General features: G+C 35.3%; 2 protein-coding genes across 5 annotated transcripts; one reads left to right on the top strand and one right to left on the bottom strand.

Annotated features, from left to right (window-relative positions):
• Positions 1–23,878: 23,878 nt before the first annotated feature.
• Positions 23,879–45,748, bottom strand: LOC136037233 (cyclic nucleotide-gated channel beta-1-like). 4 transcript variants are annotated; one of them, XM_065719842.1, is made up of 3 exons: positions 45,622–45,748; positions 33,107–33,240; positions 23,879–24,803 (listed from the first exon to the last, which is right to left on the bottom strand). In XM_065719842.1, the coding sequence occupies exons 2-3, from the start codon at positions 33,135–33,137 to the stop codon at positions 24,217–24,219; spliced, it is 618 nt and encodes a 205-aa protein (XP_065575914.1). In that variant the 5' UTR covers positions 33,138–33,240; positions 45,622–45,748; the 3' UTR covers positions 23,879–24,216. The 4 variants fall into 4 exon arrangements, with proteins under 4 accessions (XP_065575914.1, XP_065575913.1, XP_065575915.1 ...); XM_065719841.1 differs by having other exon boundaries at positions 45,578–45,711; XM_065719843.1 differs by having other exon boundaries at positions 33,107–33,252; positions 45,578–45,624.
• Positions 45,749–56,180: 10,432 nt separating this feature from the next.
• LOC136037232 (probable G-protein coupled receptor AH9.1) lies at positions 56,181–57,531 on the top strand. Its single transcript, XM_065719840.1, has one exon. The coding sequence runs from the start codon at positions 56,273–56,275 to the stop codon at positions 57,314–57,316; it is 1,044 nt and encodes a 347-aa protein (XP_065575912.1). The 5' UTR covers positions 56,181–56,272; the 3' UTR covers positions 57,317–57,531.
• The last annotated feature ends 14,558 nt before the right edge of the window (positions 57,532–72,089 follow it).

The following is a 72,089-nucleotide window of genomic DNA, read 5'->3' as shown; positions in this document are numbered from 1 at the left end:
TTCCTGGCTGAAGGGTCATGAAACGGAGACTAGTACCGCCGGTTTCGACCTTAAGGGTCTAGTGTCATCTTACTTCTTTTTTTTACTTTTTTCTTATGCTCCAATTGCCATTATTATATATATATGATCAATTAGAAAACACTTATCCCGGTCAGATTGAGAAAACACTTAATGTGATACGAGCTTATTTTTAAGACACGGAAATCATCGTCGTTTAACATTCTTTTGGGAGGAAAAACCTGGTCACAAATTCAATTGTTTTAATGATGAGATAGTCTGGTTATATAGCATATCTGTGAAGATACTGGGTACTATGATTACCAACCTATTGATTTTAATTTGTTACGAGAATTTTCTGCGTAAATGCTAAGAAATTTATTGTAAGTATAACCACGACATTAAGAAACAAAATGTAATACTGCCTGAAATCCAAAACTTTTGGCCAATAAATATTGTACTTGCATTCAATTTTGAACAATAAAATTCCCATTTTGCTCAAGAAACTTTTTTATGTGAGGCGTGTAGAATGCATACGTTAGGCCAAGAGGGTCTAAAAATTCATTATTTGTCGGTGCTTGAAAGATGTATATTCAATGACCAGTTAAGGATATCTGAGGGGATACCAGTATAGGATTTGTGTCTTGACATATACGGATCTAAGTGGAATACATTGCATATTTGATATTTATCCTTGGTGCTAATTCTAATGGAAAACTGCCCTTTTGGTTAATTTCCCAATACGTTTCAAATTGATTTAGGGAGATTAATGCTATACTTCCCATTAGCGGTTTGACAAAGGTACACTCTAAAAGTACAGTTCTCGCTTAGACAATAATCATAACTCCAGTACCTACAAAGAATTTTGACAAATATTGCATAATTTATATTATTTTAAAATAAAAATAGCGACGAAGACCTCACTGCCTTTCCATAACAAACAAATACAAAGTCTAAACAATAGGGAAAGTGTTTTCAAGACAATGGAAATCAATTCTTTTAATATTTCGGTCTTAAGTCAAAGGGCTGTCTTCAGCACATTACGAGAAAGAGAGTGAAGAAAATAGGTATACATAAATAAACTTACATTAAAGTGTTTGAAGCTGGTTGAACTTCGTTGAAGTAAGGCTGCTAGGGCTGTTATAAAAAGTTTAACATTATTAGTTTTAATTTTCACATTTTAATTTAAGTTTATTCATGCATACATGTTTTTTTTTCTCTCTCTTTCTCGTATTGTGCTGAAGACAGCCCTTGGACTTAAGACCGAGATATTCACAGAATTGATTTCCACTGTCTTGAAAAGATTTTCCCTATAGTTTCAACTTTGTATTTATTCATTTTAAAATAGTTGCGAATCGTAATCTAGGGATTGCATAGTCTTTTCATATAGAGTCCTGTATGATTTACCAAAGGATAAATTCAAGAGTGGAATTCTATTTACTTTACATACAAGAGATAAAAGTAAAAAAACTTCGAATATGTGCGGGGAATTTATCCCTGATCCAATTTCAAAAGCACTTTTTACAATAGCCATATTAGGTTTTGAAAGAATGTCACCATAGATAAATGACAAGTTGGCTTAGGTATTTGAGCCCGTAGCTATATGTTGTTGGTTCGTGACGGTATACGGAACGAGCAGTTTGATATTATTTCCATTAGCCCTAATTTTTAAATTGCCAAAGCAACAAAACTCATAATCTATTGCTTTTGTATATGAAGAATTGCCAAGGTGAGAGTGACAGTTGTTAAGGTGCAGGGGCAAGTACATTTTGCAAAATAAAAATATGACGGATTAAATTTTAAGTTTATATCAATCTTAATATTAGGAAGCATCCATTGAGGTATATTAAATATTTTATGATCTATTTTCCCTACCAAGTGTGAATCACTAGTTGTCACCTTTCTAAGTATATTGGTATTGTCACTGTCCATTTTCTATTCAAATCGTATTGCTAAACTACTCATTTTCTTATAAAACTCTAGAATCATCGACATGAATTGTATGCAACTTGTATAGTTTGAAAGGTTGTTGCTTGTGCTCACCAACATCCCATTTATTTAGACACTTATTTACTCCAAGAAATTGTATAGCACAAAGTTTTCATAGGAAAAACCTCAGCAGCAATAGGTCTTACATTGTTAGATTTTTAGATAATGACATAAAATTTTATAATTTTGGATGTCAAATCTATGAAATAGACTTCAGTAGAACAGATTTGACAATGAACATATTGAAACAGCGGTTGTTGCGGATAATTGTTCTTAGCAACCATGTTTTAAACTCATATTGACGTTTACTAAATTGAAACGATTCAATGATAATTGAATTGATCAATGAGCAAAAAATATTGTATGGAAGAGAGGCTAGTTGCCCTCAATATTCAAAATATGGAGAATATTGAATCATTATTCAATAATACTCCATATTCACCATATTTATTTAGAAAATAAATAAAAATAAAAGTCACCTTTTAAAGTAATAAAAGTTTAAAAAATAAAAAGTAATAACCGTTTCAAGTAATAATAGTTTAAAAAAATAAAAGTCACCTTTTATTTAGAAAATATTATTCGAGTACCCTTTGTTTATCTTTGGCTGCTATTTCTTTATAAATATGCATGACGTCATGATTTATTCACGATATTTGTATTTTACATAGCTACAAAATGTCATTAAATTTTTATCTGACATCATTTAAAAATTTGATGACGTCATATTTAATATAAAAAGAAGCTTTTTTCTGTACAGCTTCAGTAGTTAAACAAAATACATATGAATAGTTTCACAGAAAATATACCTTATTTTTAAATAATGCTTTAGAGGGTACAAAATCTGTGGCATAACGGGTACCCACCACTACCCAGAAGGTCGCAAAAGCTCCTTTACTTGTTATTTTTTTCAGGATTGATTGTACAAGGAGCAAAGATTATTCGAAAAGAAATAACAAGTTCTAATGCCATTCTCAACTGAAAAATATACTAAAGGGCAACTAGCCCCTCTCCCCTACAAAATTTTTTGCCAATTAATCAATTCAATCATCACTGAATCGTCTCAAATAAGTAAATGTTGATGTGAGTTTAAAACATCAACCGGTTTTGAATATGGAGTATTATTGAATAATGATTCAATATTCTCCATATTTTGAATATTGAGGGCAACTAGCCTCTCTTCCATACAATATTTTTTACCCATTGATCAATTCAATTATCATTGAATCGTTTCAATTTAGTAAACGTCAATATGAGTTTAAAACATGGTTGCTAAGAACAATTATCCGCAACAACCGCTGTTTCAATATGTTCATTGTCAAATCTGTTCTACTGAAGTCTATTTCATAGATTTGACATCCAAAATTATAAGCTTTTATGTCATTATCTAAAAATCTAACAATGTAAGACCTATTGCTGCTGAGGTTTTTCCTATGAAAACTTTGTGCTATACAATTTCTTGGAGTAAATAAGTGTCTAAATAAATGGGATGTTGGTGAGCACAAGCAACAACCTTTCAAACTATACAAGTTGCATACAATTCATGTCGATGATTCTAGAGTTTTATAAGAAAATGAGTAGTTTAGCAATACGATTTGAATAGAAAATGGACAGTGACAATACCAATATACTTAGAAAGGTGACAACTAGTGATTCACACTTGGTAGGGAAAATAGATCATAAAATATTTAATATACCTCAATGGATGCTTCCTAATATTAAGATTGATATAAACTTAAAATTTAATCCGTCATATTTTCATTTTTCAAAATGTACTTGCCCCTGCACCTTAACAACTGTCACTCTCACCTTGGCAATTCTTCATATACAAAAGCAACAGATTATGAGTTTTGTTGCTTTGGCAATTTAAAAATTAGGGCTAATGGAAATAATATCAAACTGCTCGTTCCGTATACCGTCACGAATCAAAAACATATAGCTACGGGCTCAAATACCTAAGCCAACTTGTCATTTATCTATGGTGACATTCTTTCAAAACCTAATATGGCTATTGTAAAAAGTGCTGGTGAAATTGGATCAGGGATAAATTCCCCGCACATATTCGAAGTTTTTTTACTTTTATCTCTTGTATGTAAAGTAAATAGAATTCCACTCTTGAATTTATCCTTTGGTAAATCATACAGGACTCTATATGAAAAGACTAAGCAATCCCTAGATTACGATTCGCAACTATTTTAAAATGAATAAATACAAAGTTGAAACTATAGGGAAAATCTTTTCAAGACAGTGGAAATCAATTCTGTGAATATCTCGGTCTTAAGTCCAAGGGCTGTCTTCAGCACAATACGAGAAAGAGAGAGAAAAAAAAACATGTATGCATGAATAAACTTACATTAAAATGTGAAAATTAAAACTAATAATGTTAAACTTTTTATAACAGCCCTAGCAGCCTTACTTCAACGAAGTTCAACCAGGACTTCAAACACTTTAATGTAAGTTTATTTATGTATACCTATTTTCTTCACTCTCTTTCTCGTAATGTGCTGAAGACAGCCCTTTGACTTAAGACCGAAATATTAAAAGAATTGATTTCCATTGTCTTGAAAACACTTTCCCTATTGTTTAGACTTTGTATTTGTTTGTTATGGAAAGGCAGTGTGGTCTTCGTCGCTATTTTTATTTTAAAATAATATAAATTATGCAATATTTGTCAAAATTCTTTGTAGGTACTGGAGTTATGATTATTGTCTAAGCGAGAACTGTACTTTTAGAGTGTACCTTTGTCAAACCGCTAATGGGAAGTATAGCATTAATCTCCCTAAATCAATTTGAAACGTATTGGGCAATTAACCAAAAGGGCAGTTTTCCATTAGAATTAGCACCAAGGATAAATATCAAATATGCAATGTATTCCACTTAGATCCGTATATGTCAAGACACAAATCCTATACTGGTATCCCCTCAGATATCCTTAACTGGTCATTGAATATACATCTTTCAAGCACCGACAAATAATGAATTTTTAGACCCTCTTGGCCTAACGTATGCATTCTACACGCCTCACATAAAAAAGTTTCTTGAGCAAAATGGGAATTTATTGTTCAAAATTGGATGCAAGTACAATATTTATTGGCCAAAAGTTTTGGATTTCAGGCAGTATTACATTTTGTTTCTCAATGTCGTGGTTATACTTACAATAAATTTCTTAGCATTTACGCAGAAAATTCTCGTAACAAATTAAAATCAATAGGTTGGTAATCATAGTACCCAGTATCTTCACAGATATGCTATATAACCAGACTATCTCATCATTAAAACAATTGAAGTTGTGACCAGGTTTTTCCTCCCAAAACAATGTTAAACGACGATGATTTCCGTGTCTTAAAAATAAGCTCGTATCACATTAAGTGTTTTCTCAATCTGACCGGGATAAGTGTTTTCTCATTGATCATATATATATAATAATGGCAATTGGAGCATAAGAAAAAAGTAAAAAAAAAAGTAAGATGACACTAGACCCTTAAGGTCGAAACCGGCGGTGCTGGTCTCCGTTTCATGACCCTTCAGCCAGGAAGTGCAATGGGGGGCTGGGGGCCAACCGTCCTGTGCTTTCACACACCCTTCCTGCTTACCTTCCACAGATTTCACCCGGTACCCACTTATTTCAGCAAGTATGTCGATAAATGGAGTAAATGCATTTGGCCAATTACGTAAAATTTTTGTAGAATAGTCCAAGAAAGGAATTATTTTTCATTATTTTGTGAACCATACTTTGAGAGAATATTTTTCTTTGAACAGATAGCTTAAAAATGATAATTTTGAATCAAGCATTTCTCCAAAGCCACGAGACTCCGGATGATTTTTCATTTCTCAAATCCAACCATTATTAATCTTGACACTCACACTTATGATTATAGCCTAAAAAAGAACGAAGATTCTTTGAACCTTCTCGCCTCAAGTGAAATATCCAAAAAGTAACATATTTTCAAAAAATGGAATATGAACAATCTCACCTTTTTTACACACTGAATCAAACTATTGTCTTCAATATATTTCACTAATACCTATAATTCGGATTGTAGTCTCTGCAAATTCATTAGATTCAGTTTTGTTGCAAAATATATTGTCCCACTCAAGGGCTAGGGGACAAGCTCTTGTAATTTCTATTGCTACATTAGTTACCCTAGGTCTAATATCGACATTACGTTCAATATTCAATAGAGTAAAAGCATCCAATACTAAAGATTATTTGAAGAACAAGATCCATGTGGTAGATACACTAAACTCTTATCCATTACTAATATAAGCCATCGTAAGGTCTAGTAAGTCGCACAAGGTTACATAAAAGGCAAATACATCGTAAAAAAACTCAAAAAATGTATTGGGACCAGGATTTGATGGGATATAGGCGTCTTCGAACCAATCTATGCCCCACTGCCAAAATAAATCAGTAAAAGAAAAAAGAATATGTCACTGCTATCTCTACAAAAAAATGGCTTTCCTTGTTGGGAAAGGTGGTTCAGGCAGGGACAGATCCCGGATTGTTTTTTATTGGGGAGCTTGATAGATTTTCTCGATAAACTAGCCAATAAAGAAAAGCCAGCGATTGATAGGAACCTCCACAATTATAAGTTGTTTAATCCGGGATGGGAACGATTTGACCCTTAAAATTTTTAAATAGGCGTTTTTGACTATCTACACTTTTCCTAAGAGTGCGCTGATTTTGGAAATACAGTTTGCTCATCTAGCTTTTCCCCCAAAGTATTTCTTTAGGTTGACTTTTGTGTTGAAAAAATCACTTTGACTTGAACGTAAAATTAAACCTTAGGTTTTTATGCTAAAGGTGGTTTTTATGGAGTTGAAATTTTTCCTTCCATGTAAAGGCGCAAAACAACAAAATTGATGTCTAGACTAGAGTATTAAATCACGCTGATTATGAAAATAACTGAATTTTAATGTAAAACTAAAAATTATGTATTTTTGAGGCTGAGGGTGATTTTGAAGATGTTTAATATTTTTTCAATATAAATGTACACAACAACAACAGTGATCTCAAGAATAGTGAACTAGATCATGGCGATTATGACAATCACCTTCATTTGAACTTAAAATTAAAACTGTCATTTAGATCTGTGTTAAACTAAGCTGAATCTGAAAGAAAAATTTCTTAAGCTATGGAATGACAACTATCCCCCATTTCAATGGTTTTACTAATGATTAAAATATATTTCACTTTTTCAGTTATTTATTATAAAAATTGATAAAAAAAGGTTTCTAATCAAAATTTTTATTTGATCAATTTGGGGAAAAAGGGCGGGGGGGGGGGTCTAGCTGCTCAGCAGTTTCTCTTGACTGTGTTAGTGAACTAGAACTGTTAATTTTCAATCAAATGAGAGTTTCCAGCGCCCTTTGGATTCAATTGCCCAAATAGGGGGTATACTATTAGAGCTACTAACCCCTCAAGACATTACTATGTGCACTTGGGTCTGACACAATACTAAATAGTACCTTTAGGGGTATAGTGCACCTGTTTCACACAATAGGGGTTTGTTTACCTTAGGATTTCTTTGAATGCTACATAATAGGGAATCTTTCTTCAAGATACTGGCTTATTTTCAGTTAAATATTTACTTAAAAAGCACTGTAAAATTTAACTTATCTATGTGTTAAAGGAAACGGAAGAATAATATTTTGTTTCTAAGAGGCAACAAAAATAAGTTAAACAAGGAATATTTTGAGTATAATAATGAATTACTAATTAAAGCCCCAACACTCTGTGTGGGGCTAGGCAGTCATTTTAAGGTCATTTTCATGGTTAAACGGATCCTATTAAAGCTGAATTTTAAAAAAGTGCTATGTTGAAACTATAAATTTATACCTGTTTTCAGAATGTTTCGCTATATACTATGATTTAGTATATAAACACTCTTGTATAAGGCTTTTGTAGCTCAAGTGTGAAATACATTTAAAGAATAGATTGTGTTTTTCTTACTATTTGATAGCAAGAATAAAAACCCAAAGAAAAAATTTACGGACTGAATTTTCTGTTAATTAAATTCTTGGTCAAATACGCCCTTTTGGCGTATCCCCTTACTGAGATTGAGGAGGAGACGGTTTTGAGAAGCCCCTAGCCCCCCGAAGGAATGGAATTTTTATCATGTTTTAACGTTAAAAACTTAATTTTTCAAGATGAATTTTTCAGACCGTTAGAACATTGATGTTCGAAGACTAGCCTAAGTATGTGAGCAACATATTAGTAGCACTTTACTGTTGAAAGAGGGCCTTATACCTTCCTCTAAAAGGTGGTATTTGAGCTGACAGTGGTACTATGATTAATAAAAGGTTTCTTTTCCCCTTAATAATATACTACTTTCAGCTTAAAATGATTTCAGCTACTGTGTTTCAAGGGATTAATAGTTTTTACTCTTTTTTCAGACTCTTGGTGATTATTTTGACCATATGATAGATGATATGCTAGTAGATCTCCTTGAAATAGCACATATGGACACTAGTGCCCCCTTCGTATGTGTTTTAATACTCTTATTTTAAAAGTGAGCTTTGTAATTGCTGAAACGTAAAAGGGGCAGCTTACCACCATGTAATGTGTCTCCATGTTTAGACTGTCACTTTGGGCTCATGTATGATTGTTATCTGGGTCCTAAGCCCTGAGGTAGTAGTTTGATCTCTCTGTGTTCGAACGGGTACTCTGCCCTCTCAAGACACTTTCAGACTAATAATATATTCTTTTTCAGGATGAAATCACAATTGTTTCAATGAGCTTATAGGTTCTTATTATTTTTTAGGCCATAACACTTGTTGTTGCTTTGTTAAATACCTGTCTTAAACAAATTTTTAGGTTGTGCTCAAAGGAAATCCGCAATATCATTTTGTTTTTTTGCAATAATATGTCAAGAAACTGAGTAAATGTATCTGGGCCACGACGTAAGAGTTTCATAAAATACTCCAAAAACGGAGAATCATGTCTCATTATATCGATGAGCACTCTTTGAGAAAATATTTCCCTTTTAAGGGATGACTTGAAAATCATCATCTAGAATCAAATAATTTTCCAAGGTCACTAGATTCCTTATGATGTTCTATTTCTCAAAGCCAAGCATTTTAATCTAGACACTCTCACTACCGATTATACACTAACCATTACTGAAGTTTTTTTTCGCTAGTAACAAACTTACTCCTTTTTTGAAATTGATTTAGATCGTTGCCTTCAGCATATTTTACTAATACAGTTAATCCATGTTGTAATCCTTGTATATGCAGCATATTCATTTTTGTTGCAAAGCATAACTGTTCTTCTGTCTTGAATTTGCATAATAATATTACATATTGTGCAAACATCTCGTCCGATTCTAGGGGTAGCCAACAACCCTTTGCAATTTCTACTGTTACATTAGACACTCAAGATTTCGTTTCACCATTGCTCCCGCCTTCAATATTCAATAGAGTAAAACCATCCATTACTAAAGATAATACCAAGAATGACGTCCTCGATTTTGACACACTTAGGTTTTTTTCAATACTGAGGTGATTGAGCCCTATGATCTAACATGTCACGCATCGTTGACCTTCAAAGTTATGCTGGATTATAGAGGCAACCGGAACCAAAACAGGTCATGCGAGATTATGTCATCGTCACCTATAAATATTGGACTATGATAAATTTTTTTACAACCCGGACTCCCACGCTTGACTAGCAGACTCTAACAATTTGTATTACGTAACATCCAGAGAAATTATGATTTAACACGGGGCTCGGGAGTTCTTTCATGATCATTGTATGTTTTTTAAGGAATCAAAGAAAAAACTATGATGTAAAATATTCGTTTGCATCTTGAAGAAAACATTCCCTATTACGTAACATCCAAAGAGATCCTGAAGAAAACAAACCAATATTATGCAAAATTCGGGTTTACTATACCGTCACACGTGCACTAAAGTATTCCGTAAGATCCAGGTACGAGCAATAGCGTCTTGAGGGGCTAGTAGCTCCAATATTATAACCCCTAACTGTGCACTTGAATCCAAACGGCAGTTACTACTAATGAGCACTCTGAAGTTCATACGAGCATTCCTTCCATAAGAAACATATTTTCAGAAATTAAAACGCCTGGCCCCGGGCCTAGGGGGTTGTGTCGATTCCGGAGTGTTTGGTGGTTGATCTTTGCACTATTTGTAAGGAAAACAGCTACCTCAAAATTTTTGTCAGATATATTTGGGGGGAAAAGGGGCATGGGGTTAGCTGCCCTACCAACACTTTTAATTCTAAAAAGTGAACTAGAACTTCCAATTTCCAATCGAATGAGCACTCTCTGAAGTTTATACGAGCATTCTTTCCATAAGAACCTTATATGACTATATACAACCCTCAACGCCTGCCCCTGGCTTTGAACTGTTTTGTCGATATCTGAACATCTAAACGCGACCTTTGAAATATTTTTAGCAAAATGGCTATCTCAAAATTTCATCTGATGTATTTCGGGAAAATAGGCAAGGGGGGGGGCTAGAGCCCCCCAATCTCTTTTGACACTTAAAAAGTGAACCAGAACTTTCAATTCTCAATCAAATGAGGCCTCTCTGAAGTTTATGTAAGCATCCTATCTATAAGAACTACATTTGTCCCCAGGGCATAACTTACAACGCATACTCCTGGGCTTATGGTGGTTGTGTCGACCCTAGAATTTTTTATTTAATCTTTGAACTATTTTTCATAAAATGACAACCTCAAAATTTTGTCGAATGTATTTATTTGCACTAGATTCTGAGAAATAGATTAAATTAAAAAAAAAAGTGTTTCGAGCAAAAACCGAACAAAAATTATTACTTCGTAGCTTATCTAGCATATATCAATAAAACTAATGCAAACAAATCGACTGGTGATGTTTCCCTATGTTTGTAGGATTACAGAATTTGGCGCTTTACTGAAAACACAAAACAATAAAGGAGTTTTGTTACGGTAAAAGTAAACATTTTAAGGACACTTTTTAACAATATAAAAGTAAAGCATTTTTGGATTGTTGCTTTATTCATTTTTTTTTTTCGTTTAATAGCATTTGTTACGCACGAAGAAGTAAGTTCAATGCTTGACTGTCGTTTTTAATCTGAAAAGGACATTTCATGATTATTTTGTCAATAAGTTTGAAGTGAAGGAATCTTATTAGTATCAGGACTGCAGACTCGCTTTAGAATTTGTATCACAACTTAAAATTCTCCGTTTTATAGAGAAAAATAACTGGATTTCCAGAGTGCATATTACCGGTTGATATGTTCTTCATTTCAAGCAATGCTAGGTGTGACCAAGATGTTACCGGACAAACCAATCCATTATTTTGTATGCTGTGTAATTTAAACTTGTTAGTTTTTAAGATAATTTTAATTGTATACTAAAAGTTACTGATATCACAGTTCCTGTAGAACTATGAAAAGCGTTACAGATTAGTTTGCTTTTGAGAGGCTACGTATTTACTTTTGACTTCTATATTAGTTTTTAAGATAATTTTAATTGTGTACTAAAAGTTACTGATGTCATAGTTCCCGTAGAACTATGAAAAGCGTTATAGATTAGTTTGCTTTTGTGAGGCTACGTATTTACTTTTGACTCCTAACTCAATATTCCTGTTTTACTTTTATGCTTGCCTTTTGAGTTTTCCGTAAAGGGCTAGGTTTCTGTAATCCTACAAACATAGGGAGAGACTACCAGTTGAATTATTTGCATTTATTTTATTGATATATGCTAGATATGCTGTAATTTAATAATTTTTGTTCGTTTTAAGTCTCAGCTTTGCTCTTAACTTCCCTTATAAAAACTTTATTTTTTTTAAATTTAATCTATGCTCGTATTTGATTAAAATTTAATTTAGAAACAACACTGCAAAGACTTTTTTTTATTTATACTGAATAATTTCTCTTCGTTTTAAGTTTTAATGCTGGTCCTTAGTTTCAGGGAAAACTTATCTTTTTATATCATATCTAATCAACTCCAATCTAGGGGAGAAAAGATACTTCAACCCTTACTAAGGAGCGTAACTAAGAAGCCGAACAAGAATTGAAGGAAAAAACAATTTTAGAGTGAAAAATTCAACTTCCCCTCCCAGACCTCAACTATCCTCCAGAACCCGGTTCGCCCCCCTCCCCCTTCCAGCTGAAATTTAGTCCTTCCAAAAATGTTATCAAAAATAAGATAAGGCTGAACAATTCAAGCATTCACTGAAACAGGACAGTTTTTTCAGTACATCTTTAGCTTTTTTATTTGGCTCCAACTTTTACCACCCCTTACAGGATTTGACAAAACTGTGGCATTTGTTGGGGTATGGGTTTAGTGATCTACTCAGAAAGCTGTTGCAAAGCATGAACTGGATGACCCCTATTTTATTTTGAATCAAAATACTTGATTAAATTCCTTCCTGGGACATGCTTTACAAAGTGAGTGCATCACATTTACAAAAGCAGTGAAATTATCTGAAAATTATCTTATAGAATGGAGAAAATCATGATTGAAAAAAAACACCCATGCAGGAATCGAACGCAAGACACCCTAACTCGAAGTCAAACGCTGTACTAGAAGAACCACGCCTCTGATAATACAATTGAATATATTGGTGTTTGTACCTTAATTGCTTAGCTAATTAACGGGAATTGAAGGAGGAAAAAACGAGAGCCGTTCTTGCAAACTTCCAGTTAAGGGTTTTGGACCATATTACAATGATGATATCATTTTATACTTGCTTTTCTACTAAAGAAATTACATGAAAAGTGTTGTATTTAGTGCTATATCACACTTGGAGATTGTATAATTGATAAATATCACGCAGATATGAACATTAGCTTTCTAATGAGCCATTAAATGCCACTCTAACAAGCTTTGGTAGCCTACAAGCCCCAGCTTTTCCACTTGAGACATAGCACCAAAAGTACCTTTTTTGGCCCCATTTGGAACTTGCTGATGTTTGAATTTATAGGAAGGACGTAGATGTGAGCAATATCTTTAATATAAGCTACTAAAAATCTGTCTAGATGCCTGCGATACCAATACGCTCAATAACAATATGCCAACACCGATGCGCGTGATATCAATACGTTCGGTACCGATACTTTGTGTAACCTTTTTCCAGGGACTATGGAGGGTCATAGCATCACCTAAACCAAAGATGTTTGACCTTTGAGCTATGTTAAAAAAATGGTCATCTCAAAATTGGGATTGAATGACTTTGGGGGGAAGGAGCCTTTGGGGGGAGGGGGTTGGATGCCCTCCAATCTTGTAGGTCACTTAAAACGAAAACTAGAAAATTCAATTTTCGTTTGAATGAGCTATTACGCATCTCTCTATAATGTTATTGACACCCCCTAACCTTGTTAGAAAAAAAAAAGATAAAAATGGAATACAGATGCGTGCTACCCATGCAAAAAAGTCATTTTCCTTGTTGTTCAAGGAGGGGGGGGGGTGTAATTTACCATGACTAGGTTTTAGACCGTCTGATTCCAATGGCAGACTTTTCATTTTGATCTGACACCATTTTCAGGGGGTTTTCTGACTTATTTCGAAATTATCATAAAAAAATTTTCGCAATAAACTTTTACTTTTAAGACGAACCGAAATAATAGTTACCATTACTGAATACGAGCCAGACGGAAATTTTTTTTGACTAGGTAGTTTTTTTCTAAGCACGTTTTTTAACTTTCAGTTACTATGAGTTGTGGTTTGCTCCTTACTAGGTTGCAGCTACTCCTACAATAATTACGATTTTTTTTTAGTTTGGTCTGTTTTGACGGGCTTTTTTGTTCTGAAAAGCCTCCTCCTCGCTAATTTATCTATTATGGGCTGCCTCCCAATAGTAAAATAATATTTGTAGGCATGAGTATATAATGAACAGGGACTAATAGACTCGAGAGTGTCTGTGCAGGATTTCAACTCTTGTTGAAAGAAGAGCAGGGTCAAGTGTAGATACTATGTTATGACCAAGATGGGTCCAGGATTGCACAAAGCCTCCGTCTGGTGGTCCAAAAGACTTCTTGCTTTTCGGTCCTAGGCCAGCTTCCACGCATCGTGTAGACTTGAGTACATATATTCTGGGACCATTACTTTTCCTGAGACAATAATAATGTCAATGATTTAAAGGATATGAATATTGCAACATGGAATGTAACAATTCTAAAAACAACTATCGTATCGACATTTTGACAGACGAATTCAGACACTTCGAACTGGTCTTTTTAGAAGTTTCAGAAACTCGTATTCCAGGAGTAGGAATGATAGAATTAGGTGATATTGAATTTACTTACACAGGCAGGAAGGATTGGGTACATGTGCAGGGAGTTGGGCTCATGATAAATAATGAAGCTACAAAGTTTTGTCTAGGTTAGAAATGTATTAATAATAGAATGATAGGCACTCATTTTATGACAAAGGTGCATGGTAATAGTCGCTGTACTATATATCCATGTAGAACCGATCAATGGAGATAGTAGTGACTCAGATGAATTTCATTTACTGTTGCAGGAACAAATAGACAGTGTCCCAGGTAGAAACACGGTATTTTTACCAGGGGATTTTAATGCGTTGGTTGGTAGAAATAGGGATTGATGGTATACTAGCCTAGGTAAAATTGGTGTAGGAAAAGAAAACAGTAATGGTTAAAGACTGCTGCAATTGTGTATGCATAAAAATCTAGTTATAACCAATACATTATTTGGTCATAAAACGGCCCATAAGCTAGCATGGCATTCACATGATGGTAAGATTGCTAACCAATTGATTTTGTTTTTATTAAACAAAAAAAGACAAGTTTTTTTAAATGAAAGTAAGGAGCGACATTAAAACCTAAAACGAACAGAAATTACTCCGTATGTGAAAGGGGCTTTTCCTCCTCAACGCCCCGCTCTTTACGCTAAAGTTTGACTCTTTCTCTTAACTCTACATTTTAAAACAGGTAAAAACTTTAGTGTAAAGAGCGGGGCGTTGAGGAGGAAAACCCCCTTTCATATATGGAGTAATTTCTGTTCGTTTTAAGTTTTGATGTCGCTCCTTACTTTTATTTTTAAAAAACTTGTTTTTTTTTGTTTAATTTCTTGACGTTTTTGAATTAATGCATGTTTTGATCTTGGCTCTCCGCACATAAATAATTAAAACGAAATTTGCATAATATTTTTTTGGGCTAAATGGCTTTTTCATAGTTTTAATCGGAAGATTTTGAGAAAAAAGGAGCGAGGGAGGAGCCCTAGTCGCCCTCCAATTTTTTGATTACTTAAAAAGACAACTATAACTTTTAATTTTTTACGAATGTTTTCATAAGTAAAAAATATACGTAACTTACGAATTAACTTACGTAGCGAACTTCTATATTCGTATGTTTTATTGCGTATATGAGGGGGCTCACCCCTCTTCGATACCTCGCTTTTTACACTAAAGCTTAAATTTTGTCCCAATTCTTTAAGAATGACCCCTGAATCACAAAGGCCGTAGAATAAATAGTTGAAATTACTAAAAATACTTTAGCATAAAGAGCGAGGTATTACGAGGAGGTAAACCCCTCATATGCGTAATAATTTCTGTTCGTTTTCAGTTTTAATGCTGCTCCTCAATTTTAGTAGAAAAAACTTTTCATATTTATTTTTTCATTGTTTTCTTAAATAATGCTAGAAAATCCTGCGCCCCTTCCATTGAAAGTCTCTTCCCCCGTGAGAATTTTCTCCATGGAAAGATCCTCCCACGTAACCCCCCCCCCTCAACTCCCCCCCCCCAACCAAAAAAATCCCCATGAAAACGTCTGTACACTTCCCAGTAACCATTACTATATGTAAACACACGTCAAAGTTTGTAACTTGCAGCCCCTCCCACGGGAACGGCGGGGGAGTAAGTCGTCCCCAAAGACATAGTTATTAGGTTTTTCGACTATGGTGAATAAAATGACTATCTCAGAATTTTGATCTGGTGACTTTGGGGGAAACATGAGCTTGGGAGGGGGCCTAGGTGCCCTCCAATTTTTTTGGTCACTTAAAATGGGCACTAGAACCTTTAATTTCAGTTAGAATGAGCCCTTCTGCGACATTCTAGGACCACTGAGTCGATACGATCACCCCTGGAAAAAAAAACAAAAAAAAAAACAAATAAACACGCATCCGTGATTTGTCTTCTGGCAAAAAATGCGAAATTCCACATTTTTGTAGTTAGGGGCTTGAAACCTCTACAGCAAGGTTCTCTGATACGCTGAATCTGATGGTGTGATTTTCGTTAAGATCTATGACTTTTAGGGGGTGTTTCCCCCTATTTTCAAAAATGAGGCAAATTTTCTCAGGCTCGTAACTTTTGATTGGTAAGATAAATCTTGATGAAACTTATACATTTAAAATCAGCATTAAAATGCGATTCTTTTGATGTAACTATTGGTATCAAAATTTCATTTTTTAGAGTTTCGGTTACTATTGAACCGGGTCGCTCCTTACTATAGTTTGTTACCACGAACTGTTTGATAAACTGAAGACTGGAAGGATCGATACGAGATACTAGGATATACCGGAGTATTGTTATTGATGTTAAAAATAAAGATCAACATCTAATAGTCTCTAGGGTTAATTTGAAAATAAAATTTAGGAAAGGCAATTACCTTCTGGGAAGCTATGACGTTGGTAAGCGTATCAGAGAATCCTACTGTAGTTTCAAGCTCCTATCTACAATTAAACCAAAAAAAAAGTTTTTTTTAAGTGAAAGTAAGGAGCGACATTAAAACTTAAAACGATCAGAAATTATTCCGTATAGGAAAGGGGCTTTTTCTCCTCAACGCCCCGCTCTTTACGCTAAGGTTTTTTACTGTTTTAAAATGTAGAGTTAAGAGAAAGAGTCAAACTTTAGCGTAAAAAGAGGGGCGTTGAGGAGGAAAATCCCCTTTCATATACGGAGTAATTTCTGTTCGTTTTAAGTTTTAATGTCGCTCCTTACTTTCATTTAAAAAAAACTCGTTTTTTTTTTGTTTAATTTCTGGACGTCTTTGAATTAATGCATGGTTTGATCATGGCTCTCCACACATAAATAATTAAAACGAAATTTGCATATTAATTTTTTGGGGCTGAATGGCTTTTTCACAGTTTTAATCGGAAGATTTTGAGAAAAAAGGAGCGAGGGAGGAGACCTAGTTGCCCTCCTATTTTTTGATTACTTAAAAAGGCTACTATAACTTTTAACTTTTTACGAACGTTTTCATGGGTAAAAAATATACGTAACTTACGAATTAAATTACGTAGCGAACTTCAATATTCGTACGTTTTTATTGCGTATATGAGGGGGCTCACCCATCGTCGATACCTCGCTCTTGATTTTAAAGCTTAAATTTTGTCCCAATTCCTTAAGAATGACCCCTGAATCACAAAGGCCGTAGAATAAATAGTTGAAATTACTAAAAATGCTTTAGCGTAAAGAGCGAGGTATTACGCGGAGGTAGACCCCTCAGATGCGTAATAATTTCTGTTCGTTTTAAGTTTTAATGTTGCTTCTTACTTTCAGTAGAAAAAAACTTTTCATGTTTATTTTTTCATTGTTTTTTTTAAACAATGCTAGAAAATCCTGCGCCCCCTCCATTGAAAGTCTCTTCCCCCATGAGAAGTTCATCCATGGAAAAATCCTCCCCGGTAACCCTCCCCCTCAAATATCCCCCCCAAACGAAAAAAAATCCCCCTGAAAACGTCTGTACACTTCTTAGTATCCATTACTATATGTACACACAGGTCAAAGATTGTAACTTGTTAAGATCGTATGACTTTTAGGGGGTGTTTCCCCCTATTTTCTAAAATGAGGCAATTTTTTCAGGCTCTTAACTTTTGATGGGTAAGACTAATCTTGATGAAACTTATATATTTAAAATCAGCATTAAAATGCCATTCTTTTGATATAACTATTGGTATCAAAATTCCATTTTTTTAGAGTTTTAGTTACTATTGAGCCTGGTCGCTCCTTACTACAGCTCGTTACCACGAACTGTTTAAAAATGTGGAATTTTGTGTTTTTTTGTCATAAGGCAGATCATGGATGCGTGTTTATTTGTTTGTTTGTTTTTTTTGTTTTTTTTTTCAGGGGTGATCGTATCGACCCAGTGGTCCTAGAATATTGCGAGAGGGTTCATTCTAACGGAAATGAAAAGTTCTAGTGGCCTTTTTAATTGACCAAAAAAATCGGAGGGTACCTAGGCCCCCGTCGCACGCTAATTATTTTCCCAAAGTCACCGGATGAAAATTCTGAGATAGCCATTTTATTCAGCGTAGTTGAAAATCCTTACAACTACGCCTTTTGGGATGACCTACTCCCCCACAGTCCCCGTGGGAGGGGCTACAAATTACTAACACTGACCAGTGCTTACATATAGTAATGGTTATTGGGAAGTGTACAGACGTTTTCTGGGGCGTTTTCATTTGGTTGGGGGCAGGGGTTGAGAAGAGGGGGATATGTCGGGGGAACTTTTTATGGATGAATTTGTCATGGGGGAAGAAAATTTCCATGAAGGGAGCGCAGGATTTTCTAGTATTATTTAAAAAAACAATGTTAAAATAAATATGACAAAGTTTTTCAACTGAAAGGAACAGAATATTCCTGTTATTATTTTCCTGTAAATATTCCAGAATAATTTCTGTTAAAAGGAACAGAAATTATCACGCATATGAGGGGCTCTCTTCCTCCTAATACCTCGCTCTTTACGCTAAAGTATTTTTAGAAATTTCAACCATTTATTCTACGGCTTTTGTTATTCAGGGGTCATTCTTAAGAAACTGGGACAAAATTTAAGCTTTAGCGTGAAGAGTGAGGTACTGACGAGGGGGTGAACCCCCTCATATATGTAATAAAAATATGAGAATACAGAAGTTTCTTTACGTAAGCTAATTTTTAAGTTGCGTATATCTTTAACTAATAAAATTTATTTTTACTAATAATTTTACTAATAAAAACATTCATAAGAAAATAAAAGTTCTAGTTGCCTTTTTAAGTAACCAAAAAATAGGAGGGCAACTAGACCTCCATCCGCGATTCTTTTTTTTTCCTCAAGATCATTCGATCAAAACTATGAGAAAACCATTTAGCCAAAAAAAAAAAAAATCGCAAATTTCGTTTTAATTATTCATCTGCAGAGAGCATAAATCAAAACATGCATTGATTCGAAAACGTTCAGAAATTAAATTAAATAAAAACAAGTATTTTTTAACTTAAAGTAAGGAGTGACATTAAAACATAAAACGAACAGAAATTACTTCAAAATGAAAGGGGCTGCTTCCTCATCAGCGCCCCGCTCTTCACGCTAAATTCCGACTCTTTCTCTTAACTCTATTTTTAAAACAGTAAAAAACTTTAGCGTAAAGAGCGGGGCGTTCACGAGGAAGCAGTCCCTTTCATATACGAAGTAATTTCTGTTCGTTTTAAGTTTTAATGTCACTCCTTACTTTCAGTTATTTTTTTTTCAATTCAATTCGTAAGAAAACTTTGGTTTTCTGAGAACCCTCGAAGAAAGCTTTCAACTAAGTTTGGTGTTTAGTTTCGAATTAATCAACTGAGGTATTTTAATTAGCCTATTCCTAGGAAAAAAAGTGGAAAAAACAATAAATTTTCAAATGCACTCTGTGCATGCCGTCCCAGTTTTATATACATGGGCATTTTCTATTTGAGAATGATAGTGCTCTTTTGCTCATTTTCTCTTCTCCCTTGGTCGGTAACCAAGTTTTGCATGACCCAGCCAAATATATTACTATTCCTCGGCTGAAGCATCTCACCAAAGGAAGCTGTCTATCAAAACCTCTCACAAGACTTGATAATTGGTACTATTTGAAGTTTTGACATTTGACGGTCTCTAGAGAATTAAAAGACAGAAGACTAACCTAACTTCAATTTTGAAGCTCGATGTTTTCAAGTTCACTTAATCACGGCCTTAAAATAGTTTGAGAAGTCGCTAATAGTGTCTTAGGGAATAAAGTTAGAAACACAACTAGGAGTATTAGTGAAAATGCTTTATGTTTAATAGAGAAGAGGAGGAACTTGAACAAAAATCATTTGAAAAGTAGATCATATGCAAATGAGAAGAATATAAAGAAAGTGGAGAAAGCACTAAAATATGAATCAAGGAGGTGTGCAGTTGAAGCTTTGGATAAAATTACCGAACATCTGAAATATGCAGCCAGACGATATAATAGTAAAGTATTGTGCTGAAATTTTAATAAATTGAGAGGAAATAATCAGTATGGACTTAACCCAGTTAAATATAGGAATAAGGCCAAAATTAGTGATAAAGAAAGAGTTAAAGAGAGATGAACAGAAATTTTGAGATTATGCTAAGCCTTGATAGTTAAAGGAGAAGATATAGAATAGAATGAAAAAGTTTGTTACACTCTGGATGCGATGAAATATGTTGCGAAGGAAGAATTAGTGAAAGTTTAAAAAAATTAAAAATAATAAGGCCAAGGCTGATGATAGTGTGGTAAATGAGTTGTTTACATATGGTGTGAGGTTAAAGGTAAGTTACTGAAGATTAAAAATATGATTTTGGATAATTGAATTGCATAGCAATTTTATGAATACCCAAATTAAAGCCCCTTTCATAAGAGAGGTGATAAAAGTGAGTGTGGTAATTTTAGAGGCATAACCCTGGTTTCGAGAAGATGCAAATTACTTATTATGATGGTACTTTTTAGATCTAGAGATTTTGTAGATAAAGTTTTAAGAGAAAGATAGTGAGATTTTAATAAAGGTAAAGGATGTCTTGACCAAATTTTCACTCTTTTATTAGTAATTGAGAAACGCTTGAAAATGTTTTGAAAAATAGGATGAATTTTGCGAACCCATGATTAGAATATTGGAAGTTATCGTGAAGAAGTAGTCAAGCATAGTTCTGAATCGTGAGTGCTTCAAAAAATGGAGGAGGATCTGCTGGATGATTTCCAGCAGAATTGCCTACGGATTGTTTTTGGTTTCGAATGACTTTTGTCTAGGCCTAGTTTTTCGAGCTTATCTCCCCATGGGCCTATGTCATTTATATACATGTATGTGCGATTAATAAATAAATGAACTTGAACTTGAACCGGATCTCCAACAGTAAGCTGCAGAAAAATGTGGTTCTATCTTGTTTTCTAGAACTATAACGAGAGAAAGGATGAGATGGAACCATTCTGCAGATGAAGGATGATAGATTGCCAAAGATTGTCTTTGACGGCCTACCATCTAAGGCTAAGTAAAAAGCAGGTCGTAAGGAAAGATTTAAGGGATATGAGAAATTTCATGGAAGGATGTAAAGAGGGACGCATGTCCCCTGAATATATTGGGATAAGGGAGGAGCTTACGTAGCTGTGTTGGCCTCAGGATGGATGAAACTCAACCCCCTATTGTAGTTTTTGGCTGAAGGGCCATGATTTCCCAACATTCCCAGTTCGATCTAAAAAATATATAATGCAATTTCTTTTCATTTACCAAATATACCGAGATGTATATGCTGTTTCATCTAGGCCAATCCGAGATATAGGAGATGGCATACTTATACTTAAATTCTGATTTGTCTTTGTTGTTAAAATCCTTTGTCAATTAAGAGCTTAATTGCCAGTTTAGTAGGGGAACCAGGGCTTCTTATGCCAAGGCTTGCTAGGGTTCAAATAGACTGTCAAAACAAATGGGACGCAGCACCTGTCAATTCACGTAGATGAAAGAATTCCTTGTTTTTGCGTATTATATGAGTTCAAAAACGTTGTCTTGCATAATTTACAGCTATAGCAATGTTTTTTTTTTTTAATCATAAAGTAAAATTTTCCAGGTGTGTTCAAATAATAACTGTAAAAAGGAAAAGTTAGGTAGGTGAAATTATGTAATACGTTTACTTTAATCATTATTTAACTTAATATTCCGTGAGCTTAAATTTTTGTTCATGAATAAATAAAAACTGCTAAAACGAAGTAGATTTGAAATGGTAGACCTTGGTATACTTGGTAGACTTGTGACAAAGTTGAAGGGTCAAATTAAGGGTGTCACTACTTCACTACTTTCCCCAGCCTGAGTTTTATTATGGTTTTGCTCTAGAATATGGTATCATGCTACAGAAGACGTACGGAACAAGCTAAAGCTTCCTTGAAAGATTACTGCAGATTAGCAATAGAAATTAAATCCGGGTTAATCTATTTTTCCAAAAAGAAAATAGCCCAGATACAAACGATCAGAGGGGATATCAGGAGCCTCAATTGACTTTTAAGCTTGAGCAAGAGAAAGAGTTTGCAAATATTCAAAAGTCAAAAAACATACTTTACTATATCTGTTCTTCTGGACTGCGAAGATTAGCTTGGGGTTTCTCTAATACTAATAAAGTAGAGTATAAAAAGAGAATATCTCAAAAGAGATAGTAAATTAACCCAAATCTTGTTGTAATAAACACAACATCCAAACTTTTGATAACTTAGAGCATATACTGGAAACTACCAATTTTAACTGTGACTAAATAAGGACTGCTGAGGAAACAGAACTGGAGCAGTTTAAGGGCCTGGGACGGAATTACAAAATTGCGGAATTACAAAATAAAAAGTTAATGGACGGAAGGAGTTCAGGACAGCTGAGCGAAAGCACAAGTATGGTTATACCGACAGAAATACTTTCTAACTTCCCATCATAAATTTTTAATCCTCATTCATTTAAGAAAAATTCATGACGATACTAAGATGAAGATTTTCTTTGCTTCAGAGTTATTCAAATAAAACTTATCAGTCAAAAATGGGACAGATGAAAAAAAAAGATTAAAGAAAACTTCTCTCAAACTCATTTTCAGGTCTTACTTTAGGACTTATTATAACAGACTGGGTCTCCAGACTATTGTATGTTAAGGTCCACTTGGGTCAAGGACTTACGGATGTAAGTTTTATTTGTTTAAAAGAAAAGTGTTTTTGACCCTTTCTCTGTCCCCATTTTGAGCAAATAATTTTTTATCTATTAAGGTTCCGATGAGATACGAATATTGATATCAAGCCGATTGGAAAAAAAAAAAGTCCAATTGCCTGTGACTGCAACCAATTTTTTGCACATGGGGAGGGGCATTGGCCCAAGGACTTGTTCCTGAAATTTGTTCCAAGCTAATAAAAAAAATGCTTTTTGTCCATTATCCCAGGGACTTGCAGATGTAAGTTCCAAACCTCAAACGTAAAGTTACCGATCTTGACATGCCCATGATCTGAACAAAGTGTGACACTCCCATCTTTTTACCAATGGTTATTTGAAGGACAAGTGTTTGTGAGTGATTGTCAGTCATACGAGAGAGGGCTCAAAAATCCTAAGATTTAGTGATCTTTATAAAATGTAGGACCCAGCCACCTTTATTGTGCCCCTGATGCCCCACACGGCACCATACCAGAACTTCCAGATAGTCATTTTAATTGAAATTTCTGAAATGGATAAGAATATGCAACATGGGCAACAAGATATGCACCACCCCAAGGGCGGGGAGACAAAGCTATGGGAGTATGACAGTGATGAGCCAGGGAAAAAAAGAAGAAAGGTAATACTAAACGACACCGTTGATTTTTAACTAAAAATGGAATAGTTGTGTTGAGGTTCTTTCAGGTTCATCACGCTCGGTTCTTCCATGATAATGGAAAATTTCCATTATCGTTTTTTTCAAAACGAGGTCGAGGCTTCTGTTTTTGTTTTTTTTCTTTTCAAACGGAAAGTATTCTGCCCTTCAGCGAACCAAGCTGATCGTTGCGCTGCTATGTTTTTATTCTTATGTTTGATTCTCAATCCAAGTTTCATTCAGCTCCATTCTAATACTGAGCATCTAGATTCAGATCCAGCCTTAAAGTAGGAGGGTTCGACTCCTTCTTTCCCTTTCCCTCTTCACAGAGTGACTTTACAATAGTAACTCTGAATTGAATACAAAAATTTACATACAAAAAATTTAAGGATGAACTATAGATAAGTTAGCCACTATTCCATAAAAGCAAGATTTATTAAACATAGTCATAACATCTTAAATACATTATAAAATCTAAAATGGATTTAATTGTTTACCGAGTATCCACCGATATATTAATCCCCCACAAAGATGATAATACGGAAAAAGTAGCTACTTAAACACTTTAATTAGCAAACACAAGCGAAATTTTTTAATTTGTACCAAGTTCCGATTTAATGTATACGAATGTTGCCCACGTTTTAGCAGAAAGAAATAATAAGTAACTTAACAGAAAAGTGCCAATTTTACAACATACGACTTTTCTTAGTTCTTGAAATCAGAATCATTAACTAGACAATACGATATTTAATGACTACTGAGCAGCGTCTCCTTCTTGCTTTTCTTCTTCAGCTGTTCTTTCTTGTTCTTCTTCTTCAATCTTTTCAGCTTCTTCTTCTTTGGCTTTTTCATCTTCATCTTTACCACCAGTCTCAGTCGGTGAATAATTTATCAGTTTCTCTTCAATTTTCTTAAGCTGCTCTTTAATCTGATCGACTGTTTTCACCAAATCAGTCAGCTGATTTTTAACTTCATCCTGAACTAGTTTCTTTATTTCTTCACTATCTTTTGTGTTCTCAACTATCCTTTTCTCTGCTTCGTCGATACTCTGTGCAATTTTTTCTACCAGTTTCTGCTCCAGTACTGAGATGCCATCTTTAATTGGAGCTACTTTGGAAGCAAGGTCGCTTTGAAACTGATTACGCATATTCTCTATTGAATTAGTGAGCTGCTCTTCAAGCAGCGTGACAGGGGATATGGTGACCACCTGAGCCTCTTTACTAAATAAATTCAATGGGTCAGCAAATACGAGAAATGCCACTGATCCGACAAGGAACAGAAGTGGAAAAAGTCGAAAAATCATGCCATTTAGCATCCTTTTCCCAGCACTATTTCCTGAACCTGAAATCGATAGAATGTATAAGAATATAGATATACGAAAATAGACAGTTCACGGTAATGAGCAGTAAATAAAGTAAATAAAAGGTGTTTAAAAACGAAGCACCAAAACAATATATACATGTAATTGGAACAGTGTCTCCAAATATACAAAAATTAATTTTACTTACTATTACCAATGAAGAGTTATTAGTATGAGAGAATTTGAATTATTATGCAAAAAAAGGGAGGAAACAGCCTTGAAAGCGTTGAAATCTTAATAAAAATTACGATATTAACATCAGCTTTCTGATAAATTTAAAACAGAAGTGCGTGTCTTCTATCAAACAGAATTGCAGTTTTTGTTTCAATATTGTTACAGATAAGTGTTCGTTTCAAAAGGCGATCATGCTGCACCAATGGTCTTAGTGGATTGAATGAGCACCCATTCAAGAGAAATTTTCTAGTTTTTATAGTTCTAGTTTCTAGAGTTCCAGTTCTCTTTTGATTAACAAAAGAGGTTCTCCTACGAAAAAAATCCTTTTGGCCAGTATGTGCCGCTAAAATTTGCCCGAATACAGTTAAAACGCCATATTTCAAAATGTTTGGAAAAGCAATTGATTTTGAACCTATCAACACGCATGCAGCCTCCAGTTTCCAAAAATATAGTACTACGCGGCGGCAATTTCTTCCTTGGTCATGCCAGCATTTCTAAGAGCTTTTATAGACGATTATTTCAGAGCGTAGTTGGAGGGGTTTCCTATTAATATATTATGTTTTCCTTAACATTGAAAGTCTAATATTTGTATTTGTGTTGATGTTTTTCTTAGCCTTTTCTTCAGGGGTGATGGTGTTTGCAGACTTTAAATATAGAAAATTGAGTAGGATTTTCGTTAAGCAAAATGAGAATTGAGTTGATTACGATACTCATGAAGAGTGAGACAAGATGTAAATACTTATAATGGACAGTAAAAACAAAATGACAATTTGTAAACTTTCAATACTCTAGAACATCAGTTTCTTCAGAAACTTAATATCTATCTGACTGGCTTATTCTAAAGGTTTTGGATGCAACGAAGATGTCAAAAGAAGATACCACAGTCGAACAACAATTTGGAGAACAGTCTGCGAACCAATATTAGAATATTGGAACCTACAGTGATGACAGTGGTTAAGTATTGTTCTGAAACTTGGACGCTCCAAGAGACAAAGATGTTTCTCATCAGAGACGAAAAGAGACGAATAGATGTCTTTCATCAAATAGAATCTAATAATTTTCACCAGTAGGAGAAACGTGGGTCTATCCTGCTTTCTAGGGCTATACTGAGAGAAAAGGTCAGATCTCTAGGAAAAGTTCTACGGATGAAACATGACAGATTGCCAAAGATCATCCTTTTTCGGCCAACCATCTAGGGCCAAACGAAAGGCAGGTCATCCCCGAATTGGGTGGGAGGAAGTCGCAAGGCTAAAGGAAAGCTGGAACTTCTAGGAAGGGTGTAAAGAGAGAGGCTTTAAATAAATGGTATGGAAGAGGAGCATGAATAGTTGTTTTGGGTTCAGGCGGCTTGGTGCTCCAGTGAGTTATTAGCCGTGGTAGTAGTAGTAATACCTAACACATACAAAAAGGTATCGAATTATCTCACATACGAAATGGCACAACACTCGAAAGTTGGGGTCAAAAATCATAAAATCAAAAGTTAAACTTATCTACCTGGAATGATATTAATAATTCGTGATGGGATCAAAACTAAAAGCTGTGATTTTTTGGGATTGCTATTTTACATAGCAAACAGCCTCAAATATTTAAGCAGGGGAGTCACAAAACTAGGACTATTTACCCAAAACAGATTTAATATTATTCAGGAAAATAATGTCTGTTAAATTAGAATACCATAATTTATCTTAATACTTTCCAATCATAAAATTTTTTAAGGGGATTTGGTATCTAAAAGACTTACCTTATCTTGTCCACTATAAACATTTTTAGTTTGTGTGGTCAACTATTTAAAATTATGTTGTCGGCCTTGATATAGCTTGTAGACTTAAATAAACGAGAGAAAACTAAAAGCCGACACGGAATTTCCCAGATATCTTAGAAAAATCATTTAATTTCTTTCAATTTGGGCATGATATAGAGATATTCTGTTTTGATAAGACTTACATCATCAGAAAGTGTGAATTTTGTTTTTTTCTATTAATCAGGGCAGAATTTTCTAATTTAAAGGAAAAGTCAGTCCCTAAAAATATTTTAGCCTACCTGCTCAAAAAATACTGAAAATCAATTCAGAGGAATTATCATTTGGTTGATCTGGCAACTCTGGGAATTCATGTGCTGTCACCCGCCTTGATGTCTTGACAGATTAACCGAGAAAAGGTAACCACGTTTCAGTACCTCTATTATTGCTTGTAAATTGGTTGATATCTTCTCACTTATTCAGTTTTCTGCTCGAGAATTAAAATATTGGATTCTGAGTAAAATTTTAGACTTTGATTAAAAGATTTGATTATTTAGTTAAGATTATCAGTCAATGGATCCTCACCCTTATCATTTCCTGAAAGTTCCAAATTAATACACTCAGACATTCCTGAGTTACAGCCTTTTGACAACCCATTTACACATAACGTGTTTTGATTTGGTTTAACACTCCCCACAACATTCTCTTAAAGACTCACCTGAATGCCCTTCCTCTTTTGGAAAAGTAAGGGTCAAACATACATACCTTTGTCAATGACATTTACTAAATGTAAATAATGAACGAATTGTCTAACTTACAGCCAAAGATATGATTACTGGACCTGTATAAATATTGCATTCAGGTATCTTCCGGCACACAGGGGAAATGGCTAGGCGGAGCATCATGGGCCTTGGGGGATGGTTGGTAACAAGTATTACCAGGAGCTTTGTTTTCACTGATTTTTAACGGTAATTTTCCTCTTTTACTATACACGTTTTTTAATGTATTTAAGTCAACGCATACAATGTATTTAAACATCTAAAAACCCTATTGTGCATGTCGTGATGGTTTCAGCCACGTAGAAGATAATTCGGAACTTCCATCCACATAAACAATAATACCCGTCTCTGTCCACCCAAATTTCTTTAGTAAAATTATTATAAAGAGTTTATTCAACAAAACTACTGTTCATCGAAAACTTTGATTAAATAATCAAATTTTGTCAAAATTTTTAGTTACAATCCAATATTTGCATTCTCGAGCAAAGAACTGAAAAGGCGAGAAGCTACCAACCAATTTATAAGTATTGTTACATAGACTATAAATAAAAAAAAAAAAAAAACTTCCAATTTCCCTTCTAAGGGACATGTGGAATTATCAAGAGGGAATATGGATGGGAATTATCAAGGATGGGATGGATACGCCCGCTGCTGTATGTTATTATTATGTACTGCGTATGGATATACGTTTCTTAGCTGTCTTTGGCATTAAAATTTTCTTATTTAGGTTGACCCTGTGTCGATTTTCTTCAAAATTACCTGAATTTCCTTTTATTTTAGTCATGTGCTGAATTCTAGTTTTCGGCTAGTTATACCTTACCCGTGTATTCTTCAAAACATAGTTCAATTTCTTAGAAAAATTGTCCTGGGAAAATCCACAGGAAAAGAGTAATAAGTCCACAGGACTTTATGCTCTTTCGATAACTTTTTAGAAGTGTACAACTAGGTCATGAAGGATAAAAGTCGGTTTGCGTGTCAACACGTGGTTTGCTGACAATAAAATTCCATCGCTTTCCATGATTTTCTTCTATAGTTTCCATAATTTTGTTTATCAAGTATTATATTTTCATCACATTTTGGTATATTTCACATAACTTCACTTCTTGGGCGGGGTCGGTATATATAAGTACCCAATGTCTTTAGGGACAAAATAACCCACCACTATCCATGGGGAAAGGGCTGTAAACTAAGAAATTTGCCCATTGGTTAAGTAAAGTATTTGGTATTCGGAATTATACAGATATTTTTCGGGGTAGGATTTTGTGCTAAGGATGGGTTTCTATAGGAAAAATTTTCCGTAGGGAGAGAAAATTCCAGGAGATGAACTTTTCAGGGGAAATTTTACACTGGGGAGATATATTTCATATACAAAATTCTTTTAATTGTCTTACTTTCTTTTTTCCAACTCAATTTTGCACATGGAGAAGCTACGGAAAATTATCCGGGGTATTTTCAGCGTGTTTCGATTTCTGGGAAAAGATTTCCGCAGAAGGGAGGATTTCCGAAGTGATAGAGAAAACGATTAAAATTACTGTATTATTCAAATGAAAGTATGCTAATGAGCATTTTTCTGGCTGAATCGCCCACAAGAAATTTTCCGAAATTTTCAGCGAGGATGAAACTGTCTGGAGGGAATTTTGCAGATGGGGGAGGTTTATTTTACGTGGGAGTAATTTTCCACAAAAGAGTTTCCCTAGAAGGAGAAGACAATTTTTCGTTGACGATGAACCACATTTGGCCTGAATTTGAAAAACGATCTAAAGTTAGATAAAGAAGATCAAGTTTTCTTTAATAGAAAGTAAGGAGCAACAATAAACTCAAAGCAAACGGCAAGTGTTCTCTATATGAAGGGGTTGGTCCCCTTCTCAATAACTTGCTCTTTACGCAAAAATTTGAGTTTTGTCCAATTTTTTAGGAAAGAATATTGAAACAAAAGGGTCGTTGAATTAGATTAGGAAGCTTTTCTAAATGTTCTAAAACTTTAGCGCAAAGAGCAAGGTATCGATGTTGGGCAACCTCTTTACATACGGGATAATTTCTATTCGTTTTGAGTTTTAATGTTGCTCCTTACTTTCAGTTATATTTTTATTCATTTTTTTAGAACGAGTACCCAAGGCACCCCCAAGATTAACACACTTTTAAATTTAATTCCAAACTAAATTTTCAAAAATTTAATTTCTTGGAAGTGTCATTACCCGAAAAAGTGGATGGATACTACGTAAAATTTCAATCCGTGAGCTAATTTTTAGGCAAACAGAGGGCTAAATAAAACCGCTTGCATTGCTTCAAAGAAAATGATTTCCAGCATTAGCTTTTATATATTGCACACATAAAAAAAATGAAAAAAACTTGTGAATTTATGCTTGTATATGTTTTTAATGTGTATTGTACGCTTAATGCGGTCCTTATCATTGAATTTGTTCTATTTAGGTTAGGTTAAGGCCCTGGTAAGGTTTCCTTCAAAATTACATAAATATTTTTTTACTTTTTAACTCTACTTTTTAAAATAGTAAAAAACTTTAGCGTAAAAAGCGGGGCGTTGATGAGCAAGCAGTCCCTTTCATATACGAAGTAATTTCTGTTCGTTTTAAGTTTTTATGTCGCTCCTTACTTTCCGCTAAAAAACTTGTTTTTTTTAAATTTTATTTCTGAACGTTTTTGAATCAATGCATGTTTTGATTTTGGCTCTCCGCAGATGAATAATCAAAACAAAATTTGCTTTTTTTTTTTTTTGCTAAATGGTTTTCTCCTAATTTTGATCGATTGATTTTGAGAAAAAAAGGAGCGGGGGAGGAGGCCTAGTTGCCTTCCGATTTTTCGGGTACTTAAAAAGGCAAATAGAGCTTTTAATTTTTTACGAATGTTTTTATTAGTAAAAGATATACGGAACCTATAAATTAGCTTACGTAACGAACTTCTGTATTCCCAGGTTTTTATTACGTATATGAGGGAATTCACCCCCTCGTCATTACCTCTCTCTTTACACTAAAGCTTAAATTTTGTCCCAGTTTCTTAAGAATGACCCCTGAATCACAAAAGCCGTAGAATAAATAGTTGAAATTACTAAAAATACTTTAGCGTAAAGAGCGGGGTATTAGGAGGAGGTAAGCCCATCATATGCGTAATAATTTCTGTACGTTTTAAGTTTTAATACTTCTTCTTACTTTAGTTGAAAAAAACTCTTTTATATTTATTTTTTCATTTTTTTAATAATGCTAGGAAATCCTGCGCTCCCTTCATGAAAATTTTCTTCCCCCATGACAAATTCCTCCAAGGAAAGCTCCCCCAACATATTTCCCTCTTCTCAACCCCCCCCCCTACCTAAAAATCTCCCTGAAAACATCGGTACACTTCCAAATAACCATTACTATATGTAAGCACTGGCAAAAGTTAGTAACTTGTAGCCCCTCCCACGGGGACTGTGGGGGAGTAAGTCGTCCCCAAAGACATAATTATAAGGTTTTTCAACTACGGTGAATAAAATGGCTATCTCAGAATTTCGATTCGGTGACTTTGGGAAAATAATTGGCGTGGGAGGGGGCCTAGGTACCCTCCAATTTTTTGGTCACTTAAAAAGGGCACTAGAACTCTTCATTTCCTTTTTAGAGTTAGCCCGTTCGCATGATTCTAGGACCACTGGGTCGATAAGATCACCCCTGGAAAAAAAAAAACAAAAAAAAACACGCATCCGTGATCTGCCTTCTGGCAGAAAATACAAAATTCCACATTTTTGTAGATAGGAGCTGGAAACTTTTACAATAGGGTTCTCTGATACGCTGAATCTGATGGTGTGATTTTGCGACTTTTAGGAGTTGTTTCTCCCTATTATCTAAAATAAGGCAAATGTTCTCAGGTTCGTAACTTTAGCTGGGTAAGACTAAACTTGATGAAACTTATATATTTAAAATCAGCATTAAAATGCAATCCTTTTGATGTAGCTATTGGTATAAAAATTCCGTTTTTTTTTAGTTTTGGTTACCATTAAGCCGGGTTGCTCCTTACTACAGTTCGTCATCACGAACTGTTTGATTCATCAACAAGAGAGAGAGAGAGAGAGAGAGAGAGAGAGAGAGAGAGAGAGAGAGAGAGAGAGAGAGAGAGAGAGAGAGAGAGAGAGAGAGAGAGAGAGAGAGAGAGAGAGAGAGAGAGAATGAAGTATTAAGTTTTAAGTACCACATCCTCTTATTATTTTGTCAAAATAACACTCGAATGGGCACATGTATGCCAAAGTAACTATCTTTTTGGGACTGTATCTCAGATTTAAGTTTTCTAGATTTGGTTTCTTGGGTGAGCATTAATGTCGGTGTTTTTTACAAAACAGTACAATTTAAGGGCTCTAATATTGTCCTGAATTTCGATATATATTAAATTTAATAGAATCTCAGTAAAGGGACGCAAATTTTTGCAAGAATTCACAGTGAGTGTACTTCGCTGTGAGTCGTTACTTGTTACTAGATTGCGGGCATTTCTGCAGTCATCATTAAATGTTTTCTTTAAACATGTTTGTGGAATTGAAGTAAAGAACTGTGTAAACTGAAAAGGAAAAGAAACTAGCTATCATATAAGGAGAATCAAAACCGGTCATCAACAATAAAGTTTATGCTCTTTGCACTAAAGTTTAACTTGCGCTTTAATGAGCTATGTAAAAAAGTAAAAAAAAAACATGTATTTTAAAATCATACTTCAGCGTTGCCTTAGTAAAGAAACCTGTCCCTTCAATGTATAATTTTTTCTGAACGCTCTTTATGGAAGGCGCAGTCATGGAAATTTGGGATGGAGCTTATTAGATCGGAAATTGAAAGTTTTAGTTTCCTTTTTAATGAACTAAGATGAATCGAGGACAACTAGCCCCCCCCCCTCAATGCTCATTCCTCCCTTGCATCAGACCAAATATTTGAGAGAGAATTTGATTCAAATTTTTTTAAAAGTCTAATAAGTAAGCCTCCGGGGTCGACATGACCAGCGCAGTCCTGAGGGCAATCGCCCTAAATTTTGAGATTAGTGGAGTTTGCTAAATATGTTATCTGTATTACTTTGAAAATTGCGCTTGGGATCGAATCAAAACTTTCAGGAAGCGTTGGGGGGAGGTGCGCCTTAAAACCTGACGTACATAACCATGCGTATAATAAATTTTTCGAACTAGATTGATCTTCAAATTCTAAATTTATCAAGTTTACAGAGGCCCAAGAGCCTCTGGCAGATCAATGACCCTGGGGTTGGAAATCAATCCTCTGATACTTAAATTTTAAAGAAGAATCAACCCTAGATCTCTTCTTAGCCAAAATTGACTTCTTATTAAACCTTAGGCTCAACTTTTATTTGTTCAGAATCCCACGGTTTGCAGAAAAAACCTGAGAGCCATGAAACGTTTTGAGAGGTTTTGATTTTTCTTGGGCATAGGGAGATATAAAAAAAAATTAAGTAAGAGTTCCCATTTAAAAAATATATGTATTAAAAGGAAAGAAGGTGATAAAAAATTCTCTAAATTTAGCCCGCTCAATTTTAATGCATGAATGATGGCCTTTTTCAAAAAAATTACAATAAGTTCAACAGATTTTGTTTCTGAAGCACTGGAAGTTAAAAGCATACTTACTTGGCATAACTTGGTACGAGACTGAGCCCATCTGACTTAAAAATGATCCAAACAGTTTGGCGGACTTCTAATTTCTACAAACACTTGTCTAGCCTCTTTGAAGCTTAATTGTTCCACTTATAGTCGGAATATACCTGTAATCACATCTAATAAATTATTAAACTCTTCATAACGCTTGAATCATCACCGCTTAGGTGAGAGTCGAATTTCCAAAAGCAAAGTTAACACTACCAAAAGTGCAAATGAAAAGTTGAATAGTAAAATGAACCAAGTCCATGAAAGTAACTTTAAAAATACATGCTGCTAAGGTTAAGTGACAAAGATTAATTCCATTTATTTTGGTTGCAATTTTGCAGAATCAGTAAAGAATTATAAAATATGATCAGCATGATGCCTTTCCACTAAAAACTGAGAGCATGGTAATCAATAAAAATCAAGCCAGTTTGGAGTTCGCTACTACATTAAATAAATAAACCACTTTAGAGCCTTTCAACAACTAGTTTAATAAGCGGGAATTAATTGTATGATTTGCAACATGACCCATGAATTCACTGACTTTTGTTTTCTTTTTTCCAGGGTTTATCGTAAACATGCATTGATAGATCAATAGGGGCTCATGAGAAAGCTAATACTAATTTAATGCTAATATTAAATTTAATTTAATAAATCTAGTTTAATTAAGTAAATGCGCTGTGATAACACCACATTTGTGCCTCTGTATTATAGCAAAGAGTGACATTTCCTAAATGGTGAGGGTTGGAGAATTAGTCAGCCTTTCCGAACAAAAGAGTTATTAAGGAAATAACTGAAATAGATGCAATCTCGATTGAATGTGTAGATAAACCCCGGATAACGCAGTGCCACAAGGGACTAAAACTTAATACCATAGAGAAACTTAGATTCGTATAGACGAATAAGGACTCGTGTTGAATCTAATGTTGACTCATATGAACCTTACTGTTGTTTTTTTTTTTCAAATTAGCCCTTAAAGTGCCAAATTTGAGAATCAGTGTAATCATATTACACTCCCAGTGTAACTTATGAAGAAGAATCGCCAAAATAGACATAAACCCATACATAGATGAAGCATTAGTGTAATTTTAGGATTTTTTTTTTTAATTTAAGGTAAGAATACTAGACGGCAGTTTTATAATTATTAATAATTAGTTTACACCCCTTAATTTAACGTTTTAATTTAATTCAGGGTAAAAAACAAGAAGTATAATAAGATTGTTGGTAATGCTAACATATTGTAACTATTATTCTTATATAACTTACCAGCTGTTAGGGTGGCGCTTCGCGCCAACCCAACACCTAGTTGATAGGGGCGCTTCGCCCCCCCCCCCCCCCAAACCCCCGCGCGCGCGTAAGTCGTTACGCGTCATATTAGTTATGCGCCATTGTAGTCGTGTCCTTGTGTCCCACCTGTGAATATATATAGATTTATATTCCCTGTGTCCCGGTCGTTATTTGTGTCCTGGTATCCCAGTCTGTAATTTCTCTTTGAGCATCCCGGTCGTCATTTATATTCCCTGTGTCCCGGTGTCCTGGTCGTCAATTTTGTCCCGGTGTCCCGGTCTGTAATTTCATCAGTTGACTAACATGACGTCGTCATAACAAACATGACGACAACTAACTTCATGACGACATACAGCTCAATCCTAATGACGTCAGTCGACAGACAGACACACAAACAAACAACTTATTTTTATATATATAGATGTAAGGTATCTAATCATTGTAAATATTACATCTTCGAAAACTATAAACCAGTTTATCGCAATGGTCGATAAATCGCTATACAAATGTATGCGGTAAATCGATAAATGTATCGAATTATGTAAATGCATTGTACAGCGATAAATCGCTTTACAATGAATTTTTTTTTTATTGTTTTAAAAAATAGAGTTGTGACAGAGTCAAACTTTAGGGTAAAGAGTGAGCCGTTGCGGAGGGGACAGCCCCTTTCATATACGGAGTAGTTTCTTTTCGTTTTAAGTTTTAATGTCGCTCCTTACTTGCAGTTAAAAAAAACTTAATTTTTTTATTTGATTTACCACAAAAGCGAGGAATGTTGGGCACTTCAATCCTCCGCTCCTATATCTGTTTACCTAACGAACAAGCCTTGGTGAAAAGCTTAAACAAACTTTATTTACATACAACATTGAACCTTTTTTCTAACAGTCATATATGTAGGTAGGTTTCTAGATTTTGTGAAAGACGAAACCTGCGGCAATCTAGGAAAAAGAGTGTTTCTTGCTTTTATATTAAGTTCTAGATTTGCCAAAATTTGCCAACAATGTGTGGAATCGCATTAATCAAACAGTTCTAGGTAACGAACTATTAGGAAAGAGCGATTCAGCCCAATATTAAAAGCAACTCTAATAAAAGGAATTTTGATAACAATTAACACATCAAAAGCATTGACTGTTAATGCTGACAAATAAAAAAGGCAGGTTTTTTCAACTGAAAGAAAGGAGCAACATTGAAACTTAAAACGAACAGAAATTATTACGCATATGAGGGGGTTCGCACCCTCGTCAATACCTCACTCTTTACGCTGAAGTACAAACTTTTTTTCAATTCTTCAAGAATAAACCCCGAATCAAAGAGGCCGCTTCATTAGAATAAATAGCTCTTTTGAAAGTTCTAAAAAAAATTAGCGTAAAGAGTAGGATACTGACGAGGGAGCAAAACCCCAAATATACCTAATAATTTCTGTTTCTCCTTAATTTCAGTTGAAAAAACCTGTTTTTGTTTAATTTCTTATCGGTTTTATGGCACTTGGTATATACCAAGTGACATATAGCGATCGCAAATTCTGTCGGTCTGTCTGTCGGTCCCTGTTTTGCTAGTTTAGGCACTTCCAGATAAGCTAGGACGATGGAATATGGCAGGCCTATCAAAGACTAGACCAGATTAAATTGGACATAGTCTTTTCCCCTATTCGACGATCTGGGGGGGAAGTGGGGGCTGTTGATTCGGAAAAATTAGAAAAAATGAGGTATGTTTAACTTAGGAACAGGTGATCGGATCTTAATGAAATTTGATATTTAGAAAGATATTGCGTCTCAAAGCTCTTATTGAAATCCTGGTGGGATCCGGTGACGCTGGGGGGAATTGGAGGGGGAACCCAAAATCTGGAGAAACACTTAGAGTGGAGGGATCGGGATGAAACTTGGTGGGAAAAATAAGTACAAGTTCTACATACGGGATTGACATAACCGGAACGGATTTGCTCTCTTTGGGAGAGTTGGGGCGGGGGAGTGTTAATTCTGAAAAATAAGAAAAAATGAGATATTTGTAACTTACGAACAGGTGATCAGATCTTAATGAAATTTGATATTTAGAAGTATCTTGTGCTTGAGAGGACGATGGACGTTGCTTCAGAAGACGATTATGCTGAACGTCGGCTTTGTGCAATCATAAGCCCATATTGGTCGCGACATAGTTTTTAGCCCTTGGCGATGTTCTTCTATCAACATGAGCCGAAATCCTGCACAGACAGTCCCAAGCCTATTACCTTCAACTCATCATATTTTCATGCCTACAGATATTGTGCTACTACGTGGACTTAATATTCTTCCAATAACCAATATATTTCCCAATAACCAATACTATATGTAAATAATGAGCAAAGTTCATAATTTGCATCCCTTCCCCAAGGACTTTGGGGGGTTAAGTCATCCTCAAATACATAATTATTAGATTTTCCGACTATGTTGAACAAAATAGATATCTCAAAATTTTAATCAGGTGACTATGGGGGAAAACGAGCGTGGGAGGGGTGAGGGGGGTTGGGGTAGCTGCCCTCCAATATTTTTGGTCACTTAAAAAAGGCACTGGGACTTTTTTTATCCGATCAAATGAGCCCTCTCCCGATTTTCCACGATCATTGGTTCGATACAATGACCCCTGGAAAAAAAATACAACAAATAAGCACGCATCTGTAATTTTTCTTCTGGCAAAAAAAGGCAAAATTCCACATTTTTTTTAAACAGGAGTTTGAAACCTCTGCAGCAGGGTTCTCTGGTATGCTGAATCTGATGGGGTGATTTTCATCAATACCACTTGATGTTTTGGGGGTGTTCCATTCTTTTCAAAAATTGGGCAAATATCCTCAGGCTCGTTACGTTTGATAGGTACCATTAAATTTGATGATTTTTACATATTTTGTTTTGAGTATCAAAATTGGATTCTTTTAATATATGGATTGTTATCAAGATTCTTTCTTAGAGTTTCGTGTACTATATATATATATATATATATATATATATATATATATATATATATATATATATATATATATATATATATATATATATACTAGCTGTTGGGGTGGCGCTTCGCGCCACCCCAACACCTAGTTGGTGGGGGCGCTTCGCGCCCCCCCCAAGCCCCCCCGCGCGCGTAAGTCGTTACGCGCCATAATAGTTACGCGCCATTGTAGTTGTGTCCCTATGTCCCACCTGTGAATATAGATAGATATATATATATATATATATATATATATATATATATATATGTATATATCTATATATATAAAAATAAGTTGTCTGTCTGTGGATGTGTGGATGGATGTGTGGATGGATGTGTCAGGTGACGTCATGTTTCGGCTGACGTCATGAAATTAGTTGCCGTCATTTTTGCTTTGAAGGTGACGTCATTCAAGTTATATAAGACATATGTTCGCCGTCATGTTTCGGCTGACGTCATGAAATTAGCTGCCATCATTTTTGCTTTGAAGGCATCATTTTTGCTTTGAAGGCGTGACGTCATTCAAGTTATATAAGACGGATGTTCGTGTAGAATTCTATTAATGCTTAAGTTTATAATGACTGATGAAGATGCTCAAAGAGTCTATGCCAGAAAACTTGCTGGTGATAGAGAAAGTCAGAAAAGAAAGCGTGCCGAGGAACTACCAGAGCAACGCGAAAGCAGACTTGCTGCTAAAAGAGAAAGTGAAAAAAAAAAAAAGCATGCGGATGGGTAAAGTATTGCAGCAATGCAAACTTATTATTTGGGATGAGTGCACAATGGCACACAAAAAATCGCTCGAGGCTCTGGATCAATGCTTGAAAGATTTAAGAGGGAATTCGAAACCCTTTGGCAGCACATTAATATTGCTTGCAGGAGATTTCAGGCAAACATTACCTATAATACCTAGATCAACTCCTGCAGACGAAATGAATGCTTGCCTGAAAAATTCTAATTTATGGGCACACGTAAAAACATTAAAATTAACTACAAATATGCGTGTCCGATTGCAAAACGATGACTCTGGTCAAACATTTTCAGATCAATTGCTAGCAATGGGAAACGGAAAGCTCCCAGTAGACTCAATTTCAGGACGTATACAACTACCTGCTGATTTCTGTAATTTAGTGACGTCCAAAAATGAATTGATTGAAAATATATTTCCGAATATTCTAAAAAATTATAAAAATAATAAATGGCTAAGTGAAAGAGCGATTCTCGCACCCAAGAATATAGACGTCCACGAAATCAACAATATTGTTTTGACCAAGATTCAAGACCAGGCAGTCCTTTACAAGTCAGTCGACACAGTTTTGGAACCAAATGAAGCGGTTAATTATCCATCTGAATTTTTAAATTCCATAGATCTTTCAGGGTTTCCACCACACGTGCTACAACTAAAAATAGGCGTACCAATAATATTGTTACGTAACATAAACCCACCAAAGCTTTGCAATGGCACTCGACTTGCCGTAAAAAAAACAATGGAAAACCTAATAGAGGCCACAATCCTGACAGGGCCTTTTGAGGGTGAGGCTGTTCTTATTCCTCGCATTCCCATGATTCCAACAGATCTGCCTTTTCAATTTAAAAGATTGCAATTCCCAATTCGATTAGCATTTGCAATCACCATTAACAAAGCTCAAGGTCAATCATTAGAAAAATGTGGTATTGATCTTAATACTGATTGTTTTTCCCATGGACAATTGTACGTTGCATGTTCGAGGGTCGGTAAACCTGACAATCTATTTATATGCAGCGAGAATTGGACAGCGAAGAATGTTGTATATTCTCAAGTTTTACGAAGTTAGTTGTATTTCGGAACAGACTGTTGTATATTCACAAGTTTTACGTAGTTAATTTGTATTGTATCTATCTATCTATCTATCTATATAAAAACGAGTTGTGTGTATGCATGTTTGTTTGTTTGTAAAAAGAACGTTTGCATATGACGTCATTATTAGTACATACGGCTTTGTATATGGACAGACAATGGGAAAGCCAAGAATGTTGTATATTCGCAATTTTTACGTAGTTTGAAACACATATATAAATCTATCTATATTCACAGGTGGGACACAGGGACACAACTACAATGGCGCGTAACTAATATGGCGCGTAACGACTTACGCGCGCGGGGGGGCTTGGGGGGGGCGCGAAGCGCCCCCACCAACTAGGTGTTGGGGTGGCGCGAAGCGCCACCCCAACAGCTAGTATATATATATATATATATATATATATACATATACATATGGTTTTAACTACGTAAAACTTGCGAATATACAACATTCTTTGCTGTCCCATTGTCTTTGCATATAAATAGATTGTCAGGTTTACCGACTCTTGAACATGCAACATATAATGGTCCATGGGAAAACAATCTGTATTCAGATCTATACCTCATGATTCTAATGATTGCCCTTGAGCTTTGTTGATGGTGATTGCTAATCGACCATTCCCTGTCCCGGTGTCCCGGTCGTCATTTACATCCCCCTGTTTCCCCCGGTGTCCCCGTTGTAGTTGTGTCCCTGTGTCCCGGTCGTCATTTATATTCCCTGTGTCCCGGTCGTCATTTGTATCCCGGTGTCCCGGTCTGTATATACATTCGTTTTTTAGTTTTGTTTTTCTCCTTTATTTTTTTCCTTTTTTTTCTTTTTTAGCTTATTTAGATTTTTAGATTTTTTAGTTTTTTTATTAGTTTTTAGTTTTTTTTTCTTTTTAGTTTTTTTGTAGTTTTTAACTTCTTTTTAGTTTTGTTAATTTTTTTTTTTTTACTTATGTCCTGGTCGTCATTTATACTCCCTGTGTCCCGGTGCTTTGTTGATTGCTAATCGAACATTCCTTTTGTCCTGGTCGCTTTCTCTTTGAGTGTCGTCATTTATTTTTTTCTTTTTTAGTTCTTTTAGTTTTTACCTTTTTTAGTTTTTTTTAGTTTTTTAGATGAAAATTTTTTTTAGTTTTTTCCTTTTTTTCTTTTTAGTTTTTTATTGGTTTTTACCTTTATGTTAGCTTATTTTTCAGTTTTTTCCTTTTTTTTTAGTTTTTTTTTATTTTTTATTTTTTTTAGTTTTTTACCTTTTTTTAGTTTTTTTAGTTTTTTTAGTTTTTTTAGTTTTTTAGCTTTTTTACTTTTTTTTATCAGTTTTTAGTTTTTTGTAGTTTTTGCCTTTTTTTAGTTTTTTCAGTTTTTTTTTTAGTTTTTTATTGGTTTTTACCTTTATTTTAGCTTATTTTTCAGTTTTTTCCTTTTTTTTAGTTTTTTTTTAGTTTTTAGTTTTTTTAGTTTTTTACCTTTTTTTAGTTTTTTTTAGTTTTTTTAGTTTTTTAGCTTTTTTATTTTTTTTATTAGTTTTTAGTTTTTTTTGTAGTTTTTGCCTTTTTTTTAGTTTTTTTAGTTTTTTAGCTTTTTTATTAGTTTTTAGTTTTTTTTGTAGTTTTTGCCTTTTTTTAGTTTTTTTAGTTTTTTAGCTTTTTTATTTTTTTTATTAGTTTTTAGTTTTTTTTGTAGTTTTTGCCTTTTTTTAGTTTTTTCAGTTTTGACGTCACCTGATCCAGTTTTTTCAGGTGACGTCACCTGATCCACGATCCACAGATCCACAGACAACTTATTTTTATATATATAGATAGTTTTTTTTTTTTACTTATGTCCTGGTCGTCATTTATACTCCCTGTGTCCCGGTGCTTTGTTGATTGCTAATCGAACATTCCTTTTGTCCTGGTCGCTTTCTCTTTGAGTTTCGTAGTTTTTTAGCTTTTTTACTTTTTTTATTAGTTTTTAGTTTTTTTTTGTAGTTTTTGCCTTTTTTTAGTTTTTTCAGTTTTTTTTTTTGGTTTTTATTGGTTTTTACCTTTATTTTAGCTTATTTTTCAGTTTTTTCCTTTTTTTTTAGTTTTTTTTAGTTTTTAGTTTTTTTCGTTTTTTACCTTTTTTTAGTTTTTTTAGTTTTTTTAGTTTTTTAGCTTTTTTATTTTTTTTATTAGTTTTTAGTTTTTTTTGTAGTTTTTGCCTTTTTTTAGTTTTTTTAGTTTTTTAGCTTTTTTATTAGTTTTTAGTTTTTTTTGTAGTTTTTGCCTTTTTTTAGTTTTTTTAGTTTTTTAGCTTTTTTATTTTTTTTATTAGTTTTTAGTTTTTTTTGTAGTTTTTGCCTTTTTTAGTTTTTTCAGTTTTGACGTCACCTGATCCAGTTTTTTCAGGTGACGTCACCTGATCCACACATCCACAGACAGACAACTTATTTTTATATATCTATATATATAAAAATAAGTTGTCTGTCTGTGGATGGATGGATGGATGGATGGATGGATGTGTCAGGTGACGTCACCTGAAAAAACTGGATTAGGTGACGTCAAAACTGAAAAAACTAAAAAAAGGCAAAAACTACAAAAAAAACTAAAAACTAATAAAAAAAATAAAAAAGCTAAAAAACTAAAAAAACTATAAAGGTAAAAACCAATAAAAAACTAAAAAAAAAACTGAAAAAACTAAAAAAAGGCAAAAACTACAAAAAAAAACTAAAAACTAATAAAAAAAGTAAAAAAGCTAAAAAACTAAAAAAACTATAAAAACTAAAAAAAGGTAAAAAACTAAAAAAAATAAAAAATAAAAAAAAACTAAAAAAAAGGAAAAAACTGAAAAATAAGCTAAAATAAAGGTAAAAACCAATAAAAAACTAAAAAAAAAAGGAAAAAACTAATAAATGACGACACTCAAAGAGAAAGCGACCAGGACAAAAGGAATGTTCGATTAGCAATCAACAAAGCACCGGGACACAGGGAGTATAAATGACGACCAGGACACAAGTAAAAAAAAAAATTAACAAAACTAAAAAGAAGGTAAAAACTACAAAAAAACTAAAAAGAAAAAAAAACTAAAAACTAATAAAAAAACTAAAAAATCTAAAAATCTAAATAAACTAAAAAAGAAAAAAAAAGGAAAAAAATAAAGGAGAAAAACAAAACTAAAAAACGAATGTATATACAGACCGGTACACCGGGATACAAATGACGACCGGGACACAGGGAATATAAATAACGACCGGGACACAGGGACACAACTACAACGGGGACACCGGGGGAAACAGGGGGATATAAATGACGACCGGGACAAAAAAACTAAAAAGAAATAAAAACTAAAAACTAATAAAAAAAACTAAAAAATCTAAAAATCTAAATAAGCTAAAAAAGAAAAAAAAAGGAAAAAAATAAAGGAGAAAAACAAAACTAAAAAACGAATGTATATACAGACCGGGACACCGGGATACAAATGACGACCGGGACCCGGGACACAGGGAATATAAATGACGACCGGGACACAGGGACACAACTACAACGGGGACACCGGGGGAAACAGGGGGATGTAAATGACGACCGGGACACCGGGACAGGGAATGGTCGATTAGCAATCACCATCAACAAAGCTCAAGGGCAATCATTAGAATCATGAGGTATAGATCTGAATACAGATTGTTTTCCCATGGACCATTATATGTTGCATGTTCAAGAGTCGGTAAACCTGACAATCTATTTATATGCAAAGACAATGGGACAGCAAAGAATGTTGTATATTCGCAAGTTTTACGTAGTTAAAACCATATATATATATATATATCTATATTCACAGGTGGGACATAGGGACACAACTACAATGGCGCGTAACTATTATGGCGCGTAACGACTTACGCGCGCGGGGGGGCTTGGGGGGGGCGCGAAGCGCCCCCACCAACTAGGTGTTGGGGTGGCGCGAAGCGCCACCCCAACAGCTAGTATAGATATATATTATACAAATATCTTAACATATCTAATCTATACAAATATCTTAACATATCTACAAATATGTTACACAAATATCTTATCGAATTCCAACACATTTTTCACTTTCGTGGTTTTTCATGGGTTATCGTATATTGGTGTAATTCTTTCTCTTCTTATTCTTTTTTTTTATTTTGGATTTCTTCTTTTTTTCAGCTGTTATGGCTTGGAATGCTTAGATTCTTTCCTCCTAAATGCTAAGGACCACATGGTGCATACATGCGAGACATGCGATTGTCCTTCTTTTTCTTGATAAACCCATATACCTGTTGTTATGGAGATCTTGTTATTTACGTTACAGGAAAGAAATGTGGGTAATTATGCGCTAAAATTTTCATTCTGGGCTGAGCATTATAGTAACCAAAGACCAGTACGTCGCCATTCTATATTCCCCATTCGGCAAAGGTGTATTATAGGGCAGATCTCAGGTTGGAAAATATATGCCCTTGGGATCTTTTTCAATGCTCTTTCCAAATATAAAATTATTAACGTCACATTTACATCCAGCCCACAACCCTCTCCTCCCCCCTAATGGGGTAAGATATAGCCCGAGGTTGTGCATAACAGCTTGCTGATTTTGTGTGTCGGCCTTTATTTTTTTTTGCGTATTTCTTCTCGACAATTACTCCGTAATGTCGAGAAGCGTAATGTCCATAAAGCGAATTTGAAACAAAAAGGTAAAAATCAGCAAACATGTGAATATAGCTCACGGCTATCTCACCTATTAGAAAGGGGGTAAGGAATAGACACTATTCTGACGGTGAGGATTATTGTATTTTCTAACAGCAAAATGGAAGAATCTAATGATATAATCCTTTTTCTTTTTCATTTCTGCCTTTCAGTGTATCTATTCCGTTCGGTAGCCGAACGGCATCTTCCAATTACAAGACTATCTGCACAGATCTATATTCGACATACGCCAACAGTGAGGGCGGATTTTTCGCCTGACATCGTCTGCGCTAAGGCTTACAACACCCTTCTGCTTGAACTGAGAGGTAGGATTGAAGGGAGTGGACGGCGACTCCAAAATATTGATTACTGGGCCTATATTTCGAAAGAACATTGTATCAAGTCAAATGTTGTATTTTTTTTTTCTATCTGATTTCTGTCAAGTTATGCATATTTATCAATTTCGGTAATTCTGTAGTAATATTCCTACTATGAAGAAACACTATAATGGCAAATTTCTCACTTCATAATAGCTATGAGGAAAATATCTCATCATCAGGGTCCCTTTCGTTTTCATCCGATTTTTCCGACGGGCCAATTGCGGAGAAACCTAGAACTTATTAGCCTAGGACTGGGGTCACTGAGAAGGAAGCAGGTTAAGAAAACAATTGTTGCTTCATAATATGTGGAGAAATTTTTATTAACAGATTTTGGAGGAATTCCCTTTATACTTTATCCCCCCCCTCACAAATATTCAAATACATAGCTGAAATTATATATTCCCATGGATTTTGCCATGCATCACTCTTGTTCCGGTAAATTTTTCGTTGTTCATATTATTGACCTACCAATAGAGTGAACATACCACAGAATGCCTTTTTTTATGCTCTTTACGAATATAATAATCGCTTGTATTACAAATTCAAATTTAAGCACTTTTTGAGCTCTTGAAAATGTCTTAAATTTTTCTAGTTTTTGGGTATGAAAAAGGCTTAAAACACTGGTCTTAAACTTTAAAAGATTAATCTCAAAATTACTGTTTCATTATAAATCCATTTTTTTGATGTTATATAATCCACAAGCACCGATTTTCTACGATTAAGTTGGAAAAATAAATTTTACAATAGTATACTGTTTTCCTCTTCCATGACGCCGAATTTTCATTTAAAGTATGTGTTTTTGGTTGACTTCGACAAAATAATGTACTACGTTACCTCAGCGCCAAAATTATTTAGTTATGTTAGTTAGGTCAAAAAGTGCTTAAATTTGAACAAGGGTAGATTTACCGCTTCCCTACCTTGTTTTCATCTCAATAGACCCAATTCTCAATAGTCCCTTCTCAATAGCCCCAAGTAAGGTGAAGTAAGAGTTACTTTATAAAATATTTCCTTCTCAATAGCCCCAATTCTAGGCTAAGACCGAGGCCTTTTGCAATTGTCACGCAAGATTATGTTTTGAAAAGTGTTTAATGGGAAGTGGAACGGTACTACTCTTTTGTTATTACAGTGTTTCCTTCTTAGAGGGACCCTTGCTACAGAATTCCTCCTATTTCTATAATTATAATATTTAGTTCACAACAGGAATCAAACCTGACGATTACCTAAATTTCACTCGTCTGATTCGACAACTTTCCAAAATGGTACAAAATCCCTAAACTGCAGTTCCATTAAAAGCAATGTCAATATCATAACTTCAATAAAAGCATCTTAAACAAGGACAAAAGACAAGAGAACTTACTAAACAACAATAGTGGAATCCTATTTAACTAACCGTCTATTTACCTTGGCAAACTTATAGAAGACAGAAGTTTGGATAAGTTACCGTGATGTAAAACAACCTGTAGCTGTACCGTTGGCAGACTCGTGTAAAAGTAACTAGTCCAGTAATCTGCCGCCATGTATTTTAAAGGTCATTCACATTTAGACTGAATAAAAAGAAAATTATTCATTAATTTTTGTCGAGAAATGTCTAAGAGAAACGAAAGAATTTCTAAAAAAAAATGGAAAATTATAACAGAATGAGCATACAATTTGGGTAAAAACAAAAAAAAAGTGTATCAGACTTTAGAAGATTCAGACATGGAAGTCCACTTTAGCGCTTGTTAGTGTATATAGAAGTCTGCTCATATTAAATAAAAAAACAAGTTTTTTCAAATGAAAGTAAGGAGCGACACTAGAACTTTAAACGAACAGAAATTACTTCGTATATGAAAGGGGCTGCTTCCTCCTCAACGCTTCGTTCTTTACGCTAAAGTTTGTCTCTTTCTCTCAACTCTTCTTTTTAAAACAGTAAAAAACTTTAGCGTAAAGAGCGGGGCGTTGAGGAGGAAGCAGCCCCTTTCATATACGAAGTAATTTCTGTTCATTTTAAGTTTTAATGTCGCTCCTTACTTTCATTTAAAAAAACTTGTTTTTTTATTTAATTTCTGAACGTTTTTGAATTAATGCATGTTTGATTTTGGCTCTCCGTACATAAATTATTAAAATGAAATTTGCATGTTAATTCTTTTTTTGGCTAAATGGCTTTCTCTTAGTTTTGATCAGACGATTTTGAGAAATAAGGGGTGGGGAAGGAGGCCTTGTTGCCCTCCAATTTTTCGGTTACTAAAAAAGGCAACTAGAACTTTAATTTTCGACGAACGTTTTCATTAGTAAAAAATATACATAACTTAAGAATTAACTTACGTAATAAACTTTTATATTCTTATATTTTTGATTATATATATGAGGGGGTTTGTCCCCTCGTTAATACCTCGCTCTTCAAACTAAATCTTAAGTTGTGTCCCAATTCTTTAAGAATGACCCCTGAATCAGAAAGGCCATAGAATAAATAGTTGACATTACTAAAAATACTTTAGCATAAAGAGCGAAGTATTTATCTCCTCCTAAATACCTCGTTGTTTATGCTAAAGTGTTTTTAGAACCCCTCATATGCGTAATAATCTCTGTTCGTTTTAAGTTTTAATGCTTCTCCTTACTTTCAATTGAAAAAACTTTTTCATGTTTATATTTTCATTTTTTTTTAATAGTAATGCAAAATCCTGCGCCCTTTTCATTGAATTTCTCTTCCCCCATGAAATATTCCTCCAAGGAAAGATCCTCCCACATAGCCCCCTCCCCTCAACCCCACACCCAAACCAAAAAATCCCCCTGGAAACGTCGGTACACTTCCCAATAACAATTACTGTATGTAAACATTGGTCAAAGTTTGTAACTTGCAGCCCCTCCCCCAGGGACTGTGGGGGGGGGGGGGTAAGTCATCCCCAAGGACATATTTATTATGGTTTTCGACTATGCGGAACAAAATGGCCATCTCAAAATTTTGATCCGTTGACTTTGGGAAAAAATGAGCATGGGAGGGGGCCTAGGTGCCCTCCAATTTTTTTGGTCACTTAAAAAGGGCACTAGAACTTTTCATTTCCGTTAGAATGAGCCCTCTTGCAACACTGTAGGACCACTTGGTCGATACGATAACCCCTTGGGGAAAAAAAACAAAAACAAATAAACACGCACCCGTGATTTGTTTTCTGGCAAAAAATACGAAATCCCACATTTTTGTAGATTGGACCTTGAAATTTTTTCTGTAGGGTTCTCTGATACGCTGAGTGCGATGGTGTGATTTTCATTAAGATCCCATGACTTTTAGGGGGTGTTTCCCCCTATTTTCCAAAATAAGGCAAATTTTCTCAGGCTCGTAACTTTTGATGAAAAAGACTAAATTTGATGAAACTTATATATTTAAAATCAGCATAAAAATACCATTCTTTTGATATATCTTTTAACATCGAAATTCCGTTTTTAGAGTTTCGTTTACTATTGAGCCGGGTCGCTCCTTACTACAGTTCGTTACCACGAACTGTTTGACTATGAACCGATATAAAGGCCTAACCATAGTCACACCAGACACAGACCTGGCTCTTCCCCAGAAGATTTTGATATTTGTAATACTAAAATTGCACATTGTTTCCAAAGTATGTGATAATGCTCAAATTGCGCTAAAAGGCTCTTAGATACACTTTTCTCTGTATAAGTGTGTGTGTGGGGGGGGGCGGATTTATCCAAATGCCCCTGTATTACTGATTTAATTGTAAATATTACAAATGAAATCAACAATATTTTAAAAATGCTCACATCTGCTCTGCCGCCTAAATAAGTTCCGTCTAGCCACGTAAATTTCGAAAACCGGAAAACTTCATAAATGTTGCTTTCTTTCGTGCTATAAGAAATTCAGATTTAGAAAAAAAAAAGTTTTTTTTTACTGAAAGTAAGTAACAAAATTAAAACCTAAAACGCACAGAAATTTACGTACATGAGGGGGTTGCTCCCTCTCTAATGCCTCGCTCTTCATATTAAAGTATTTTAGAACTTTTAAAAACGATTCTTGTTCTAATTAAACGGCCCTTTTAATTTTTATAGCCTCCCTCACCCACTGAGAAAAACCTCTATTATTAGAAATAGCTGTGGATCATCAAATTGTATAAAATGTTCAGGATGAAAGAATGTATGTTCAGCTAGAGCCAAAACAAAAGTTTCAGGAGGCTTTCTTAATTGTAGTGTTTTTTCTATTGAGTTGCGATGCTCAATAAATCTTTCAATAAATTGTTGGTGAGTTCTATCGATATGTAACTTTCCACAAGAACAAGGAATTTTGCACACCCACTAACTAAATCTCCCCAGGTTAAATCCTTCCTAGATTTAAGGAAACTACCTAATAGTCTCACTGATTGGAAACATGCATCAATGTTATGTTTACGCAAAATTCGTTTAAGCATCTCACCCAAAATAGGTACATAAGGCAAAGAAATGAAACTTTTCGGCATATTTAATTTTGTACACTGTGAAACTCGAATAATCCTATTGATGAGACTAATAGTTGAGGCCAAAATTTGATAAACATGGATCATTGAAGAAATCTGGGGGTTTAAGGCCATGAACTTTAGCCACCATATCTTCGAAATGTTCAGCCTAGCAGCGTGTTAATCCGGTGAGACGGAATTACTTTTGCACCATTATTTGAACTGCAGAACTGCAGTTACATAACTGCGTTCTGTTTCGCAGCTAAGTCGTTGATAAGTCTTACAAAACCTACATAGTTTTCAGCCATAATAGTTATCTAGTTCAATTTTATCCATTGGATGCAATTACGTTCAAAACGAGTATTTGTGTAGACAAGATATTGCTGAAAAAGTCATCCAGCAAAATTTAAAAGTGTTATACCTATGTGAAGTTTGTTGGGGGTTACATCTTGCAGAGAAAGACTTTTGGTGTGTTCATGTCGAAAAGCAATGCAATACTGCGCTAATTCAAGCCCTGTTAAATGTGGACAACTTGCATAATGTGTTTGGAGTTGCATATCCACGATCCATCCTTACGTTCCAGCTGGATAAAACATAATCAAACAGTAGGTAAAGGGCTCCACACGATGGTCGGTATTTTTTAAACTGACAATATTTTTACCACGGTATTTTACAACTCTTTCATTTGACGGAAAACTATGGTCAGCTTTAAGAACAAGAACAGCGCATACTTCATTACATGCAGGAGGGTTGAAACGTCTATAATCCACACCATCTGGCACAGTAAACATGAGCGACAAGTTTGGATGTTATTGTTCCAGTGAAGCAGCACGTTGATTTACATCATCATCCACTTCTCGCATTTTCATATGACTTTGGCACAGATGCTTGTGCTTCATTTCTTCCAACCGATCCATTAAGTTGTGAGAGATCCCATAATCTAAAAGAAGTTCAAGGTGTCCGTCAACAGCTTCATCTGGGTCTAAAAAGTACATTTGGCTATATGAAGGTGGTTGACAATCACCCTAATTGATTTGTGATGGATGCCAGTTTTGGCCCCTAAATTAATATTCTTTTTTTTTACTTGACTTTAGTGTTTTCAGTAAAGTGCTAGTTGGTTGATTTGTACTAGTTTTATTGATATATGTTAGAAAGACCGTGAAGTAAATATTTTTGTTCGTTTTAAGTTTCAGTTTCGCTCTTTACTTCCCTCAGAATTTTTTTTTTTTTTTCATTAATCTGTGGCCGTCTTTAATTAAAAACATGTTAATTAGAAATGTAAGTCACCCCCTCGCTTGCAAATCCTGTAGACATGGTTCTTCATAAATCTTTGCATTATTTTTGGTCTCCAATGGCCTTCAAATGGCTCAAAGAACTGAAAGACTATTTAAACTACCCTTATTGTACGACTATCTGCCTTAGTTCTGCACTAGGATGATAGACTATCATCAAGGAGTGAATTAATCATTTTTTTACAACTCTGAAAAAGTTATGGCAGCTTTCCCCCTCACGGATACTATCTAGCTCTCAAGCCTTTCTCAAAAAAGGATTACAAGAGATTTGTAGGTTAAATCTTCCTGATTCATAAAGTATGGTTCCGAATTTTTTTCGAACTAGCAAGAAAATATGCACTTTTCTATATTAAAAATGAACTACACACTAAGAACTAATTTCTAAGATTGATATCGCCCATCGATTTTTTTAGTATTCTAGAAGTAACTATTTTTCTAAAAAGGATTTTCAAAGTTTCCAGAACCTAAGCATAACTTCCGTATCTATCAAAAAGTTTCGTGAAATTATACCATATAACCTGACTTCGAAACAAAGTAGTTTCTGTGATTTGTTTTTAATGATTAAAATAATTATTTTAATTCATTTTTAATTTCTTTATTTTTTTTAATGGACTATTTCTGTTATTTATTTTTCGTACAATGGGCTACCAATTGTTGTTGGTGTAATTGAATGGAGCTTCCAGAATTTCTTCTCTATGCTCCAGGATCTTTTTTCTGTTATATCATCAACCTAGAAAAAAAAAAAATAAATAAAATAAAATCTTCACAGTCATGCTTTGTCGTACTGATTAATCTACTACACACAAACTAACAATTAGTCTAATACCCTGTAGAAAATCATAAAATATTAATTAAATCAATTATAAATACAATAATTAAAATAGTCAAAAATTCAGAAAGTGCACAAATCCAAAAAATTTACAACTAACAAAATCATGGCACTTCCTACATAAAGAGGGATGTACTATCGTCCTTAGGAAATCCCTCATTGTAGTGGCGTCAAAAATTACCAAAAAATAATTTAAAAAATAACAACAATCAATACACTTTCATCATATATATAACAAAAAAAAATTACCAAATTTCAAATATAATTTAATTCGACAGACTGACAACTTGCTTTCATTTACAAACATATATAAAAACAAGTGGTAAATCCAATACCAACAAAGAAATAAAATAAGACTTAAATATATACCCCCAGCAAACAAAAAGTAAACTAGATTATATATATATATATTTTGACTATTCAACCATAAAAAAATAAAATAATACAAAATCCACTAAATCAATCATACTTACACATTTTTATATTTACAATATTGATTTACAATTATTTAACAGGGGAGGAAGAACCGGACATTTTTACAATACAATTCATGCATTGCCATACACCCACATATACTACACTATTCATTATTTTACAAAACATCAATTAGGCCAGTATCCTTTACATATTGTCCTAAATACTTAACTGTCTCCCTTTGTTTATTCTTTGCAACCTTTCCTAACAGTTCTTTTATTCTGAACTGAATACCACTCTTTAGTACTTGTTCCTTTAGTCGTGACCTAGCAGTCTCGTACTTTTTGCATTCCATAATTATATGTTGAAAATTTTCCTCCACTCCACAGACATTGCAGTCAGATGAGTCTGTCATATTCCATCTTTCCAGCATCTTTTTCGTCTTTGCATGCCCAGTCCTCATTCTGAATATTATGTCTGCAACTCTTTTTTCTGGATGCTTCATTTCATGATTAATGTATCTGAATTCAGTGATTTCTAGGTACATGTTCAGTGATCTTTTCCTGAATTCTTCCAGTTCAACTTCTTTTAGCTTCTCAGCTATCTTTATTGTGGTTTGGATATGAGGTAAAGGTGGATTTTCCATTGTTTCTTTCTTAGTAGCATCCTTAGCCATTTGGTCTGCTCTTTCATTTCCTGATGCACCTACATGGGCTGGGATCCATATCAATGAGACACAGCTTCCTGTCTCCTCAATCATTCTTATATTTTGGACAATACCCCTTGCCATTGATGGGGCTTGCTCGTGGGCCACTTTGAGGTACTTTAGGCAAGATAAGGAGTCTGTACATACTAGGTATTTTCCTTCTTTTCCCTCTCTGACTATTTCTTTTATTGCTGTATCAATAGCAAATAGCTCGGCCATATAAATACTTGTGTGGTCCGACAGCCTATACTGGGTTCCTAGTTTTTTATAATCATCCCATATACCACAGCCAGTGCGACTTCCTATTTTGGACCCATCTGTAAAAAATTTCCTGTAGTCTCTGTAGTTTTCCAGTTCACTCAGTGCAAGTTGCAGCAGGGACTGCTCAGACATTCCTGATTTTTGTCCTATTTCTTCGTGGATTTTCCATGAGATATTTCTTTCTAGTCCTTCAATTTTGTTTGTCTTGTCAGTTGGAATTGTGAGAGGTGACATGTTTGTTGGAAAGTCCTTCATAAGTTTGACTAGATATGGTGTGTTGTGAATTTCAAATCTGTAATCCATAAGGTATGGGTCCATTATGATCTCATTTTTGATAATATCTTCTTGCTCAGTTCCCCTCTTCTTTAATAAATATTTTGCCATAAGTATTTTTCTTCTTGTGGGTAGTGACGTCGTTGATGTTTCAATATGTAAAGCTGGGATTGGTGTTGATTTTAATGCATTTGTTGTCCTTCTTAGTGTCTCATTCCATTTTGCATTTAATTTTCCAAGGATTGTTTTCTTAGCAGATGCATATACCAGATATGCATAATCAATTTTTCCAAGGATTATTGCTTTAGAAAACTGCATTAAAACATCCCTTGGGACTTCATACTTTTTGTTACATATTGCATTAATAAGCATTTGTCGTCTGTCTACAGCTGTTATGAGTTCTTCTATATGTTTTTCCCAGGTCAGCTGACTATCAAGGAGAACTCCAAGGTAGCGGACACTCTCTGTGCATCTAATTTTCAATCCATTCAGGAATATATCTGGGTCTGGTGCTTGTCTTTTTTCACTGGTGAACATCATCATTGTTGTTTTCTCTTCTGAAAGGATAATTTCTTTCTCAGCTGCCCACTGCTCTATGAAATTTGCTGCTTTTTGAGCATATGTCTGAATTTCTTCTCTTTGTTGGCCTTCAACTGTAACAGCTAAGTCATCTGCATATAGATATATTTTGGCTCTTTGGAGGTTATCTGCATTGAGATCAATGTCCTTTTTATCCTTATTGAAAAAGTTCTACTGGTTATCCATTCCTGAAGCCACATACTGTACCTTCTATCTACTTTTAGTTCTTGAATTTTTTCCTTAAGTTTTTCAATATTTACTTTATCAAATGCATGGGCTACCAATACAAATTTGCCCGTTCATCGTCCTTATCATTCAATTCTAATTCCTGTGTTCAAATTTACCTTCTTGGTACTACAAAATGCAATAATAAGAGGGGCATTCCAACATTAAGTGAGATTTTTGTCAACAAGGTAATGGCAACCGTTTTCTATGACTGTGGAGGAGTTGTGCTTGTGGACTTTTTAAAAGGTTGAAGGGATCTCTGGATTTTCCTAAAATTACATTTTAGTGACATTGAATCACATATAGTGACATTTCTAACATTGAAGGAGATTATGGTGAAAAATCTGTTGTAACAATGGATGTCGTAAATCTATTATATATTGAAAGATCCATTGTAATAGAAAAACAAATAAAAAAGTACAAAATTTTGTTTTTTTAATGGCCTTGTACTAAACACCAAAAAACTTTAGACATACAGGTTTGGAATAGCAACAAACGAAAAGATAGAATGTAACCTGACAACTAAAAAATATAGACTACACATTACAAATACTTTTATCCTATAATATAACAATAAGAAATCCATCAATTAATATACAACTTTGAGTGGTTCCAGAACCATATGCCTACATTTTTCAAACCCCTAAGTGGCAAGCGGCTGGGGTACGGATTTAGTTAGCTTCTTAGAATGTAGTTGTAAACCATGAAACTGGATGACCTCCATTCCCTTTTGAATCAAAATTCTTGATAAGTTTAAAAAATAAATGCACCAAATTAAAAAAAAAAATACTGAATTCTCAGAAAAATAATCATATAGAAGGGACAAAACCATGATTGAAAAAATGTCCAAGCTGGAATTGATCGTTTGACATTCTGCTTTTAAACCTAACGCTCTACTAACTTAACCACGGCTCTGTGGATCTAATTTGAACTATTGATATTTTTAGGACCATAATAGCGTAATTTACTAAGGGGCGTTGAGGGGGAACCTCCGGTTAAGAGTTTCGGACCATAGTTATTACAATGATACCGCTTCATGCTTCCAAGCTTTTCCACTTAAGAAGTGGCACCAAAAGTGTTGTTTGTAGTACTATATCGTGCTTACGGATGGTATAATTGGTAAAAGCGCGTAGATATAAGCAATACCTTTCAAATGAGATATTAAAAATCACTCTAAAAAGATCCGATGGCCCACTATCCCAGGTTTTCTACTTGAGACTTGGCGCCAAAAGTGTTGTTTTTAGTTTCATTTGGAAATTGCAGATGGTTGAATTTAGAAAAATAACGTAGATATAAGTGATAGCTTCTTTATGAGCTATTCAATATGTCTACAATGTTCTGGTAGCCCACTAGCCCCACTCCTTGAGAAATGGCACAAAATGTGTCATTTCATGCATGCCAATGGCACAAAAAGTGCAAGCACCTAATGCCACAAGGTGCTTGCAGATGGTGGAATTTATAAAAAAAACAAAAAAAACAAACAAACACATAGACATGAGCAATTACTTTTGAATGAACCATTAAAACCTCTTTATGATGTTCTGGTAACCTGCAACCCTGGGGGAAAAAAAAAACAACAAAAAAACGGGAGACAGGTCAGTGCTACCCATGCAAAAAAGTGATTTTATTTTTTGTTCAAGATGAGGAATTTTAATTTCCCCATAAAATGTTCTCGACCATACTGGTTCCAATCGTACTTTTTCATTTTGATCTGATTCCGGGGTTTCCCGTTTTTTTTTCAAAATCACCATAAATTTCTTCTCGCAATGAACCTTTACTTTTAAGACGAACCGAAATAATAGTTACCATTCCAGAATCAGTGTCGGATGGCAATTTCTTTTCACTAGGCACATTTTTCAAAATACATTTTTAACCTTTGGTTGCTTTAGGGTGTTGTTTGCTCTTTACTAGGTTGCACCTACTTCTACAACCATGATATCAAAGCCATCAAAGGGAAACCAGGAGTAATACAGGTAACAACACAATAAAACATGCTTGGAGAGTGCTTTGGTGCGAGAGGACGCAGCCTGAGAGGTTCAATTTTTCTTTCTGCACTGGTCATAGAAAATATATTTAAATACTGAACAAACCAATGATAAACCCAAAATCACTGAAAATACAAAAACAAAAAAAGTAGAGCAGTTATTTAAAGTACATAATCTTGACAATTTTTTTTTCTTTCATTGTCAGATAGATTTAAAACAACTGATTTCCATTCAGCTTTGCAACTTCATATGAATATCCATAAAAGTAGGCATTAGAAAAATATTTTTGACCATTAAATAGTAGATTTATTTTTATAGCCAACAGAAAAGGTCACGCTTAGATATACTTTAGTCCACTTTGTAGCAGAGGAAACGCTCTAGCGCTGCCTATAGTTAAGAGCAACAAGGCTTCAAAATATTCCTATTTTTTCCAGAGGTACTTCTTACGCCACTAGCGATCATAAAAGCTTCAGAGGCGGCTCTCTAGATTGGAAAATGAAAGTTATAGTGCCCTTTTTAAGACTGAAAGTCATCGGAGGAAAACCAGCCCCCCTCCCAATCCCTTTTTTTACAAATACATACACACAACTTTTGAGATAGTCATGTTGTTCAAATTGGTCCAAGGGTCAAATAACTATGCCTCCAGAGTGGACTTAGTGTCCCACATCCCCCATGGCAAGGGTTGTAAGTTCTGCAAGTTTCCCATTGGTAATGAAAAGAAATGATCGCAGCATTTTGATTTTTATCGGATCGAAGTTTTAGATGTCAAACGCTTGTAATCCCAAAAATGTCCATGGATGACTGGTGGCACAATAAAATTCACAAATTACCAAATTTTATTTAAGCATTTCTCCCATGTTCTTATCTTTCTATAAAATATTTCTGGTCACGTCATCCGTCACGTTCTAAATTATTTCAACTCAAGACTTAATCTTAATCAGTCTTGTGTTTTCTTATCAGAGCTGACGCAATCAAATAAATTTAAGTCATAACTCTAATTCTTTACAAGTTGCACGATAAGAAGTATGTATGAATAGTTTCTTATGCTTGTGAAATTGGATATGTGACTGAAAATGATCACTATTGGATACCCAAAGGACATAAGTGAACTAAATCACTTAATTCAATTGTATGAAAAAATAATGAACGAAACATGCGTTTTAGAAACAGAGGTTGACCAAGTGAATTTTATATCCTACGCAATTATTTCAAATATAATTATAATCATCGGTTTTATTTTCAATGTTCTATCCCTAGTAATTATTTATCGATCACAAATATCAGGTGCCACCCTCACTTATTTATACACTCTGGGATATTCTAATTTATGTGTAATGATTACAGCAACCCCTCTTATACAACACTTTTGGAGTGAGCATTGCAGAGTGTATCCGGAAGCTTTTTATGAAGCTTATCTTGAATTCACAGTCACTAACTTTTCTATAACTCTTTCAATATATGCCGTTCTGTGGCTAACAATTGAACGATACATTTCAGTTTGCCACCCAATTCTATTCCGCAAAGTTCATAAACGCAAAGTGGCATACATTTCAATTTTACTTAGTGTAATTATCGCCATTTCCACAAATTTCTTAGAAAGCTTTGCATCAACGATTGTTAGTTGTAAAGTGGGTTGTGAGTGGCAAGTTGTTGAAAACAGTGATGTCACAGAGAGCACAATGTGGCAAGTATATTCGATTGCATCACAAGTTCTGGCCAGATTTTTGCCAGGAACATTTATGGTGATATTAAATATCGCCATTTTAATTAGATATTCAAAAGTGATAAGAAAAAGACAAGAGCTTAGGAGAAGTAGCTCAGTGGTTAACAGTACAACGAAGTTAACAGAGACATCTGGGCTTTCAAGTGAAGACTCAAGACTTATGGCAAGCTGCCTGATTTTAAGTATCTGGTTCTTAATCACAACCTTTCCAGCAGGGGTGTTGTCAGTCCTCAAAACTGACAGTAGCATTAATGAAACAGAAGCTTTTAAAATATTCAGGACTGTTACGAATAATATGGAACTGTTTAATTTTGCTACCAATTTATTTGCAGTATGCTTATTTAGCCAGCAGCTAAGTGATTCTTTAAGAGACATTTTTATTTCTTGCTTTTAATATAACCTTCTTTTCTTCTTATTTTATCGTTACGTTTATTGCATTAATGACAGTTCTTCGTGGCGTTGAAGCATCTGTACAAAAAATACCGTGCATTGAGCTATTATAATTCAAACGTGATTGATCCATTAGTTTGACAATTCATATCGTAAATCAGTGAGTGATTTTGATTTTCATTTAAGACGTTGAAAAATAAACGATTTCTTTTTTAGTAATTTTGCTTTACTATGGAAATCCTAACTTTATAGGTCCCTTTTAGAGTACTCTTACACCGTAATATCAGCGTTGTATGCCATAAAATTTGTCCCCAAACGAATGATGTGTTTAGTAGTTTCATAATTTCAGGGGAGAACAAACAACTTTTTACACTTTTTTTAGTCGACAACTTCGAGAAGAAGAAAATGTAACAATTACAAAGCAAAGCAGAATATTGTGCAGCATCAGAGTTCACATTGACATATATAAGTTAAAATTGTACTAAGTAGTCATTGGGTATAGGTACTGAACCATCTAGAGGTGCTTGTTGCAATTAAGGCTGACCTTTTCTGTCCACTCTATAAAGCACTTTGTTTTCGGTAGGTTTGACACGCATCACTAAATGAGTGGACCAACTTAAGATAGCCAACTAATCTTAAACTTGGAGTATTTGACCCTCTTTGGCAGAAGAACGTCAAGATAAGAGAGGGGCTGAGGCAAAATGAATCAAGTCCAACAAGGATCTATGTGTGTCACAGCTTTTATGTGAATTATAGACAAGAAATATTTAGGCTCCGTTCCTCTGCCTGCTTCTCTGAGACAAAATACAAGCTCTACGTCCCCCTCTAAACTACTCGTAAGTTTCCACTTTAACTTCCCAAGCATGGACAAGATATTGCACATACGCTGCTTTGACAATCTTACAACACGGGGTGTCGTTTGATTTACCCTGCTACTTAACAGTAAAATTCCAAGTCCCATAGGAGCTTACAATGCAATTTCGAATAGATCAATAGGAGACTGAGAATTTTATACCCCCTCCATCCCCCCAAAAATGGTACCTATGCCCAACACAACACTCCCTGAAAGTTTCAACTCCATTCCGAAGGCCGTCACAGTGATATTGCAGATATGCTATTTTGATCATACAGCTATACATGACCTGTTCTGATTTACCTTTGCCCTCTTCTCCTACTTAAAATTCGAGGTCTTCTTGCCTTCCCAGCACTATTTGGAAGTTTTGACCCGGTCACTCAAGCTATTCCCGGTGTATTGAAGACAACGTATTTAAAAAACTCACCTACCTCCACAACGAAACCACCAGAAAGTTTTGACTTCATTCCCCTGGGCGTCATAAAGATATTTCAGATATGCAATTTTGAAAACCTAGATACACATATTCTGTTCTGATGTACCTCTTTCCCATTCTTTTATTTTAAATTTGTCGTCCTATTGCCCCCCTCCCCCGCCTAAGCGCTCTTTGGTAGTTTTGAGTCGATCCGTTCCCAAGGAATTACAGATAACTTATTTCTAAAACTCAGATCCGCATAACGTTTTTTACCTATATAGGTACGTTTTTGTTTCATGAGTAAGTCTTTGGGGTAGTCTGGGAAATCTTGGCCTAGCGGAGGAGCTCTAAGATGGTTTAGCTGATCATACAACAAAGACAAAACATGCCCGCCTTTTCTACTAAATCTATAGGCGAAAAATGGGCAATGTTCGTAATTTAGGGAAATATCGCCTAGGACTGTGAGGGTTATGTCAGCCCCGGAGGCATACCTATCAGATTATTCTGGACAAAATGGTAAACTAAAAACTTTGATCATATATGGAACCATGGTTGGCTAGGGTACGAAAAAAAGGCCCCACAAGGGGAAGGGCTCATTGTCTTGCAGTCAGTTTCCACCTACAAAAAGGGAACTAAAACTTTCAAATTTGCGACCGAGCGAGCCCCCTCACAATTTTCTGCCACCACACATGAAGTGGTAAAAAAAATATAGGGAAGGGATAGGGTTCTTTGCTAAGGCAGTGCTTGTGCGTGGGCTCTAATTTTAAAGGTATGTGCTTTACCATTTCTTTTACAAAATTACAACATAATCTTTGGGACAATTGAGGACATTTTTATGATATAACCTGTCAGTGATAACTTTTACTATTGCTAATTATCTTCACGAAGAAGCTTTAAGTGTTCTTCAGCGTCAAAAGGGTTGCTTATTCAGGCAATCTAAGCTCCCTCACAATCCAAGCTCAGCATAATACAGAATAGGTCAGAGCCCTCGCTTTTCTTGCCACGTGTTAGTTGTAACATCTTGGATAATTTTCAAGCCTCACCTATTGAAAAAAAAGCAAGGATTATTTTTCTTGATTCCAACGTCACATTTGTATCGAAGAAGTGGAAAATTTAGACGACAAGAAGTTGGCCTGAAAATTGTTTTGACTGTAGCATGGTCCCTATCCAAATGAAGTTTCATGTTTGTAGGGCCATCTTTAAAATGAAAACTATTAGATTGATGAAAGCTATTAGAATTTGTTTCTTGTATTTTAGTTCACTGGAATCCATGGCAGCTTGTAGTGCATACTTTTACGTCCTGCGTACTAAAAATTTCTTTTTACTGGGACTAGTCAGTCATAAAGATTAAGCTTGAAGTTTGAACATGACTCAACTCTCCAAATTCTTGCAAGGAGACAGTATTAGCGCTGTAGTCATACATAATTTTGATTTCATCCGTAAGTGTAACTACAGTATGGGTCGGGCATAACTAAAATACTAATATTTGCATACACGGGTTAATCTACATAGAAGGTAGTAACAGCCGAAAAAGAAATGGTAGGACCTCAGTTATCCTCGCTATTCGCCGTTCATTGGAAAAAAAAACCAACGCAAAAAGTAGGATGTTCTCTTAGGAGCAGAAATTCTACCAGCAGCCTGCCGAAAATAAATAGAAATTTTTGAGGCTCGCAATAGTCGTCCACTGCATCTGGTATTAAAAACTTTATTTACACAACTATAATTCTAAAAAAAAAACTAAGCAAGCTCAGTTGTCATTGAAGTGTTATTTTTCAGAATTCTATAAATACTGGAAAACATCCCTTGTCAATTTATTTGAGCTGCTTTTGTAGAAATATCTTGTGTAGTTCGCTTTAAGGTTTCAACATCACTTTTTACTTCCGTAAGCAAGACATAGTTGTTTTAAGTGAATTTTCATTCGATTTTATTCCTCTTAAATACAAAAAAAAAACTTTGTCTAACTTGGCGCTAAAATAAAATCAACATGAGTTTTTTTTTTTTATCAGTGTGTCAGAGATAACACTCTAGTGTTGCCGCATGAAGTTTTATGTGTCTTCAATACATTTTTTCATTGTCTTTTGCTTTTTATGCAGCAACTTACTACTGTAGAAACTTAGAAGGGGAATTATTCGATTGGAAACTGATTGTTCTAGGGCCCTTTTTAAGACTCTAGCATTGTTAAATAGCCAGTCAACCTCCCGTGCCCATTTTTCTATCCCTCTCCTAAAGCCCGCCCCCCCCCAAAAAAAAACCGAAAGCATCCAAGGTATTAAGATAGCTATTTTGGTCAGAATAGTCGAAAAATTCCAATAAAAAAAGGCTCCAGAGAACAGAAAACATAATCCTCACAGCAACTGGGACAAGGGCCGTAAATAATGCAAATTGTCAATTATTTACAGATAGGTTTTATGGTGGAAAAAGAAGAGGGGAGCATGTTTAATATTGAGCAGCGATTGACTCAAGTTTTTCAAAAATCATTTCCTGGACCAAGAGGATCAAATCTTTTGTGGGGGACATACGAGGGTGATATGAGGGACTGTAAATTGGTGAAAAATTTTCTTCCCCAGATCATTTTGAAATTAACAGCTTTAAAGTTCTTTGTCCAAGAGAGCCTAATGTGCAAAAACAAAATTGATCGGAGTCACAGGCCCCCAACAATGAGCCGACAAACTTTTTTTTCTCTATTGGCTCTAAGTCCCTGAGCTGATGGGACTCAAGGGCAGAATGAAAAATAGGAAAAATACTGGATCCCTCGAAAACGGGGAGTGACAAAAGAGCCAAAATCATCATGTGTACTTTTGAAAGGCTTAAAACTTAAAGCGTAAGTCTCTGGGCCAAGGGAATCCTGACGTAAAATAGGAATTTTGATTTGCAGTCATGTGTGCCTCAAAAAGGGCTAAAATATTGTTCCTACTCGCTTGAAATTACTTCCTGAAGTAATTGGGACACTGGGGCGTCAATGCACAAAAAAAAAACTGACTAGAAAACTGGGTCCCCCAAAAATAGACCGAGAATAATTTAAGTAAGGGCCTGGGCTCCCCAACTATAGGACCTAAAAATGTTGGAAGAAATAAACTATGCTTGACCCTTTCAAGAGTCGCCACCTGGGACAAGGAGACCAAACTTTTTGTTAGGGAGATAAGACTGTCAGTGGGCTCTGCAAAAGACCAGAAAACCTGTAGTGTTTGAGCAGTTTCAAACTTGCGGCCGCAATTCTTTGGGGCAAGAAGAACTTAACGCAAAAAAATTGATCGTACAGTTCCCAACAAAATGGGGACCGAAAACTATACCGTATGATAGGCTCAAATACTATATCTTTTACAATTTCGATCTTAAGGAGCCCTGATGCACGAAAAAGAGACGAATGTAATTCTTCCCCCCCCCCCAAAAAAAAAAGAAAAGCTCAAACAATTTTTATCCAACCAGGTTGGAACTTGCACATATTCGTTCCTGGGCCAAGGGAATCCTCATACACTAAAAACACTTTAAGATTGAGAAGACGGATTTCGAAAAAATAGAGCCAATCTTACTTTTTATTGGCTTGACACTTGTGTTTGGAAGTACTTGGGTCAGACAGACTCCAATTCGCAAAAAAAAAAAAAAAAACAAGAAAATAAATATTGACTCTTCTGACAACAGAGCCCTTCAACGGGCTGATAAATCGCACTAAGTGCCTTGAAACTCAAAACCGCACGTCTCTGGCCAAGTGGACACCTTTTTTTTCAAGAAGAACTTTAGTTTTGAGGCATGGGTCCCCTTAAAAATTACGGTCAATTTTATAAAAAGGGCTTGAAACTTTCGGAGACCGCTGCATTGCAGAGGGTAGAGCTAAGTGTGGAGTGGGGGACGCAGTACCAACGCCTTTGAACTTTGGACGTCTTAGTTTAACTTGTTTTTCTGCGTTTGTCGGCACACTGGACAGTTTTCTCGCCAAATTCTATATCCCCCCAACCTGTAACCATAGGTTCACCTCTGCTGGCTGAGTTAAGTGACAAACAAATTCTGCGTGAGAGGGGGAGGGAACTATAGAGCTTGGAAAGGGCCAGAAACCTTGTTGTTCTTGATCATTATGAAACTTGTGGCCACGAATCCTTGAGCTAAGAAGAGCCTAATATGAAAAAAATATTTTGGTGACACGGTCTCCCCAAAAAGGGGCCTGAAAAAGAGTCAAAACTTTTGTATGATCAGCTCAACATTTATATCCTAAAGTCCTTGGATCAAGAAGAACAAAACAAAAATATTGGCTCCCTCCTCCCATAGGTAAAGTCAATAAAAGTTTTACTGGACAAACCGTAACTCCCTAGCCAAGTGGACTCTAATAGCCAAGAAATTATTAGTTTAAGGCACTGGCTCCCTCAAAATTGCAGTCCATAAAAAGCCGATTTTCGTAATTATCTTTAAACCTTCAAGGACCATTGCTTGGACTAAGGAGACCATGCATCTTTTCTGAGGAAAGAGTGTGCTAGGGGGCCTGGAAATGGACCTCATTTTTATCGTTCCTGACTACTTTGAAACTTCCAGCCGCAAACCCCCGGGCCGAGAGGACCCAATCTAAAAAAAAAAAACAAGTTAATTTGGGGGACAGTCCCCTTGGTAATGGAGCTCCAAAATGACCAGAAACATTTTTAATCCACACAAAATTAATATCCTTAAGCCCCTGGGCCATGAGAGCCCCAATGCACGAGAAAAAATTAAAAGAAATGCTGGGTCCTAGAAAAAGGGACAGAAAACTTTTTCTGGAGCAATTTAAGACTTAAACCTTCAAGTTATCCGACCAAGAAGATCCTACCGAAAAAAAAATAATCGGGGGCCCCAGATTTTCATAAACTTAAAATAAAATAAAAATTTTATTAAAAAAAAAGTCCTGAAAAATGAGCTTTTAAAATATTAAAATGAAATTGAAAATCATAGATGACAATACTCTAAAAATGTGTTTTTCTTTCCTGTAATTTTCATTATGATCGTGATTTTCCTTTCCAATAAAAGCAAATAACACTCGAGGCTTTTAAAAGGTTGACAGGGGAGGGACATCGGTGTTATTTTGGACAGCTCTTATTTTTAAATCTAGACTAGTCTTGTTTTATTTTGCTGTTACACGGTTGATATGATAGGAAAAATTAAAATCACATTGCTTAAAATACTACTGCTGCTACCTCTAATAACTTGCTAAAGCAACAAGCCGCCTGAGGCCAATACAGCTATACACTCTCAACCTCTATGCCAATCTATTTTAAGCCTCCCTCTTTACATCCTACCAAGAAGTTCCCATTTCCCTGAAATTCTTCTTATGACACCTATCCACCCTATTCGGAGATGACCTGCTTTTCATTTGACTCTAGGCGGTTGGCTGTCAAGGACTATCTTTGGCAATCTGTCATCCTTCATCCACATATTGTGTCCTAGCCATCTCGCCCTTTCTCTCATTATAGTCCTTGCAAGTAGAATTGACGCACATCTTTCGTGCTGCTTACTGTTTGAGATACGGTCAGTCAGTCAGGTACCAAAAACAATCCGAAGGCAATTTCTCTGGAAAACATTAAGCTAATCATCCTCCGTCTTTAGGAGCACCCACACTTCAGAAGCATACTTAACCACTGTAGCTTCCAATATTCTTATCTTGGTTCAAACATTCATCTTCCCATTCTTCCAAACTTATTTCAACAGTAAAAAAGCACCCTGGACCTTGGCTATTCTACTTTTAACATCTCTACTTGACCCACCGTCTTTATTAATAATACTACCTAGGTAAGTGAAGCTATCATGGAAGATCTTCTCGTTACATAACATTATTCACTTATTCCCAGTCTTAATTACATAGTAGCGTCAATAGAGCTGAATTAGTAGTAATAGTGACAATAATACCATGTAAATGCTACCTTTGGTCATCTGAACCCCCATGATGCCCCTAAACTTTCCTTTTGATCCGATAAGCTATTCCAAAAAATATTGCTGACACCCCTCCTCGTATCAGCAATCTCTATGCACATAGAATGCTTTGATTTAGTTCAAATTTCCCCAATGTTTCCTCAGATTTTTATTTCAAAATCATCAGCCTTAGTAGTACTCACATCAGAAGCAGTTTTAGTGATAGCAGTGGTAGTAGTAGCTGTGGTAGAAGTAGAAGCGGTGGTAGTTTTAGTGGTAGTAGCGTGCAAATATTGCCTTTTTGGTCAATTGATCATCTTCCTTATTATTTCCTGAAAGTTCCAGATTAACATACTCAGTAATTCCGGAGTTACGCCCTTCTGGCAGTCCATATTCACGTAACATGTTTTGATTTAGTTCAACACTCCCCTCAACATTTTCTGTAAGACTCACCTTAACGCCCGTCGTATTTTGGAAAAGTAGAAGTCAAACACGCATACCTTTTCTAATTAAATTAACTGTATGTGAACAGTGGACAGATTGCTTAACTTACAGCCCTTGCGTTGAGGACCTGGGGGGGGGGTAGATTAAGAATACTGAGAAAAATAGATGTCTCAAGTCTTTGTTAGGATTTCCTTTTTGGGGAATGAAGGGTGTGGGAGGGGGGTTGGTTGCGCGTAAGTCACTTTTGACTTTTAAAAAGGAACCCTATAGCTTCTAATTTCAAAACAAATGAGCACCATCTGGAGTTTATATGACCACCCATTCCATAAAACCCTTATATGTCCCCACGGCGTAATTTAAAGCTCTTGCCCCAGGGCTTTGTGTCAACCCTGGAAGCATTGTTATATGCTCTTTGGACTATTTTGAACAAAAAACTTTCTCATAATTTCAATCAGATGCGTTTGGCGAAAAGAGTAGCGGGGAGGGAGGGGGCTAGTTGACCTCCATCACTTTTGGCTCTTAAAAAGGAACTAAAACTTCCAACTTTCAACCAAATTAGCTACCTTGAAAGTTTATGCAACCATCCCTTCCATAAAAACCTTAAATGTCCCCAGGACAAAATTTACAGCCCTTATCCCCAGGCTCTGGTGGTTTGTATCAACCCCAAAAGCTTGGTTATATGATCTTTGGACTATTCTGAAATAAAATGTCCATCTCAAAATTTATGTTAGATACATTTCGGGAAAATACGACCCGTTTTTTTGGAGGGGGGCAGGATAGCAAATACGACCCTCTTATCACTTTGACTCCTAAAAAGAGGGCACTAGAGCTTTAAATTACCAGTCCAATAAGCCCACTCTGAATTTTATACGATCACCCTTTCTATAAAAACCTTATTTGCCCCCAGGGCATGACTTTGAACCTTCACCCTGAGGGCTGTGGGGGGGGGGTGGAGATTTGTCAACCTCCTAAATAATTTCTGGACCTTTCAACTGCCCTGAACAAAAAGGCTATCTCCAAATCTTGATTTGATGTGTTTGGGGAAATTATGGGCATGTAAAAATTTATATTGGATGCATTTCAGGAAAACTCTATGTGTTGGGGTGAGGTGGCGGGTAGCTACCCTCTAATCAATTTGACTCTTAAATGTCAATAGAATTTCTGATTACCAACCCAATGAGCCCCCTTCAAAATATATACGACCACTTTTTCTATAAAAACACTTATATACCCCGAGGACATAGCTTACAACCCTTGACCTGAAAGCTGTGGGGGGGAGGAGGGTTGTCATTATCGAAGACATCCTTTTCAGACCCTTCAACTACGCTAAACAAAATTGCAATCTCAAAATTTTGATTGGATGTGTTTGGAGAAGTGATGGGTGCGGAGGGGGGTGTGCTAGCTGTTCCCAAATGAATCTCGAGTCTTAAAAAGGGGAACTTTAACTTCCAATTTCAAATTAAATTATCCCCATTCGACACGACCACAAATTCCATAAAAAACCTTATATGCCCCGAGGGTATAACTTACAACCCTTGCCCTATAACTCCGAGGGTTTGTCTCAACCCTGGAGGCATTGTCGTTTGTTCTTTGGATCATTTTGAACAAAACAGATAACTCTTAATTTCAATCAGATGCCTTTCATGAAAAGTAGGGTAGTCGGGGGGGGGGGGTCTAATTGCCCTCAATCACTTTTGGCTCTTAAAGGGAACTAGAACTTCCGATTTTCAACCCAATGAGCATCCACTAAAGCTTATACAATCATCCCTTCCATAACGCCTTTAAAGCTCACGGGGCATAACTTAAAACCCTTACCCCAAGAAACTGGGAGCTTGTTTCAACCCCAAAAGCCTTGTTATATGATCTTTGGACTATTTTGAACAAAGTGTGTATCTCAAAATTTCTATTGGATACATTTCGAGAAAATAAGGACCTTTTTTGGGGGAGGGGCGCGGTTAGCTGCCCTCTTATCACTTTGACTCTGGCACTAGGCACTAGAGCTTTTGATTACCAGTTTAATAAGGCCCCTCCGAAGTTTATACGACCCCCGTTTCTATAAAAACCTTATCTGCCCCCACGGCATAACTTACAACCTTTGCTCTGAAAGCTGTGGGAGCGGTTGTCATCCTTACACATAATTTCCGGACCTTTAACTACGCTGAACAAAACGACTATCTCAAAATGTTTATTGGAAGTGTTTGGGGAAAATGATTTGCATGCCGGGCTATTTGCCCTCCAATCACCTTCGACATATTAAACAGGGCACTAGCCCTCTCAATTTCCCATCCAATGAGCCCTTTTTCACGTCTTTACGACAGCCCCCTCTATACGAAGTGCCTTGATCTAACACCAAAAATAAATGAAACATTTTGCCAACATCGTTCTTTACTTAAGCAGCGCAAGTAACGCTGCCTACGATTATTTGTTTTTGGTTGGTGCAAGATCTGAAGCACCAGCAGTGGTATTACTATACACCAATTGTACTTTAAGTCATTACTTTCGTCGCCTTGCCTTTGCTATTTGGAAAATTTACTTAGAATAAAGGCGAGGAACACATAATTAACATACAGCCTGCCTTGGACTTCAATTTCACACTGGGAGGTGTCAGTTCCACGTTTTCAACTGGTGTGAAAGCAACCCCGTCCCATCTCTGACTCTGACAAAACGAAAATCGCAAGGAAGAGAAAAACAAGGACAACCTTATAATCGTTGCTTTAAAAGGGTCCTTATTGTAGTTTCAGTGTTTATTTAGAGGTTTAGTTTTTATATTGTGCTTTGAACTTTTATCTGCATTTCTTTTTATTATTCTGCACTGACGACGGTTGAGCGGAGGTCTTAAACGACATATTAGTCTAATTTTTTTCTTCTGTTTTTTACTGAATGTTATTGCCCTCGTCTTTGCAATTTTATGTTTTGTCATGATTAGCCAGCGTGGTCTCAGAAATTATTTATTTCTGACTCTCATCCCTCTATAGTTCAACCAGTTGAAAGTATTACCTATCTTGGCCTTCCAATCGGATTACTCTCTCTCAAATCCGACAACTTCTGATAAGCCATATTTCTCATAAAATTGCCACTGCGTATACATCCATAATTACTGCGAAATTGGGCTTTAACCGACACATTCTTGCAACTCTTTAGGAAGGAACTTCAACTTTATGGTGACGAAGATACTCACAGTGTAAGAGCTATTCTGTTGAACAAACAAAAGTAATAAAAATCTAAATCCATTTACCAATTATTTGATTAGAATAAGAATCCCTCTATAGTTCAACCAGTTGAAAGTATTACCTATCTTGGCCTCCCAATCGGGTCAACTCTGTCTCACGCTCGACAACTTCTGATAAGCCACACTTCTCGTAAAATTGCCACTGCGCATACATCCATAATTACTGTGAAATTGGGCTTTAACCGACACATTCTTGCAACTCTTTAGGAAGGAACTTCAACTTTATGGTGACGAAGATACTCACAGTGTAAGAACTATTCTGTTGAACAAACAAAAGTAATCAAAATCTAAATCCATTTGCCAATTATTTGATTAGAATAAGAATCCCTCTATAGTTCAACCAGTTGAAAGTATTACCTATCTTGGCCTCCCAATCGGGTCAACTCTGTCTCACGCTCGACAACTTCTGATAAGCCACACTTCTCGTAAAATTGCCACTGCGCATACATCCATAATTACTGTGAAATTGGGCTTTAACCGACACATTCTTGCAACTCTTTAGGAAGGAACTTCAACTTTATGGTGACGAAGATACTCACAGTGTAAGAACTATTCTGTTGAACAAACAAAAGTAATCAAAATCTAAATCCATTTGCCAATTATTTGATTAGAATAAGAATCCCTCTATAGTTCAACCAGTTGAAAGTATTACCTATCTTGGCCTCCCAATCGGGTCAACTCTGTCTCACGCTCGACAACTTCTGATAAGCCACATTTCTCGTAAAATTGCCACTGCGCATACATCCATAATTACTGTGAAATTGGGCTTTAACCGACACATTCTTGCAACTCTTAAGGAAGGAACTTCAACTTTATGGTGACGAAGATACTCACAGTGTAAGAACTATTCTGTTGAACAAACAAAAGTAATAAAAATCTAAATCCATTTACCAATTATTTGGTTAGAATAAGAATCCCTCTATAGTTCAACCAGTTGAAAGTATTACCTATCTTGGCCTCCCAATCGGGTCAACTCTGTCTCACGCTCGACAACTTCTGATAAGCCACACTTCTCGTAAAATTGCCACTGCGCATACATCCATAATTACTGTGAAATTGGGCTTTAACCGACAGATTCTTGCAACTCTTTAGGAAGGAACTTCAACTTTATGGTGACGAAGATACTCACAGTGTAAGAACTATTCTGTTGAACAAACAAAACTAATAAAAATCTAAATCCATTTACCAATTATTTGATTAGAATAAGAATCCCTCTATAGTTCAACCAGTTGAAAGTATTACCTATCTTGGCCTCCCAATCGGGTCAACTCTGTCTCACGCTCGACAACTTCTGATAAGCCACATTTCTCGTAAAATTGCCACTGCGCATACATCCATAATTACTGTGAAATTGGGCTTTAACCGACACATTCTTGCAACTCTTTAGGAAGGAACTTCAACTTTATGGTGACGAAGATACTCACAGTGTAAGAACTATTCTGTTGAACAAACAAAAGTAATAAAAATCTAAATCCATTTACCAATTATTTGATTAGAATAAGAATCCCTCTATAGTTCAATCAGTTGAAAGTATTACCTATCTTGGCCTCCCAATCGGGTCAACTCTGTCTCACGCTCGACAACTTCTGATAAGCCACATTTCTCGTAAAATTGCCACTGCGCATACATCCATAATTACTGTGAAATTGGGCTTTAACCGACACACTCTTGCAACTCTTTACAAACAAAAACTAATAAAACACACATGAACAAACAAAACTAATAAAATTCAAAATCCATTATCGAAATATTCGATTGCTAAATTCTCTCTTGTGCTAAAATCCCGCTAATGCCATCTTTTACAGGAAAATCACTCTTCGTCAAGTTTCATCTTCTGAATAATAAAAAAAAGAAGAAAAAGGAGAAGACTTTTTAATATTATAGCTAAAAAGGAAAATCCAAAAACATTATGCAAGTTCTTATAATAATTAAAAACAATTGTTATCATTACAAGAAAGCTTTAACGAACACATAAAAGATGAAAAGGATATCCCAAACGAACAATTAAAATAAAGAAACTGAAAAAAGTATCACACACTAAGCTTATCGGTCATGACTCTGACAACTGACCCGACTCCACAAATACCAACTATTCTTTCGTGCCAATTTAAGAGTTGCCCACTTGATCCTGAAATTTAGATAGGGCAATTAGGAAGCATTTCATCCACACAAATATTAGAAACTAATTAACAGCTGTGTAAACGAAGTGATTACATTGGGGTATAAACAATATCAATCATATCAAGTTAGTGTAAAAGCTTACTTTTTAGACATTTTAAATCTGAGTGGACAGTGATTTTTCTCTCCTTAATACCTTGCTCTTTACGCTAAAGTTTTTTAGCACTTTTAAAAAAGCTTCCTATTCTAACTAAACGGCCCTTGTATTTCAGAAGTCGCTCTTAAAAAATTTGGACAAACAATTGAACTTTAGTGTAAAGAGCAAGGTATTGAGAAGGGGGGCAACCCCTTTTTACACGGAGTAATTTCTATTCGTTGTGAGTTTTAATGTTGCTCCTTACTTTCAATTGAAAAAACTTGTCTTTTTAATTTAATTTATGATCTTTTTTCAAATAATGCCGTTATATCTAGCTCAACCTACATGAAAAATTCCCTCCCCACACGGGAAACTCCTCCATGGAAATTTGCTCCCGCGTAATATATAGCCCGCCCGGGTAAAATTCTATCCGGACAATTCCTCGTTGAACATCCCCCCTTCCCCCCGCAAATTTCTTGCAGGCGATTTAGTGTGAAAAAATACCCCCAAGGATACTTTTATTTAAATAATGAAATCATTTTGCGATCACTCCGTAAATCCCCCCTTCCGTGGTAATTTTTCCCCGGAAATTCAAACACGCTCTAAATTTTCCCCGGACAATTGCTCCGCAACATCTTCAAGTACAAGTTGATTTGGCAAAGAGAAAGTCTATTCGACTTCTATCAAATCCCCCATATGAAAATTTTTCCTGGAAAGTTCACCCCCATAAATTTTCCACCCACGGAAAATTATCTTCATGAAAACCCACACCAAATACAAAATCCCCCCCCGAAAAATTCTTTATACCTCCCGATAACAAATACTATACGTAAACAATGGACAAATTTTTTACAACTTAAGCACCTATCCCCAGGGGCAGTGAAGGGTGATGCTGTCTCCAAAGACATAGCATTGGGACCTTTCAACTTTGCTGAACAAAATAGGTACTTTAAAATTTCTATCGAATGATTTTGGGGGAAAAGGTACCATAGGAGAGGGGAGAGTTGCATTCAAATCCTTTTGGTTCTTTAAAAACAGCACTAAAACTTTTAAGTTCCGTTCAAATGAGCCCTCTCCCAATGTCATAAGACCATAGGATCGATACGATCATCCTGGAAAAAAAAAAACAAATAAACACGCATCCGTGATCATTTTTCTTGCAAAAAATACGAATTCCACATTTTCCAAATTTAAGATTATTTGACCTTAAAGGTGTGTATCCCCCTCTTTTTCGAAAATCAGGCAAATTTTCTCAGGCTCCTAGCCTTTTATAGGTAACACCAAGCTTAGTGAATCATACATATTGGGAATCAAACAGTTCGTGGTAACGAACTGTAATAAGGAGCGACCCGGCTCAATAGCAACCGAAACTCTAAAATACGGAATTTTGGTGTCAATAATTACATAAAAAGAATTGCATTTTTATGCTGATTTTAAATATGTAAGTTTCATCATTTTTGGTCTTACCCATCAAAATTTACGAGCCTGCAAAAATTTGCCTTATTTTAGAAAATAGGGGAAACACCCCTAAAAGTCATCGAATTTTAACGAAAATCACACCATCAGATTCAGCGTATCAGAGAACCCTACTCCAGAAGTTTCAAGCTCCTATCTACGAAAATATGGAATTTTGTATTTTTTTCCCAGAAGACAGATCAAGGATGCGTGTTTATTTGCTTGTTTGTTTTTTTCCCAGGGTGATCGTATTGGCCCAGTG

Source organism: Artemia franciscana, chromosome 16 (genome assembly GCF_032884065.1).
Source record: "Artemia franciscana chromosome 16, ASM3288406v1, whole genome shotgun sequence".
In the NCBI taxonomy this organism is placed as follows: Eukaryota; Metazoa; Arthropoda; class Branchiopoda; order Anostraca; family Artemiidae; genus Artemia; species Artemia franciscana.
The sequence above is the reverse complement of the archived record's forward strand: the minus strand, read 5'-3'. Positions and strand labels throughout refer to the sequence as shown.

Coding starts and splice junctions, on each gene's coding strand:
- LOC136037232 (XM_065719840.1), top strand. CDS start 56,273: ATGATCACTATTGGATACCCAAAGGACATAAGTGAACTAAATCACTTA.
- LOC136037233 (XM_065719842.1), bottom strand. CDS start 33,137: ATGGGCTCAGTCTCGTACCAAGTTATGCCAA. Junction 24,804..33,106: donor CTCGTACCAAGTTATGCCAA/GTAAGTATGCTT, acceptor TATCGATTTCAG/GTTCAGGAAATAGTGCTGGG.